At 41.0% G+C, this 72089-nt stretch overlaps 1 protein-coding gene and 1 long non-coding RNA gene across 4 annotated transcripts; one reads left to right on the forward strand and one right to left on the reverse strand.

Annotated features, from left to right (window-relative positions):
* Positions 1-7103: 7103 nt before the first annotated feature.
* On the forward strand, positions 7104-16307 carry LOC133654066 (uncharacterized). The gene is made up of 2 exons (XR_009826827.1): positions 7104-15899; positions 15993-16307. It is a non-coding gene; the product is annotated as an uncharacterized LOC133654066 (long non-coding RNA).
* A 23558-nt stretch (positions 16308-39865) lies between these two features.
* LOC133653134 (cordon-bleu protein-like 1) lies at positions 39866-68772 on the reverse strand. 3 transcript variants are annotated; one of them, XM_062052158.1, is made up of 8 exons: positions 68711-68772; positions 64980-65102; positions 64734-64882; positions 55542-55815; positions 46399-46511; positions 44231-44419; positions 44027-44159; positions 39866-41214 (listed from the first exon to the last, which is right to left on the reverse strand). In XM_062052158.1, the coding sequence occupies exons 3-7, from the start codon at positions 64812-64814 to the stop codon at positions 44040-44042; spliced, it is 777 nt and encodes a 258-aa protein (XP_061908142.1). In that variant the 5' UTR covers positions 64815-64882; positions 64980-65102; positions 68711-68772; the 3' UTR covers positions 39866-41214; positions 44027-44039. The 3 variants fall into 3 exon arrangements, with proteins under 3 accessions (XP_061908142.1, XP_061908143.1, XP_061908144.1); XM_062052159.1 differs by having other exon boundaries at positions 64975-65102; XM_062052160.1 differs by lacking the exon at positions 44231-44419.
* Between the last annotated feature and the right edge of the window lie 3317 nt (positions 68773-72089).

The raw sequence follows: 72089 nt of genomic DNA on the forward strand, positions 1-72089 counted from the left end.
TAGAACAGGCCAGCGGGCTACTCATCTGGTCCTTACGGGCTACCTGGTGCCCGCGGGCACCGCGTTGGTGACCCCTGGTGTAGAACGTGTGTGTGCTGAAGCCCTGAAGCTGAACAGAAATGCTGGATAGAACTTTTTGATTTATGGATAAAGTGGGAATTTGGGGAGCTGGAGGATTATTATTGTGAATGTGTTGATGCTCGAATGCTTTAGATCAGTGGTCCCCAACCACCGGGCCGCGGCCCTGTACCGGTCTGTGGATCGATTGGTACCGGGCCGCACAAGAAATAAATAAATAAATAAATAAATAAATAAATGAAATAAAATAAAAACATTAAAAAAAAAAAAAAAAAAAAAAAAAATATATATATATATATATATATATATATATATATATATATTTTTTTTTTTTTTTTTTTTTTTTTAAATTAAATCAACATATAAAACACAAGATACACTTACAATTAGTGCACCAACCCAAAAAACCTCCCTCCCCCATTTACACTCATTCACACTCATTCGCACAAAAGGGTTGTTTCTTTCTGTTATTAATATTTCTGGTTCCTACATCATATATCAATATAGATCAATACAGTCTGCAGGGATACGGTCTGTAAGCACACATGATTGTATTTTTTTATGACAAAAAAATTATAATAAAAAAATAAAATACCATACCACAGCTACTCATAGCCGTCTGCTATGAGTAGCTGTGCAGCTGGGGAGGCACAACAATGTCCTGCTCCAGTGATGTCATCCACAAAGCAACTACCATGCCTCCCTGCTTGGATAACCTTGACATCAACCAACAGTACTCTTCATCAATCTTGCTCAAACTTTCTCTGATGGCTGTTCAGTTCAGCATTGTATCATGCAGTCCTGTCATGGACCATTTTCTTTAATGTCCACCACACATTTTCAGTTGGATTGAGATCAGGACTAATTGCAGGCAATGATAATGACAAATGAATGTTTCTTCAAGAACAGTTTTTGCAGTTTTGCAAGATACATTATTATCTTAGAAAAAATAACATCCCCATCCTCAAACATCCTTTTGATTGATGGAATAAGAACAGTGTCCAAATTGTCAATGCAAACTTGTGCATTTATTGAAGATGTAATGACAGTCATCTCCCCAATGCCTATACCTGACGTGCAGCCCCATGTCATTAATGGCTGATCTTCATAAATCTAATTCGGAATAGCACCAAACAAAAGTTCCAGTCTCATTACCTCGCCCAATGCAGATTTTCGATTCATCATATTAGTTTATTCCAGTTATCCATAGTCCACAATTATTGTTCCTTAGCCAAATGGAACCTTTTTTTTATGTTTAGATGTTAATGACGGCTTTCGTTCTTCATTTGTTTTGATGCACAGTTTCTGTTTTCAAGACATAGTGCTTTAAGTTTTCTGTCTGACGCTTTGATTTTTTTCTTGGTCTATCAGTATGCTTGACTTTTACAACCATCCCATCTCTTTTGTACTTGGTCCAGATTTTAGAGACAGCTGAATGGGAATAATCAACATATTTTGCAAGATACATGATGGTTCACTCTCTTGAAGAATTTTGATAATCCTCTCCTTTGTTTCAATTTACATCTCTTGTTTTAAAGCCAAGATTCATATTAATCCACCTAGTCCAACAGCTCTCCAAGGTGTGAAAACTAATTGTTAACTCTCAACTAATGAATGAATGAATCAATTTGCTTGATCTAAACATTTAACTGTTACTACCACAATGTTATTTTCTTGATTTATTTTGTATGTTTCTTAAAACCAGAAAGTTGCCATTTGAAATGACTGTAGTTTTGTGTCATGCCTGTTCTTTGATTTTGGTTTTTTTTGTTACAAAATTAAACAACTGAATCAACATCACTTCTGCCAGGGGTTGTAGTACAGTAGTTCTATGTCAGTTACTTCTGGTAACCTGTAAGCCAGTACAACCTATCTTCAGGGCCGAGTTGGTGGCGACTAAGCTGACACCCTCGCCGGTTCCCGCAGGAGAAGTTTGAGTTTGAGTTTGAGTTTGAGCTTATTTCGAACATGCATGCATACGACATGATACGTCACAATTTCTAGTTTCTCTATTCAACATGTTCGAAAAGGAGTAGGAAGAAGCAGAGCTTATCCTACCCCTTTTCCTTTACATAGCAGTTGCTAAAACTTTTGTTCACTTCCTGTTCTCAATGTATTCACAATATACTCCGTAAGTAATAACAATAAAAAAAATTAAAAAATAATTGGTGAAGTAAGTTATATTTCATATGGTGAGATGAGTACGATTATCTTGAAAATGAATGGTTGGATGAAATCAATTCAGAATGTTTAACATGGTTCTTCTTCTTTGTACTTTGTAAACAGTTTAAGTTTGAAGAGTTTTTTGAGTGGATCATATTAGTACATTATTTGATTTCTTTGCTTAATCCATTCCATAATTAAATTCCACATACTGATATACTGAAGGTCTTAAGTGTTGTACGTGCGTACAAATGTTTTGAATTACTTTTTTCTCTAAAATTATATTTCTCGCCTTTCGTTGAGAAGAATTGTTGTATATTCTTGGGTAGCAGGTTATAGTTTGCTTTGTGTATAATGTTAGCTGTTTGCAAATTCACTATGTCGTGGAATTTCAGTATTTTGATTCAATGAATAAAGGGTTTGTATGTTCTCTATATCCAACATTATGTATTATTATAACTGATCTCTTTTACAACACCGTTAATGAATGAAGTGTACTTTAGTAGGTATTTCCCCTTATTTCTACACAATAACTCAGATATGGTAACACTAGCGAGCAGTAGAGAATATGGAGTGATTTTTGGTCTAGAACATGTTTTGCTTTATTCATTATTGACGTGTTTCTTGCTACTTTATGTTGTATAGTGGTGAGGAAGGTGGCATTAAAAACAAACTCTGTAAAAGGAAGCTGGCTCAGGAGAGCCAATGGTGACTATATATTACCATCACCGTTGCCTTGCGGTCACCTAACTTGGGGAAAGGCTTATAGAGTAAACCTTGAGGAAAATCTGGAGTCTGAGTCCAAAGGCAGTTTGATGTTGTATCAAACCTCATTCTGGCAGCTTTCGTGATGTTGCTGGTGCCAAACTCTAATGTTCCTGCTATTCTTTTGGATCTACTATTGACATAGAGAGCGGGGGCGTGCTGCATGGGCAATAGCCTGTCCTCCATATAAGGCTGCCCAGGCTTACATCTAATGCAAACCAATTCTACACCATTAACCGAACCTAATTACACTGGAGAAAACATTCCAGCCTCGTCACCCGTGAGTAAATAAGGTGCTGCCCTGCAATGGTCTACGATCCTCATTTGGTGCTAGTCAATTAGGAATTTTCTGAAAAGCAGACCAAAACCATTGCACCAGACAACTTCAAGCAAAATCAACGAAAGAGACCAATTTTAAAACTGGGATGTTAGAACGTCTGTTTCTGTAAACATGCAAGACATCAACAATGTCAGAAAGACAGCTGTTATTAACAATGAGCTAGCACGATTGAATGTGGACACCCTCCAAATTTGAGGTTGCACATTACCATGTAATCTTAGGCCTCACTAATGCTGGCTGAAGTGGCCTCAACTGCCCTGTCACTCTGTGTTTGAGAGCCCACTGAATGTCCGCCAAGGGCGGCCGCGGCCAGTACTTTTGGGCACCAATCCTCAGTGCGCTGAAGTGTGGTTTGGAATGAGGCCCACCGCGCAGCTCAGCTGTGTTGACTGTAACGATGTGACCCCCCACACAACAGTAACAGCCTATTAAGTAATAAAATCCAATACCACGTAAGACCAGGGTCCCTCCGGATCCTGGTGGCATGATGCAATGCATGTATTCTTTGTATTTGTATTTTGTATGCTCCTATATGGACCCCAGGAAGACTGGCAGTCGCCTTGGCATCAGCTAATTCAATAAACAATAAACAATGACATGTTGTGGACACAGACAGAGCCTCGGTCGGAAACCACTTCCACAGGAATGCTGTGCAGCTGGAATACATGCTGAAACAGGAGGTTAACAGTCTCTAAAGCGGAAGGCAGCCTGGGCACAGCGACAAAATGTACCATCTTAGAGAAGCGGTCGACGAAAGTGAGTATGACACAGTTGTGGAAGTTGTGGAGTCCAGTAATAAAGTCCAAACCCGCGTAAGACCAGGGTCCCTCCGGATCTTGGTGGGATGACTTGTTGCGGGCACAGACAGCACAAGTGGCAACAAACTCCTTGACATAGGTTCTCATAGACGACCACCATATTTTATCTTTGTGAAGACCGCAGATAAGCCAAGTTCTTTTGAGCCCTCGAAGAGATGCCACCACTCCTGTAAGGCTAATACGATGGCCAGGAGTTCTTGATTTCCCACGTCATAATTTATTTCTGCCGGGGTCAGGCGACAAGAGAAGGTTTCCCAGTGGAGAGGTCACGCTGGGAGAGGACAAATCCTATGCCGATACCAGAGGTGTCGACCTCGACACAAAAAATAATAGAGAGGTTAGAATGAGCCAAGACAGGAGCAAAAGGAAAGAGTTTTGTGAGACACAAACGCATTGTTAGCTTCATGTGTCCATTCTAATGGGATTTTCACAGATGTCAGTTTAGTAAGAAGGAGTGCCACTCGGCTATAAACTCGAATAAATCGACGATATAAGTTAGGGAATCCTAAAAACCTCTGGAGTAGTTTACTAGAAGTGGGCCAATCCAATATATATATATCACTGTTCAGTGGTGGTGGACAAAGAGCAGAAAAGGGTGGTGGTGGACAAAGAGCAGAAAAGGGTGGTGGTGATAGATGTGGCAATCCCAGCTGACGCCAACATCAGGAAGAAGGAACACGAGAAACTTGAGAAGTACCAAGGGTTGAAAGAGCAGCTGCCGCCTCTCGTCAGGTCCAGGTGCTTAGACTGCATATTCCCTCTGGCTGCGGCGGCGCGGTCTGCGTGGCACATACGGGGGCGTGTCCTGCGGAGCTTACAGCGGAGCCTTTAGGTTCTCCCGCCGTGGAGGGAGAAGCAGAATGTGCGTGCGCCGTAACAAGAAGAGCGTGGTCCTAGGAACAGCCAAGATACTGCGCAGAACCCTCAAACTCCCAGGCCTCTGGTAGAGGACCCGAGCTTGAGGATGACACAGATACCACCCCACCGGGGTGAGAAGGAGATTTTTTTTATTTTCATATATATATATAGGGCAGCACGGTGGAAGAGGGGTTAGTGCGTCTGCCTCACAATACGAAGGTCCTGAGCAGTCGTGAGTTCAATCCCGGCCTCGGGATCTTTCTGTGTGGAGTTTGCATGTTCTCCCCGTGACTGCGTGGGTTCCCTCCAGGCACTCCGGCTTCCTCCCACCTCCAAAGACATGCACCTGGGGATAGGTTGATTGGCAACACTAAATTGGCCCTAGTGTGTGAATGTGAGTGTGAATGTTGTCTGTCTATCTGTGTTGGCCCTGCGATGAGGTGGCGACTTGTCCAGGGTGTACCCCGCCTTCCGCCCGATTGTAGCTGAGATAGGCTCCAGCGCCCCCCGCGACCCCGAAGGGAATAAGCAGTAGAAAATGGATGGATGGAAATATATATATATATATATATAAATCAAATCGAATGCAGTGGCACCTCAATTTACAAGCTCAGTCCTAAAAGGAGCTGAGCTCGTAAGTTAGGACTGAGCTCGTAAGTTGAGGCAACTCTTAATTCATTTATGCATGCAAATGTCAGTAAATCTAAATTTGGGGTAGAGGTGCAATAAATATGGTGACCCAGTTTCAGATTGTGTTACCTATTAAGATCTCAAATTTCATGAGATTTGTCAGAAAGTTCTGCCCTAAGCAGAGATTTTTCAACAAATCTCATTAAATATTAAATATTAGATTGTAATAAGGGGCACAATTAAAAATTGGATAATCCAAATGTTGATTCGCTGCCATTTTAATGCATATATGACTCTAAAGGAGGTCAAACTAAACACTAACTACTTCAATATTAGAAGCAGGTTCCACCAAGCTTTAACTTTGGATCAGTGGCCTCAAAGTCCAGTGTGCCAACCATGACACCACAGAACCTGCAAATGCACACTTAAAAATAAGAGATTGTACAATAAACAGTATCTGATTTGATTTGATAGATTTTCAATGATCTCTTGAGTGTGTGCTGTCATGAAAATTAAGTTGAATCTTTAAAATCAGGTCTACGGTCATAGATGATTAGACACTACACCTCTGTGTATGAATGAAAAAGTTATGAGTGAAAACAAGTATTACAAATACAAGAACCTGAGATCCCTAAGCGAGAATCACACAACTACGTATATCAATGAACCATGAAAATGAACTTCACAACAAATCTCATGAAATGTGAGTTTTTAATAGGGGACACAATCGGAAAGTCGACTAGCATATTGTGTACTATTTTCTCCCTCTACCTCACAGCTGTCCTGGGCACTATGAACAAAGGGCTTAACAAGGAAGTGCTTCTCCACACAGAGCCAGATGTCAAATTTAATGAACTAAGTAATACTAGCTGGGTCCAAGAACCAATTGAGTTTGTAAGTTGAGGAACTACTGTATTTGATTTGATTTGATGGATAAAATGAATATACTTACGCAAGTGTGTACAAGGGAAACCGTCATTACTGAACACAGGACTTATAGATACCAGGGTTGTCCAGGAGTTTAACCCATAGCTTCTCGCACCCAAAGCAAGAATAATTAAATAAAATACAATTTAATTTGTATATAACTGTTTATACATATAAGATGTAGCACAAAGTGCTTTATAAAATAAAATAAAATCATTACGTAAATGCAACCCCCTCAAACAGTCCTTCCACCCACCACCACAACACTCATGGCCGTACCTACCATTGAGGACACCGAGGTCATGGCCTCGATAGAAGATGATATGACTGACAGCAAATATACTTTGTATGGGACATCGTGTGCTCTGTACATCACAATGCGGTTAATCATCCTCTTGCCATCCAAATCACTGACGTTGTGTCCTTGGGCAAGACACTTCACCCTTTCCCCCAGTGCCGCTCACACTGGTGAATGAATGATAGGTGGTGGTCAAATTGGCAGCCTGTCATGGTGTGGACTTTTACGCAGCTTACTGCAAGGATTGTTTTCCCGGAATGCAAACGGACTGGACCAGACATCGGTAGAAGGTAGGATCATGATTTAATTTCTACTCAAAAAAGGTTACAAACAAAAAGCGCTCACAGCGGAGGCACAACTTGGCTAAGGAAACAAAACTATCACTTTGACGTAAACTATGTAAAACAAACAACACTTACTGTGACATGAGCAGAGCAGCATGAACTATGAACAAGAATACAAGCATGGAACTATCCTGAAAAGAGCAAGAACAGAGTAATGTCGCCAGGACGACTGACCGGCAATGGCAGGCTTAAATAATGCCTCTGATTAGTGCTCGGGAAGCAGGTGAGCGGGCGAGCACTAATCAGAGACAGGTGAACACAATGAGTAGCGACAGGTGTGATCCAAACAAATGAGGCAGGTAAACTAATGAGTCGCCATGGTGACAAAACAAACAAGGAAGCGCAGATGGTAACTAAAGAAGTCCAAAACTAACAGAACACAACTAAACAAAACATGATCCAGACCACAGATTATGACACAGCCACGCTTCCGTCAGTCTGCCCCAGGGCAGCTGTGGCTACAAATGTAGCTTACCACCATTGTTGTGTGAATGTGCAGTGAGCGCTTTGAGTATCTAGTTGATAGAAAAGCGCTATATAAATCTAATCCATTATTATTAATATTATTATTATCATCCTCTCGCAAGATACGATCTTTGGTCATGCAGAACTGAACTCGCTACAACTCTAGACAACATCGTTACACAATGAAGTCCACTTTTACTTTAAAGGCCTACTGAAATGAAATTTTCTTATTTAAACGGGGATAGCAGATCCATTCTATGTGTCATACTTGATCATTTTGCGGAATTGCCATATTTTTGCTGAAAGCATTTAGTAGAGAACATTGACGATAAAGTTCGCAACTTTTGGTCGTTGATAAAAAAGCCTTGCCTGTACCGGAAGTATCAATCAATCAATCAATGTAGCGTGACGTCAAAGGTTGTGGAGCGCCTCACATCTGCACATTGTTCACAATCATGGCCAGCAGCAGCGAGAGCGATTTGGACCGAGAAAGCAACGATTACCCCATTAATTTGAGCGAGGATGAAAGATTTGTGGATGAGGAAACTGAGAGTGAAGGATTAGAGGGCAGTGGAAGCGATTCAGATAGGGAAGATGCTGTGAGAGGCGGGTGGGACCTGATATTCAGCTGGGAATGACTAAAACAGTAAATAAACACAAGACATATACAGTATATACTCTATTAGCCACAACACAACCAGGCTTATATTTAATATGCCACAAATTAATCCCGCATAACAAACACCTCCCCCCTCCCGTCCATATAACCCACCAATACAAATCAAACACCCGCACAACACACTCAATCCCACAGCCCAAAGTACCGTTCACCTCCGTAAAGTTCATACAGCACATATATTTCCCCAAAGTTACGTACGTGACATGCACATAGCGGCACGCACGTACGGGCAAGCGATCAAATGTTTGGAAATCAAAGCTGTACTCACGGTAGCGCGTCTGCTATCCAACTCAAAGTCCTCCTGGTTGTGTTGCTGCAGCCAGCCGCTAATACACCGATCCCACCTACAGCTTTCTTCTTTGCTGTCTTCGTTGTTCATTAAACAAATTGCAAAAGATTCACCAACACAGATGTCCAGAATACTGTGGAATTTTGCGATGAAAACAGACGACTTAATAGCTGGCCACAATGGTGTCCCAATATGTCCGCACAATCCGTGACGTCACGCGCAAACGTCATCATACCGAGACGTTTTCAGCAGAATATTTCACGGGAAATTTAATATTGCACTTTATAAGTTAACCCGGCCGTATTGGCATGTGTTGCAATGTTAAGATTTCATCATTGATATATAAACTATCAGACTGCGTGGTCGGTAGTAGTGGGTTTCAGTAGGCCTTTAAACATCATTCGATCCGAAATGTACTGTCAACATAACGTTAACATGAAATTATGCTGACGTCACTAATGTTGGTTTTACATGATTGACAATGATGTGAAACGCTGTTGGTATAATACTGTCATATCAGTCAGGTGCCGCCCCGCCCTAAACACAGAACACCCGCTATGCAAAGAGTTTCGTTATCTGTGGGGGGCGAAGGGTGAGTTGAGTTAAGTTGAGTTTGTGTTTATTTAGAACATGCATGCATACAACATGATATGTCACAATTTCCAGTGTCTCTATTCAACATGTTCGAAAAAGAGTAGGAAGAAGCAGAGCTTATTTAATCCTACCCCTTTTCCTTTACATAGCAGTTGCTAAAACTTTTGTTCACTTTCTGTTTCTCAATTTATTCACAATATACTCCATAAGTAAAAACATTAAAAATAAATAAATAGATAAATAATAATTAATGAAGTAAGTTATATTTCATATGATGAGATAAATAAGATTATCTAGAAAATGAATGGATGGATGAAATAAATGCAGCATGTTTATCATAGTTCTTCTTCTTTGTACTTTGTAAACACTTTAAGTTTGTAGAGTTTCTTGAAGTAGATTATATTAGTACATTGTTTGATTTCTTTGGTTAATCCATTCCATAATTTAATTATACATACTGATATACTGAAGGTCTTAAGTGTTGTACGTGCGTACAAATATTTTAAATAAAACATTTTCTAAGATCATATTTCTTCTCTTTTGTTGAGAAGAATTGTTGTATATTATTGGGTAGCAAATTGTGGTTTGCTTTGTGCATAATTTTAGCTGTTTGCAAATTCACTACGTCGTGGAATTTCAGTATTTTCAATTCAGCGAATAAAGGGTTACAATGTTCTCTATATCCAACATTATTATTATTCTAACTGATCTTTCGAACTGAACTGATGGGGGCATTTTGTGTGAATTGAAATGCATGTCAAATGTAAATTATTGAATGACAAGGCACTTCATATGAAATTTTACCCAAATGTATTCCTGGACACGTCATGATCTGTCACTGGTTAGAATATTAAGATAAATTTCTCCTTACAGTTTTGGTGTCCCCGGTAGCATGTGTGACTAGGACATGAATTATGAAGCAACACGTTGTGGGTTCAAACCTGGGTTGCAGTTGAAGTAAATTAAAGTTTTAAAACTCATGTTTTAATGATGTCATTGTAACGATCGGGTTGCATGTTTATGTGGAGGTCATTTTCCCAAGATGCAGACGCACAACTCCGGACGAAGCGTGCAGGTAGGAAATGATTTATTAGTATAAATCATGCAGGAAAAAACAAAAGTGTGCTGATAGCCCGGGAGGTAAAGCTAAGGAGGCTAGTGCGGGAGCTAGCATATAAACAGGAATCCAAAAACTATAATCGTCGTTAGCTGTTGCGTGATGCAAACAAGAAAGCCAGACTGAATGTGGGAAGAAACGAGAATAAATAGCTCTCTGATTGGTGCCCAGGAGCAGGTGAGTGTCCCAAACACTAATCAGAGGCGGGTGAAACTAATCTGCAGTCATGGCAACTGAAACACAAACCCAGGGGTACAAAAAACAGAACTGAGGAAGTCAACACTAACAGGACAAAACATGTTATAATACACCTAAGACCCTAACTTCAGCATAGTCATTAAAAAACATAGATTTCAATGTAGGTTGATTGGCAACACTAGATTGGCCCTAGTGTGTGACTGTGAGCGTGAATGTTGTCTGTCTATCTGTGTTGGCCCTGCGATGAGGTGGCGACTTGTCCGGGGTGTACCCCGCCTGCAGCTGAGATAGGCTCCAGCACCCCCCGGACCCAGTAAGGGAAAAGTGGTAGAAAATGGATGGATGGATGGATAGATGAGATACCCATTGTTTCAGCCTTTCAAAGCTTCCCTTGGACCACCATTGTTTGACCTCTATATTTGTCAAATCCTGGTTACGGCCCTGCTCTCTCTCACACACACACACACACACACACACACACACACACACACACACACACACACACACACACACACACACACACACACACACACACACACACACACACACACACACACACACACACACACACACACACACACACACAAATAACATATGTGGCTGAGCACAGAGGAAGCAGGTAAGAACACTATATTAGGGAGCCGGGTGCACCTAGAGCTACTTGATGCAATGACTTTGCCCCTTGGTGGCACGTAGCAAGGGACCAAGGAGCCAACTTGCCAAGGAACCCATGAGACAAAGACACAGCAGCTGCAGATCACCCAGACTTAAACTTGGATCAATGGATTTAGAGTAAAGACTGCTATCCTTTACACCACGGAACCTGCAACAAACAAAATTATCCTACAGTTCACAGTATCTAATTAGATTATATGGATTCTCATTGATCCTTGAGTGTGTGCCGTCTGGAAAATGGAGGTAAAAGTTTAAAATCAAGTCTAAAGTCACAAATGAAAATACTTACAACTGTGTGTATAAGGGGGAAATTAATGACTGGAAATGGGAATTCCAAACACAAGTGTTCGTCCGGATATTAAACACCCATATAGAAAAATCTATATGTTCCTGTAAGGCTGAGACTAAGGCAAAGCTGGTGGCTCACACTGGCACCTCCAAGGTGGCGAGCTGGACCGACTCACTTGTCACGTACATAAGTCCTCTTCTGTTGTATGAACACATTTTCAACATTTTGTTATGTTACAGCATTATTTCAAAATGGAATGAATCCATTTTAGTCCTCACAATACCCCATAATAACAATATGAAATGTGTATTTTCAAAGATGTTTGCAAATTAAAAAAAATAATCACATGTACATAAGAATTCACAGCCTTTGCTCAAAACTTTGTTGATGCACCTTTAGCAGCGAAAACAGCCTTACATTTATTTTTTTTAACACAATGCCACAAGCTTGGCACACCTACCTTTGGGCTGTTTTGCCCATTCCTCTTTGCCCATTTCTCTTTTCAGCACCACTCAAGCTCCACCAGGTTGGATGGGAAGCGTTGGTTTTCATTGGACTTTAACTCTTGTTTGCTTACTCAATGTATTAGTATGACACAGGAGAGCATAGGGACAACTGAACTGTACCAAAATCACCTTACAGAACAGGTTGTAAGCCATGCAAGAAAAAATACCAAACACCAGTGGAGGAGAGTTGGAAATGCATGAAAAAACATATGGAAGAAGACCTGCAGGGATGTGCTGGGGAGAAAGAAAACAATTAACAAGCCGTGGATGTCAACAGACACAATGAAAACAATAGAAGAGAGTAGGGTTAAAAGGGACAGAAAACACAACAGCAAAACATGAGCACAAAGGCAGAAGCACATAGAGAGTACAAAGCTGCAAAAAAGGAGGTTGAAAAATAAAGCGTTAAACGCGACAAAATAAATTATATTGAAGACTTGGCACAGCAAGCAGAAGTTGCAGCTTCAAGGAACAACTTGAAGGATCTATACCAGACCACAGAGAACCTTGCAGGCAAGTTTAGGCGGACAAACACAGATCCGCAACAATAGGGCCAAGTCCTGACCACCAAAGAAGAACAGCAGAAAGGATGGACGGAGCACTTCAGGCAACTGTTCAACAGACAATAGAGATCCCACCAGATGTTGAAGGTAAGCTGCAACCCGGTAACAAGATTTAAAGTAAAGAAGGCAATAAAGGGATTGTGCCATGGCAAGATGGAAGGGCCAGACGAGATCCCTGCAGAAGCCTTAAAAAATAATGCTCTAGAAACCTCAACTATCATGCTTCACCAGCTCATCAAGCAGATATGGTAGGAAGAGATCATCCCAACGGACTGCAAAAACGGCCTAATTGCTATTGTACCCAGGAAAAGAGACCTCGGGGGTTGTAACAACTACCGAGGGATCATGCTGCTATCAACACCAGGCAAAGTGTTCAATCGCATTATTTTGGAGAGGCTACAGAAAGAGGTTGATGTTGTGACGACCTGTCATGTCAGGTGTCACATGATTTGTTGATTGCTTAGTTTCTGTGTTCATTTCCTGGTCAGCGCTTTTATTTTAGTTCCACTTTCTGTCTCCCTGAGCGCTTTTTCTCCTTGCCTGCCGCTGATTGGCAGCCTGGCCACACCTAGTTGTGGTTGCCAATCAGGCTTCTATTTATGCCCGCCTCGCTCTCCAGTCAGGAGTCACTCGAGGATTGTTTAATGTTGAATACTGTCCTTGCTGCGTTTAGGCTGTTCATGCTTAAATTGTGACCTTGGTTATGCTTTTGTGCACTTCTCTGCTGCACCTCTTTGTGCTATTTGTGAGAATTAAAAACTCTTACCTGCACATCTTCCTCCTGTCTCCTGCATCTTGGTTTCCAACTATCGCAGCGATGTGAGTTTGTGACAGATTTAAGACTAAGAGAGAACCAGGCTGGTTTCCAGAATGGTACATTGTGCAGTGACCGAATTGCCCCCTCAGGATCATCATCAAACAGTCCATACAATGGAACACACCTGTGTATGTCAATTTTATTGACTTTGAAAAGGACTTGACAGCATAGACTGCATGTTACTATGGAAGCACATGTCTCACTATAGGATCCCTCCAAAATATGTAAACATCATCAAGAACACATAGCTGGGTATGTAATGTTATGTGCTCCACCAGGGATCTGCACATAAAAATACCTTCTACCTTCTCTCTCTGTTTCTCTACCTCCCGTGCATAGATTGGATCATGAAACAACATGCAATAAAAAGAACGGCATCCAGCGGAGTCTGACATAACACCTTTTTCGATCTCGACTTTGCGGATGACATCGCACTCCTGTCACATACACACCAACTGACACGGGACAAGCCAACAAGGCTGAAAACAACCGCAGCTGAGCTTTGACTCAAAATAAATGGGCCTAAAACCTGGCGTCATACATTTTACATTTAAAAACCGATACCGATAATAATGAAACCGATACTGATAATTTCCGATATTACATTTTAAAGCATTTATCGGCCGATAATATCGGCGGCCCGATATTATCGGACATCCCTATTGAAAAGGATTCGCAAATCATTGTATTCTGTTTTTATGTACGATTTACACAACGGGCCAACTTCACTGGTTTTGGGTTTTGTAGTTTGAACAGCGTCTTAAACTGGAATATATCAATACACTGTTTGACTTCTTTGCTTAATCCATTCCATAATTTGTTTCCACATGCTGATATACTAAATCTTTTAAGTGTTGTACGTGCATACTAGTGTTTTATGTTAGATTTTTCTCGAAGGTTATATTTCTCCTCTTTAGTTGAGAAGAATTGTTGTACATTTTTTGGTAGCAGTATAAAGTTTGCTTTGTACATAATTTTAGCTGTTTGCAAATACACCAAGTCCTTGAATACTAACAGTTTGGATTTGATCAATTAAGGGTATTTTCTCTGTATCCAACATTGTGTATTATTTTAACTGACCTTTTTTGTAACACTGTTAGTGAATGAAGTGCACATTTGTAGTTGTTTCCCCATATTTCTGCAAAATAACTCAGATATGGTAACACTAGCGAGCAGTAAAGAACATGGAGTGGGTTTTTTTGTCCAGTTCATATTTTGATTTGTTCATTATTGAAATATTTCTTGCTTTTTTAAGTTGTCTATATTTTATATGAGATTTCCAGTTCATTTTATCATCTATTATTACTCCCAAAAATTTGATTTATTTTACTCTTTCACTAGCCATGTGTACATGGACAACATTTACTTAATCTGATCACCATTCGGATTAGAATGTTCCTGTGTGCATGGACCCTGAAAAAAAGGATTTGATTATGACTTGCATTTTCATGCACCACACCTTAAATCGGAATACTTTACTTTGACATGCTCAGAACCGAACAGAGCGGAAAGGTGTTACTATTGTTACGGAAAGATTAGTATTGCAACAACGCGTCATCAGTAGGTTAAAACTACCCTGTGTTACGACGGTCTAAACCCAACTCACATTTGTGCTATGGCGCCTTCTTATAGATTAGTCTGCTCACTGCTGGTGCTGACTAAGCATTGACTTCCACTGTAAACAAACATGGCTTTGTGCATTTCTGCTTGTTCAACGTTGTCACAGTATTTATTTATCTTTTTTTTCTTTTTTTTTCTGTTCACTACTTTTGTTTTACCTCTCTTTTTGAAATGTAGCTGTTATGTGCTTTTTATGTTGTGATTATGTACGGGTTGCGGCGCGTCTTGTTTCAGCATTATGTGTATGTGTTTGAGGCGAGCAGTTAACACTTGGAGTAGCTCTCAGATCGTCAACAAAACAGCTCGTTTGTCGCGTTTGGAATGCATGGCTCCGATGGTTGTGTTCCCTCCAATGCAGAAAAACAAGCAGGAGCAGCGTGCAGGTAGGATTGTGTTTTAATTATTTAAGGTAGGACAAAAAATAAAAATAAAAACTAAGACGCTAAACAAGCGTGGAGCCAAAAATCTAATTGTCACCAAGGGTGAACAGTAAGGAATTCTCGAATACGGAAAAAACACTTAAGTATGGTGAAAACAGGATGAAACGCAAGTGTCGCCGAGAGCGGTCATTGACCCAGCAACTTGTGCTAGGTGACTGAAATCTATAAAGGGGAGTAAGTAAGTAAGTAAGTACATTTTATGCCACGGCGCGGTCTCGAACCCACAATTCTCCTGCAGAAAGTTCCTCCAACACTCAGGCTGGCAATATGCCAGGATACGCCCCTGTACGCGCCAGGCGCTTCACGCCCACGCAACGACGCAGCTGCAGACTATTGGCAATCAGCGCATCTGGCAATAATCCGAGCGGCAGCATAAAGACCAGTCGACCCTTGGAGCCTACGCCGGAACGTCGTTAACTCATCGCAGTAAGCATTCCGTCTATGGCTTCCCTCCCGTGTACATGCTCTCTTCTTGTCCTCCTTGTTTCCTGCAACTCATGTCCTTTGTGCCTCCCGCAGTATCCTTCCTGTTGCGTGTGCTCGAGTTGTGTACCTCGACCTCCCTCCGGACTTCGGACTGCTTTCCTCGATCCTCGACCCCCGCTTGGACACGGACCTCGTTGCTTCTCTCCAGCCCCCGACCGCTCGCCTGCCCACGGACACCCTCCTTGCCTCGCCCCTCTGGACTGACGAAGGATCCATCCAACACGCACTCACAACAACCCTTGGTAACATTTACATTGTTAAATTTACACATCGTACTGCACCAAACACTTAGAGTAGCATACACCTCCCACACACTCCTCAAAGGTTACAATAAACCTGGTAACCTGAGCTTCCTCGTGGTGTCGTCTCCTTCCACCCCTCACGTACATAACATTTTATTTATAAAGAGCTTTTCACAGATAAAATCACAAAGCACTGTACAAAACGTAGGTGAAGTAAAATAACAATTCAATTAAAACAACAGGGGCAACATCATAAAAAGGATAACAATTGGATTAAAAATGATAGTTGTAAGGTGCATTAACTAAAAGCTTTACTAAAAAGAGAAGTTTTCAAATGTTTCTTAAAAGTGTCAACACAGTCAAGATCACAGAGGGACTGGTGCAAATTGTTCCAGAGTCTGGGAGCTATAGACTGGAATGCCAGGTCTCCACTGGTTTTAAAACAAGTTTTTGGGATCTTTAGAAGACCCTGGCCTGAAGACCGGAGACTCTGCCCTGACGAGTAGGGGCATAACTGAGGGGCCCCACCATGCAATACACAGCATGTTAGGACTAAAATCTTAAACTCAATGCGGAATGATTAACCAAAACATCTGGTGGGAACACTAATTACTAAACAAGGGCAGGTGTGGAGAGTTAGTGCCCATAGCAACCAACAGTAATCGAAAAAGAAAGAGGGTACAGCCAGGAAACAGACAAAACATAGGAAAAAAGCTAAACATAAATCAGGCTATGACTTGTTAAGACGACAACCGGATCCTTCCTTTTATTGTTACATCGACACATATGACACTACATAATATACTTTGGTTTTTGAGAGTCTCGTATTAAAGCAACAAACTCAACAGCATATAACGCTACTTCTGTACATGTTGAATGGGGGGCTACTGTCAGGCTTGTCACTGACAGTTTAGTTATGTTTTGAGGTTTTCCTCTGTTTGTCTTTATTTCCTGTCTGCGCTCTAATTTTGGTTATTTCTTACTTGTCCCCTCAGCTGTGGCTGATTGGCACCTGGCCACACCTGGTGTCAATCAGCCAGCTGCTATTTAAACCTGCCTTCCCCTCCAGTCAGTGCTGGATTATTGTCATTCCTACCTGTCGTGTAGATATCGTTACAGCTACTACCTGTCGTGCTACTACTTGTCCTTGTACCTGTCGTCGTAGCGGTAAGCTGTTCCTGTTAGCTATTTGTAGTTTGCTTTCACCTAGCTCTTTTGTTTTGTGTTTTTTTGTTAGCCATTAGCTTTTTCCAGTTTTTCTGTTTGCTGGTTCCTGTTTTCAGTTTTGGCTATTCCTAGTTCCTGGTTTGTGTTTTTACCTTTATTTTATGAACATTAAATCATGTTTTCCTAGACCAGGGGTCGGCAACCCAAAATGTTGAAAGAGCCATATTGGACCAAAAATACAAAAACAAATCTGTCTGGAGCCGCAACAAATTAGAAGCCATATTACATACAGATAGTGTGTCATAAGATATAAATTGAATTAAGATGACTTAAAGGAAGCTAAATGAGCTCAAATATAGCTACAAATGAGGCATAATGATGCAATATGTACATATAGCTAGCCTAAATAGCATGTTAGCATCGATTAACTTGCAGTCATGCAGTGACCAAATATGTCTGATTAGCACTCCACACAAGTCAATAACATCAACAAAACTCACCTTTGTGCATTCATGCACAACGTTAAAGGTTTGGTGGACAAAATGAGACAGAAAAAGTAGTGGCATAAAACACGTCCTAGAAAGTCGGAGAAAGATATACATATAAACAAACTAAGGTGAGTTCAAGGACCGCCAAAATTAGTAGGACAAAACGGCGCTCGCCAAATACTCGAATCAGTGAAGCCTGTTTAATATAAACAGTGTGCTTTATAACAATTAGGGAGGTTTGGGTCATGTTTGTCCTCCTACAGTAACCATACTAAAACAAAAAATATATTTTTTTCCCATCATCTTTTTCCATTTTTCATACATTTTTGAAAAAGCTCCAGAGAGCCACTAGGGTGGTGCTAAAGAGCCATGCGGCTCTAGAGCCGTGGGTTGCGCTAAAGAGCCGCATGCGGCTCTAGAGCCGCGGGTTGCCGACCCCTGTCCTAGACAAAGCCTGCCATCTCTGCATCTTGGGGTTCGTCACCAACAACACACTCTGACAGAATAATCCAGCCTCCTAACGCGAATCCCGCAGAGATTTCTATGGCAGAGAGACTTAACATTGCTTTATCATTGATGGCCGAATCAAAAAAAAGCTTTGCCTCGTTTTGTAATCCCTCCCACCCATCCCTGTCCTGTGTTGGCTTCTCGGGGGACGTCTGGGATCCGTCCCTTGAGGGGGGGGCTATGGGTGGCTGTGCAGCTGGGGAGGCACAGCTACTTCTCGCCCCAGTGGGTCTGCAACAGACGGCGCCATCATCTCAAGTGGGTCTGCAACAGACGGCGCCATCATCTCAAGTGGGTCTGCAACAGACTGCGTCATCATCTCATGTGGGTCTGCAACAGACGCCACCATCATCTCCGGTGGGCCGGCAGACGCCACCATCATCTCCGGTGGGTCTGCAACCTACGGCGCCATCATCTCCGGTGGGCCGGGCAGACGCCACCATGCACTCCGGTGGGCCGGCAGACGCCACCATGCACTCCGGTGGGTCTACAACCTACGCCACCATGCACTCCGGTGGGTCTACAACCTACGCCACCATCATCTCCGGTGGGTCTTAAACCTACGGCACCATCCTCTCCGATGGGCCAGCAGAGGGCACCACCATCCTCTCCGGTGGGCCAGCAGAGGGCGCCACCATCCTCTCCGGTGGGCCAGCAGAGGGCGCCACCATACTCTTGTCGGCCACGGATGTGGTCGTTTCACGGGCGACCGCCTCACCAATTGCGGCGGCGTTCAACTCTCGGTCGCCACCTGACTCTTCCCCGCTGGTTACGGGGACACCTGGCCTGGCGGCCCACCGCCTTGTCCTCGCTCCACCCTCCCGTGACTTTGGACTGTTTTTTTTTGGGGTGGGGGGGGGGGGGGTTGCTAGAACGTCTGGTATCCGTTATCGGAAGGGGAGCTACTGTCAGGCTTGTCACTGACAGTTTAGTTATGTTTTGAGTTTTTCATCTGTTTGTCTTTATTTCCTGTCTGCGCTCTTATTTTGGTTATTTCCTACTTGTCCCCTCAGCTGTGGCTGATTGGCACCTGGCCACACCTGGTGTCAATCAGCCAGCTGCTATTTAAACCTGCCTTCCCCTCCAGTCAGTGCTGGATTATTGTCATTCCTACATGTCGTGTAGATATTGTTACAGCTACTACCTGTCGTGCTACTACTTGTCCTTGTACCTGTCGTCATAGCGGTAAGCTGTTCCTGTTAGCTATTTGTAGTTTGCTTTCTCCTAGCTCTTTTGTTTTGTGTTTTCTTGTTAGCCATTAGCTGTTTCCAGTTTTTCTGTCTGCTGGTTCCTGTTTTCAGTTTTGGCTATTCCTAGTTCCTTGTTTGTGTTTTTACCTTTTATTTTATAAATAAATAAATCAATGAACATTAAATCATGTTTTCCTGGACAAAGCCTCTGACAGAGACAGCAGCAAGACAATCGCTTCATTCCGAGACTATAAAATGTAGTCCCCCTCCACCACCAAAGTATAGCTGACATTAAAGACATGCGCAGTAAGGATAATCGTACCCGAATTTTAGAAGATGTGTTTTCATGCGCTATAATCCAAATCACTTTCGGTATAAACCACCCGTCTCGATCGGAATGAAATTTTGATCTGAACCTGTGTGATCGGGTCCGAATATTCCGAATGGCGTGTTTACATGAAGGCTTTTAATCCGATTAAATGTACCCATGGGCATATTGTTACGGCTCAGACCCCTGCCGTCTGTGCGCACCTCGGGACACGCCCACGGGTGCGCACATCCAGGGACGCGCCGCGCGCGTCTCCGCCCTGCAGCAGCCACCAGCTGCAAACACTCACCGGCTATCTGCACACCTGATCCTGATGAGGGCGTGCTGGATAAAGGCAGGGTGGACCCAAGGATCGGCGCGGGAACTTAGTTTTCTCATGGTGTCACGTAAGCGAAGCTTTAGCGCGCTCTTCTTGTTTTCCTCTCCGTGCCTTGACCCCCTGTCTTCTCCCGTGTCCCCGCAGTACCCTCCGTCGCCTGGACAGTGAGCTGTGCGTCTCACAATTCCCCGGAGCTTCCTCTGGACACTGACTGCCTCCCTCGATCCTTGACTTCCCTCGCTTGGCTCCTCTCTACCCCTGGACTTCCTCATCTCTCGTTCAACACTTTGGTAACACACATTCCAGTTAAATACTACACACATAGTCTTACATCACACACTCCTGTATTCTAGTTCACACTCCATTTCCTTAGTTTAGTTGTATTTTTTTATATATATTATATATATTATATATATATATATATATATATATATAATAAATAATTGTACATACTCCCCCTGGTGTATGTTTGCCGTCACCTCCCCTAATAAACCATTACAGTAAGTTCCCGCCAATTGATTAGGGACCTGACGGCCCAGTGACTTTAGCCCCACCCCCAGTGGCTTTAGCTCCGCCCCCAGTGACTTTTTTTTTTTTCTTTCTCCTTTTTTCCCCCTTCTCATCATGTCTTTTTCTTTTCAATCCACCCTGGACAATTTTTCTAGCCCACCTGAGCAAAATCATGGACTGTTTAGCAGTACAGTAGGGATAGAGGAATTTACCCGCCGCCTGGCCACCCACCTCCCACCCTTAGTGACTGTCCCTCAGTCAGCTGGAAGCGTCTGGCATCCGCTTTCGGAGGGGGGGGATGATACTGGTGGCTGTGCTGGTGTGAGGGCGCAGCTGCAACCAGACAGACTTCCCTCGGCCAGACTTATTCCACCTATTTTTTGTTTTTCCCAGCCACCAGCCCCTTGGCTAGCCCCTGAGCTAGCACCAGCCCCCTGGCTAGCCCCTGAGCTAGCACCAGCCCCTCGGCTAGCCCCTGAGCTAGCACCAGACCCTCGGCTAGCCCTTGAGCTAGCACCAGCCCCTCGGCTAGCCCCTGAGCTAGCACCAGCCCCTCGGCTAGCCTCCGAGCTAGCCCCAGCTCCTCTACTAGCCTCCGAGCTAGCCCCAGCCCCTCGACTAGCCTCCGTGCTAGCACCAGCCCTTCGACTAGCCTCCGTGCTAGCACCAGCCCTTCGACTAGCCTCCGAGCTAGCACCAGCCCCTCGGCTAGCCCCTGAGCTAGCACCAGCCCCTCGACTAGCCTCTGAGCTAGCGCTAGCCTCCGAGCTAGCACCAGTCCCCAGGAGAGCCCCCGCGTCTCCACCAGCTCCCAGGCTGGCCCTGACCTTCGGCCCTCGTCCTGCAGCGCCAACCTCTGCACCTTGGCCTGCAGCGCTGACCTCTGCACCTCGGCCAGCAGCGCCGACCTCTGCACCTCGGCCAGCAGCGCCCACCCCAGCGCCTCGGCCTGATCCTCAGCCGTCTTCCACGCCTGCATCGCCGATGACGTCCGCTGCTTCCACGCCTGCATCGCCGATGACGTCCGCTGCTTCCACGCCGCCGATGACGCCCGCTGCTTCCACGCCGCCGAAGACGTCCGCCGCTTCCACGACGCCGACTTCATCCTCTTCGCCTCAGACGTCACCTCCTCGTTTCCGGCGAGACGCACCATGGCGCCACTCGTGTCTTCCTTCCCGACGGCCAAGATGGTGGCCATTCTTGGGTCGCCCGCCCCGCCGGCCTCAGCAGCGTTTTACTCGCCGCCGCCACCAGACTCGTCCCCGGTGGATTCGGGGACACTTGGGCCGGCGACCCACCACCAGTTCGCCCCTCCGCCCTCCCCTGTCTGTTGTTCCTGTTTGGGGGGTTCTACTTCCAGGACATCTGGAATCTGTCCATAGGGGGGGGATACTGTTACGGCTCAGACCCCTGCCGTCTGTGCGCACCTCGGGACACGCCCACGGGTGCGCACATCCAGGGACGTGCCGCGCGCGTCTCCGCCCTGCAGCAGCCACCAGCTGCAAACACTCACCGGCTATCTGCACACCTGATCCTGATGAGGGCGTGCCGGATAAAGGCAGGGTGGACCCAAGGATCGGTGCGGGAACTTAGTTTTCTCATGGTGTCACGTAAGCGAAGCTTTAGCGTGCTCTCCTTGTTTTCCTCTCCGTGCCTTGACCCCCTGTCTTCTCCCGTGTCCCCGCAGTACCCTCCGTCGCCTGGACAGTGAGCTGTGCGTCTCACAATTCCCCGGATCTCCCTTTGGACACTGACTGCCTCCCTCGATCCTTGACTTCCCTCGCTTGGCTCCTCTCTACCCCTGGACTTCCTCATCTCTCGTTCAACACTTTGGTAACACACATTCCAGTTAAATACTACACACATAGTCTTACATCACACACTCCGGTATTCTAGTTCACACTCCATTTCCTTAGTTTAGTTGTATTTTTTATTATATATATATATATATATATATATATATATATATATATATATATATATATATATATATATATATATATATATATATATATATATATATATATATATATATATATATATAATAATTCTACATACTTCCCCCCGGTGTATGTTTGCCGTCACCTCCCCTAGTAAACCATTACACATATAGCTAATAACTAATCTATTTGTATTTGTGTTTGACTTTCCTGTTACCAAATAGTATTAAAAACATTTGTATTTTAGTTTTACTGAGATTCAAAGATAGCCTTTTTAATTTTTTCATTTTTTTGTTATTTTTTGTATTAGCTTCTGTGTGTTTTCTCCTGAACAAAACACAGTTGTCGTCTGCAAATAATACTAACTTCAAGTCTTTTATAACTTCACAAATATTGTTTATATAGAGATTAAACATTATTGGTCCCAGTATTGATTCAAGACCAACCCTCTGATGCCATACCTTTCTAGTTTGTTGATTAAAATATTATGACTAATTGTGTCAAATGCTTTTGTTAAATCCATAAACATTGCTGCTGCACACTGTTTATCATCTATTGCATTGGTAATTTTCTCTGTTATCTTTATTAATGCCATTGATGTTGAAATGTTAGCTCAGAATCCATATTGATTCTCTGTGAGTGTTTCATTTTCCTTCATGAATTGGTCCAATCTGTTGTTGAATAATTTGTTAATGATTTTAGAAAATTGTGGCAGTAAAGAAACAGGTCTGTAATTTGTAAAATGGTGTTTGTCTCCAGCACAACTTCAGCTATTTTCATTTTATCTGGGAATTTTCCTGTTTGATATGATAGATTGCTGATATACTGTATGTTTTAAAGGTTCTGAAATTTCTTCAATAACTGTTTTTATTGTTTCCATATCTATTCTATGACAGTCAGTGGAGGTCTTGGATTTGAAATTTTGATTATGTTTTTGGAAAAATTTTGAGGAACAAATGGGGTTGGATTCTTGTCTATGGTTTCATTCGAGTCTTCAACTTGATCCATTATGAACATCTGGGATCGTCTGTTCCTGTTTTGTTACTATATATGTAACCGGTGGTCTTTTCCTCTGCGTTGTGTGTCTTTAATGGAACACGACCGACACCATGGATTGCTCAGCTGCACTTTACTGACAATACAGAACATACAATTGTCGTCAATAACTTTGTTTCCATCGTCAAGTCCCTCTCCCGTTATCGTGGACAAAAGGGCAGTACAACAGTGAAATAAACATACCTGACAATACAGAACATACAATTGTCGTCAATAACTTTGTTTCCATCGTCAAGTCCCTACACAAATATAATACAGAAAAACGTAGTGAACTTAAATTCTTAACATGACAATGTTTCTGTCGTCGCATGCACGCCTACCTCTCCCGTTATCGTGGACAAAAGGGAAGTTGGAAGGCGTGTCCAACGCATATAAAAAGACAGGTGTCACAGTAATTATTGCAGTAGGAGGGACAACGAGACAATGGTTCCACATTGACAAAACATTGAACAATATCCAGGTATTTACATGTAACTTACACATTTTGTGTAATTATAACAATAATAAAGCATTATAAAATACATTATTTACAAGACATAATTGACCCTGTTACATATATACAGAATATTTGTTAAAGCATTCAGCTACTTCATATTTTAATTTTCTTTTTTCCCCTCTGAGAAGTATTGAGGGTAGTAATCTTTTAGCAACATTTTTGATAAGGCTATTTAGCATGCCCCATGTTGCTCTCATGTTGTTTTTGTTATTGGCCAACAGTTCATTGCGGGACTGGCGCTGCCGGAGAATAGTGTGCATGGTGGGAAGATCGGGGGTCGGGGAGAGGGAGTGGAGCGAGCTCTTTACGTGCCGTCTGGTTCCGACATGGCCAGAACGTACTGTAATAGTACCGCGAGAAGAAGACAGCATTGAGGCTGGGAGAGCGTTTAGCTTTGGGCGTATTTATTAAAGAATATATATATATATATATATATATATATATATAATTTACATAATATATTATATTATATATAATATATATAATATAATGTGTATTTAACCAAAAGGAAATGGGTGTCTTTGTGTAGTATTTAACTGGAGAGTTTTACCCTAAATGTTGGAGGTGCGTGTACAGCAGGCCTGGGCAAATTAAGGCCCGGGGGCCACATGCGGCCCGTTAAGCTTTTCAATCTGGCCCGCCGGACATTCCCAAATCATTTTTTTTAGAACTTTAAGATGGAAACTGTAGCTGCCATTATGATGTGCAGTGATGTTTTCAAGTTACCATAACTCTTGAACTATACAAAGTATTTTGATGGTTGGAATCTGCGCTTATGGATGATATACCAGTTACTATGGTAATCTACGTCACAGCAGCTCAGACGAGGCACCAAGCAGTGTGGGCGGTAAGCGTTTCGACAGACGCGGAAGGAGATTTTGACAACAAAGTTCTAAAGCTTAAAGGCCTACTGAAACCCACTACTACCGACCACGCAGTCTGATAGTTTATATATCAATGATGAAATCTTAACATTGCAACACATGCCAATACGGCCGGGTTAACTTATAAAGTGCAATTTTAAATTTCCCGGGGAACTTCCGGTTCAAAACGCCTTTGGAGTATGACGTATGCGCGTGACGTCGCGAGGTCCACGGAAGTGTTTGGACCCTATTGGACACTCTGTTTTCTTCGACAAAATTCCACAGTATTCTGGACATCTGTGTTGGTGAATCTTTTGCAATTTGTTTAATGAACAATGGAGGCTGCAAAGAAGAACGTTGTAGGTGGGATCGGTGTATTAGCGGCTGGCTGTAGCAACACAACAAGGAGGACTTTGTTGGATAGCAGACACTAGCGCCGGCGACCTCACCTTGACTTCCTACGTCTCCGGGCCGCCGACCGCATCGTCGATCGCTGGAACGCAGGTGAGCACGGGTGTTGATGAGCAGATGAGGGCTGGCTGGCGTAGGTGGAGCGCTAATGTTTTTATCATAGCTCTGACGAGGTCCCGTTGCTAAGTTAGCGTCTTTAGCAACAGCATTGCTAGGCTTCGACAGGCGGCACAGCATTAACCGTGTATTTACATGTCCAGTGTTTGGTTCGGTCTCTCCTGATAGTAGTATTGTTGATCTTCTGTCTATCCTTCCAGTCAGGGATTTATTTATTTTGTTTCTATCTGCATTTGAGACAGATGCTATCACGTTAGCTCATGCTAAAGAGCTTCGTCGATGTATTGTTGTGGAGATAAAAGTCACTGTGAATGTCCATTTCGCCTTCTCGACTCTCATTTTCAAGAGGATATAGTATCCGAGGTGGTTTAAAATACAAATCCGTGATCCACAATAGAAAAAGGAGAGAGTGTGGAATCCAATGAGCCAGCTTGTACCTAAGTTACGGTCAGAGCGAAAAAAGATATCTCTTGAACTGCATTCTAGTCCGTCACTTTAATGTTCTTCATCCACGAATCTTTTAATGGGGTAATCGTCGCTTTCTCGCTCCGAATATCCCCCGCTCCATGTAAACAACGGGGAATTGTGAGCAGCACTACCGCTTGTGACGTCACGCTACTTCCGGTAGGGGCAAGGTTTTTTTTTATCAGCGAGCAAAAGTTGCGAACTTTATCGTCGATTTTCTCTACTAAATCCTTTCAGCAAAAATATGGCAATATCGCGAAATGATCAAGTATGACACATAGAATGGATCTGCTATTCCCGTTTAAATAAAAAAAATTCATTTCAGTAGGCCTTTAATTATATATCAGATTATAGGTGGGTTTATTTTGCACCCTTCGCGTTCATATTTCACTGTTTGTTGCATTTTTGTTGCGTTTCAGTTGATTGTAAAATATGTCAATCGAAAAAGGGTGTGACATTCATATTTTGTCAATATTCAGTGTTTTATCCTTCATAGTAAAATGTAAAATTCCATTACGTTTTTTTAAGGCGGTCTGTCATAAAGTTTTTAGCATTCAATCAGACATTATTGTGAGGTTTTGTATTAGTGTTCCTAAAAATAGATATACCGGCCCCAGACACATTTTTTTCTCTAAATGTGGCCCCTGAGTCAAAATAATTGCCCGGGCCTGCTGTACAGGTTGCCACGTTCTGGCACTGGATCTCTGGTCACTGTGGTTTACATAGGCGTCCCTCTCATCAGTGCCGGGTGTGTTGATTGCAGATGGAAAGCAGCTGCCTGCTGCAGTTGGAGTGACGCGCGATCGAGCGTGCCTGAAGGTGCGCTCAGCGCGGCTCACAGATGAACGCGCACTGGTGTGCGCCCGGGCCATGACATGGTCCGTTTAATTTGATAAATATTTTGCAATTTGCTGTCCATGTTTGTTGTATTTTACCATGTTTTTCTAGATTCCGTGCTTCCCTGGCAATTACTCTGTTGGTTTTCGTTAAATGTTCATTTGTATACACATTTGTTCCTCTTAGTTTCCTTCACTGTTTAAATAATGAAGTTTTGTGTTTTTTGTTTATTGCTGGTGAGGATCCGTCTTTTTTTCTGCGGAGTGGATGGCAGGCTTCAGTGTTGTCGATGTTAATTTCCACTCCCCTAGACTTCATGAATTCAGCCACCTGCTGCTATGTAGAGCTAATGTCCAGTCCTCCGGGCTCCCCCCCACCGTCTGGGGCCACCGTCTTAGCACAGGTCTGGAAATTGATGTTGAGCCTGTCACAATTACTTCATTTATTCTAGAATAGAATGAAGAAACGAAGTTCCTCTACTCTGTCTGTTAGCGCATGTATTTGTCTGTCCTTTTCATCGTTTTGAACTCAAAATAACTTTACCTCCTCTAACAACTGCATTATTGTTACCTGTTTTTGTTAAATTTTTGACAACTCCGCTGTTAAAAACTCCAACACTCTTTTAATTTCCTCGCTTTCCTCAGCAGCGTGCACCTTCTTTGGCCCCATGTTGACTATGCACTATGTACTGCAGACTATGTACTGCAGTTTTGTTGATGATTCTGGTGGATCTCTGCTATCGCTCATGGGGACCTTCTGTTGTTAGCTGATCTCTCGCTAGCCTCTCTGCCGTAGTCCGCCGCCGCTGCTCCTCAACTCCACCGCTCAATTGATCGCCAGGCTACTCAGCGAGAAAGTTCCTCCTCGCACTCTGCCATCGTTCTTTCGAACACTGCAATTATTTTCTTCAACAGCCGTAGTTCTTTGTTAGCAGCTAGCAAGCTGAGCTAATTAGATAGGTATAATTATGACATGTGCTTGGTGCCGAGACTTTGTTATAATGTCCACATAGTTCAGTGGGCGGTACTTTTGTGCCTTGTGTGTTCACTTGTAATGTTGTTTTTATTTGCACCATATGTGAGAAATGTTGTTTGGCCTTCTCCATATTAAGCTACGCACAAAACATTTCATCATGGCACACAAAACTATTTTCTCCATTGCTAGGGTCTGCACATTTTTCTGTCATAAAGTCCCCTGGATGTTTGAAAATAAAAAGATTTTGCGATGATCTGCAGTCTGGATTGTAGACTTTGGCGGGCTGCATGTGGCCGCACTTTGTCCATCCCTGGCTAAGAACAGGCATGGCCCAAAAAGGTCTTCAATGTGGCAGTTTGAAGCTTGCTGAGGCGCTGATCCCGTGGGTGCTTCGGGGCCGAGCACCCACGTAGGATAGATGACAACTTTCAGTCTTTAAAACAGTTTTTGAATGATCAATCTTGTAGTTGTAAATTTTGTAGCAAGTCTGGTCCTTTTTACATAATTAAAAAGTCACAAATCATATAGTCTATAATTAACAATCCCTAACCAAGGTTTCATTGTGCCCAATAATGAACTAATGACACAATCATCTTGACTTTGATCATACTGTACACGAGCGAATGAAGGCATACTTACTCAACAGCCATACATGTCACACTAAGGGTGGCAGTATAAACAGTGCTAACACTGTCATAAATATGTGCCATATAGTGACACCACACTAAACAACAACAACAAACACATTTTGGAAGAATATTTGCACCGCAACACAACATAAACACTATAGCATACTAGCCAACCCTCCCGTTTTTACCGGGAGACTCCCGGTATTCAGCGCCTCTCCCGATAACCTTCCGGCAGAAATTTTCTCCCGACAAACTCCCGGTATTCAGCCGGAGCTGGAGGCCACGCCCCCTCCAGCTCAATGCGGACCTGAGTGGGGACATTGATTGATTGATTGATTGATTGATTGAGACTTTTATTAGTAGGTTGCACAGTGAAGTACATATTCCGTACAATTGACCACTAAATGGTAACACCAGTATACGTTTTTCAACTTGTTTAAGTCGGGGTCCACTTAAATTGATAACAGCCTGTTCTTACGTCCGCTTTCCCACAATATAAACAGCTTGCCTGCCCAATGACGTCATAACTGTAGAATGATCGAGGGCGAGTTCTTGGTTTCTTATGTGGGTTTATTGTTAGGCAGTTTCATTAACGTCCTCCCAGCGCGGTAACAACACACAACAACAGCAGTCACGTTTAGTCTACCGTAAAGCAGTTCGTCTGCCGTAAACAGCAATGTTGTGACACTCTTAAACAGTACAATACTGCCATCTACTGGATAGCCTCCAGAACACTGAAATTCAAGTATTTCTTTTATTTATATGTATAATAAAATAAATATATATATATATATATATATATATATATATATATATATATATATATATATATATATATATATATATATATATATATATATATATATATGAAATACTTGAGTTGGTGAATTCTAGTTTAAATATATTCCCCTCTTAACCACGCCCCCACCCCCCACCTCCCAGTATCGGAGGTCTCAAGGTTCGCAAGTATGCACTATAGAAACCAGTTCCCAGAATTCCCTGCAGCACCAACTCTTCCGGGACGCTACAATATAAACAAACACCATTGGTGGATCTACACCAAACATTAACTGTAATGATACCACGTACAATAGCGTATCTAGTCGATATTACTATGATTATAACGATATTGTTTAACATCACAAAATCTTCCTTCGTATTTTTAAAAATGTATATTATGTTTATAAACTCAGGAAATATGTCCCTTGACACATGAGGACTTTGAATATGACCAATGTATGATCCTGTAACTACTTGGTATCGGATTGATACCCAACTTTGTGGTATCATCCAAAACTAATGTTAAGTATCAAACAACAGAAGAATAAGGGATTATTACATTTTAACAGAAGTGTAGATAGAACATGTTGAAACAGAAAATAACCAGATATTAACAGTAAATGAACAAGTAGATTAATAATTCACTTTCTACGACTTGTCCTTAATAATTTTGACAAAATAATAGAATGAGAAATGACACAATATTTTAGTGCATACGTCAGCAGCTAAATTAGGAGCCTTTGTTTGTTTACTTACTACTAAAAGACAAGTTGTCTTGTATGTTCACTATTTTATTTAAGGAAATTGCAATAAGAAACATATGTTTAATGTACCGTAAGATATTTTTGTTAAAATAAAGCCAATTATAAATTTTTTTGTGGTCCTCTTTATTTAAAAAAGTACAGAAATAGTTTTGGTACCGGTACCGCTACCAAAATATTAGTATAGGGACAACCCTAATACACCCACACCGAGCACCCACTGGCAGAAATGTAGATCGGCGCCTATGGCTGGAGTTTCTTTCAAGTTTGGTTTTATTCATCAACTGACTACAACAACAGAACAACAGACTCGACAAGAAACACCAAACATCCCATAGTACAACACATATTCACAGTGGAAATAATGTACTTCATTCAACAGATAAAAAAGAAAAAAATATAAATTTATATATATATATTTTTTTTTTTTTTAAATCTCCGATCATGAAAATAAACGTTATTAATCCCCGTGAATGCTAAAAAGATTGCCACGGCTTTCATGAGTTTCTTGTGATGTCCATGAAAACTTTTGTTGAATGCTAATAGCTCGAAGGGCAGCACATGAGGCGAGGGATGAAGGGAAAAAAAGCCTTTGAATGCGTCGTTGTCCTTCGCGTGATTGGTGGCTGCACACCGCACTTTGGTAAAATTAGCAGAGCCTGGCAGTGATCAACATCTTTAAAAGGCGACATCTTGAATGCTCTGTCTCCCTTGCAGCCCTTGAACTTAAAACAACAGAAAAAATGTATAAAGACGCACGAGTGACTTAAGATGAAGAAAATGTGCTCGAAATGAAAAAAATAACTGAGTAAAATAGCTATAACCTTCTGACAAGCAGGGATTGTTGTAAAAGGGAAAACAAATCCTTGATACGCTGAAATAAAAGGTTGCAGCAGTGACAAGTAAAGAAAGATAATATTTAAATACTTAGAATTATATTTTCTTTGCATACAGCCAACCCTAACCCCATGAAATAAAACATAACATCATTTAACTGTTATGGTACAGGGGGAGAGAGGCAGAGACGTTGGTTAGCTCTAGGCGTATTTATTATAACAAAGGAATGAGGCGTGTAACTAATCCAAATATGTGTGATGAGACTATGTGAAGTGATTATATGAGGAGTGTGAAAGTCTTTCTCTCGTGGGTTCATCTGATGCTGACAAATCCTCACAACAGCCCGGAGGGGAAGTCCAGGGAAAACAAGGCAAGCTTGGAGGTCCAGGGACAGGCAGGAGGTCAGGGGCAGGAGCGAGGCATCAAGGTCCGTGTCCAGGCGAGAGGTCGAGATCCAGGAAGGCAGCCAGGGAACCAGAGGGAATTCGGGGAGACGAGACACACATCTCGAGACCAGGAAACGGAGGAATGCTGCTGGATGGTGACACAGGACACAAGACGATGAGCAGAGAGGAAGAGAAACACAGAGGGAGAAAATGCACATAAGGCTAGAGATGTGTAGGCTTACTGTACAGGAAGGTAGCTACGTTCTGGCCCTGGAACGCAGGTTGCGCTGGCTTAAGAAGCGTGGTGCATCATCAGTATCAGGTGTGCGGATTGCAGATTTGGAACCACTGCGCTGGAGCGCGGCCATGGCAGGAGAGGAACGCGCCGGTGAGCGCTCTGGTGAGAGGAGTGCAACTGGAAGTGCGCTGAGGAGTGGAGAGCGCAGGAGAACGCGCAGAGGAATGCGCCCGCGCCGTGACAATAACATAGCAATAACATTATTAAACACAAATTTATTTTACGGATTATGGTAACATCAACAAATCAACAAACAGAACTGGAAAAAAAATATATTAAAATGTATTTAATACAAATATTTTTTGTGAGGACACCCCAACATTTTAATAAAGTTAGATGCAGGTGCATTACATCAGGGACAACTGATTACACCACAGGTATCAAGAATGTGGCCCTGGGGGCTATTTTTGACGTGTGCCTTGTTTTATTATTGGCCCTTGTTAAAAAAAAAATATATATATATTAATATTAGTAAGATACAATATAAGATATTATACTAATTTGCATTGTCTGTAGATTAACTACGATCAATGTATTGGACAGGACGTCGGAAATGTGTAATAAAGTTGTACTTTATATAAGAAAAAAATGGCATACAAAACGATCCTTTTATCTTGTTATCTGTCGTTCAGTCATTCACCCGTAGGCTCGTAATCCTCAATCTCAACAACCACAATGCACCTGCTCCCGGTCTTTCTAACATCCGGTTTGCCGCAATGCATTGTGGAACACGCAGTATTTTAGTTAACCCTTTGTTAGGCTATGAAGTAGAAAACAACTCAATTCCGTGTCAGTGTTTCCCAAATAATCAATATCAAATACATGTATAAATCAAATAAATTCCCTTTTAACTCTTTTTAGCTGTAAATAATAATAGATCAATTTATCAGCAATTAAATCAAGCATGCAAATTATGAATGATCATCACACATGAACTATACAACCCATAAGTTACAACATTGTCAGCTGTAACACTGAGCTAAGACTTGGATGTTTAGTTCGGATAACGAGGCATGTAAGATATATTTCGAATACAACTATACATTTTCTACTTGGATGTAATTCACCTGGGGTCTCATGCCCTTTTTTTCATGCTGTCCACGTCTTCAGACCATGTCCCCTTAATGCCCCCTTTGAGCTTGGAAAGATCACACGGAGCCAAGTCCGGTGAGTTGGAAGACATGTTATTTTTAGCCAGAAACTGTCAGATATTCGGGGCATTGTGGGCAGGTGCCTTGTCAGGGTGAAGCAGCCATCAGTTGTCCTGCCACAACTATCGCCTCTTCTCACACACTAAACATGCTGGTTAACTAAAAACTCATAGTGACTTATATCTGAGAGCTTTTAGCATCTGTGGTGTACAAAATATATCAGATCAAATGATTTATAAAGCGCTTTTCATACATAAAAGAAATATAACGCAAAGTGCTTTACAGACTTAAAATAATACCCGGATGACCCACATCCCTCATCATTGCGCACACACACACACAAATACCAAAGACAACACACACACACGGGCATGCACATATATGAACAAATGAATGTATGGCTGAGTACAGAGGCGCCAGGTGAGTAAACACTATCACAGGAGCCATCTGCACCAGTAGGTCATCAGACCATGGCCACCAGAACACTGACACAAAGTGCCCCCACAGCCCGGCCGATAACCCCTGATGCTGAATGGCTCTATCAGAGGAACACTAAAAAAAAACTAAAAAAACTTTAAAATAGCAAGAACCATGAGCAGTAATAAAGGATAAACTACGAGTAAAACATGAAGATAAAAAAATGTATATATATACAGTAAATATATAATAAACATATATAACTAAATAAAATATTGCATAACTAATAAGATAAAAAGTAAAGTACGAATTACTTCAATAAAACTTAAGCCTGCTCTTAAAAACATGAACGTTCTCCGCAGCCCTGAGGTCCTCCAGCAAGCTGTTTCATAGACGGGGGCCATAATAGTGGAAAGATGCCATCCCATGACTTTGTGTCCTGACTTTTGGAATAATTCGGAAATGAGTGCCGTAGCATCTCAGAGTCCGGGAGGGTTCGTAGGGTAAAAGCAAATCTGAAAGTTAAAAAGGCCAAATACCAAAAAAACATTTATAAACCATAAGAAGAACCTTAACATTGATCCTAAAACAAACGGGGAGCCAATGCAAAGATTTTAAAACTTGTGTAATTTGAACCCGCCTTCTGGTCTTCGTCAGGACACGTGCTGCTGAATTTTGGAGTAGTTGTAAAGGTGCAATAAGAGAAAGTTACAATAATCTGTATGAATTGTAATTAAAGCATGCATTAGCGTGTCCATGTTGCCCTGAGAGAGACTTGGGTGAACTCCATACTTGCCAACCCTCCCGGATTTTCCGGGAGACTCCCAAAATTCAGCGCCTCTCCCGAAAACCTCCCGGGACAAATTTTGTCACGAAAATCTCCCGAAATTCAGGCGGCGCTGGAGGCCACGCCCCCTCCAGCTCCATGCGGACCTGAGTGAGGACAGCCTGTTTTCACATCCGCTTTCCCACAATATAAACAGCGTGCCAGCCCAATCACGTTATAACTGTAGAATGATCGAGGGCGAGTTATTGGTTTCTTACAAGGGTTTATTGTTAGGCAGTTTCATTATCGACATCCCAGCGCGGTAACAACACACAACAACAGCAGTCCCGTTTTCGTCTACCGTAAAGCAGTTCGTCTGCCGTAAACAGCAATGTTGTGACACTCTTAAACAGGACAACACTGCCATCTACTGTACATGCATATGTGACAATAACATCTACGGCTTTTAGAGAGTGCAGTGCACAACTGCGCACACAACAAGGAGACGAAGCAGAAGAACGAGGAAGATACAGCCGTGGCGACGCCGACAACGAGTAAGATGAAGAAATACGCTTGTAAGTTCCAAGCCGCAGCTGCGATTGGACCTGGATAGCCTCCGGGAAGAAGTAGTGGAGTACCAAGTGCTTGGCAGTGAAGATCTTCCTCAGGAAGCAAAGATTGACTGGTTTTGGGCAATGCTAGGGAGAAATGGAAGATTCCAGACTCTAGTGCATTTGATGAAAGCACTTTTGTGCGTGACACACAGCAATGCATCATCAGAGAGGGTGTTCAGCATGGTTAGAAAAATAGTGACAGAGAATAAAACAAGGATGGACAATTCAACCCTTAACTCAACAATGAGTAGATGAGTGTTATGTGTGTGTATATGTGTAAATAAATGAACACAGAAATTAGAGTATTTCTTTTATATATATATATATATATATATATATATATATATATATATATATATATATACACATACATATATATATATATATATATAATAAAATAAATATATATATATATAGCTAGAATTCACTGAAAGTCAAGTATTTCTTATATATATATATATATATATATATATATATATATATATATATATATATATATATATATATATATATATATATATATATATATATATATATATATATGAAATACTTGACTTGGTGAATTCTAGCTGTAAATATACTCCTCCCCTCTTAACCACGCCCCTAACCACGCCCCCCGCACCACCCCGACCATGCCCCCACCTCCCGAAATCAGAGGTCTCAAGGTTGGCAAGTATGGTGAACTCTGGCTATATTCTTAAGATGATAAAAACCTATTTTTGTTATACGTTTGTATTTTTAATATGTGGTATAAAACAATGAACCAAATAGCTGACCGTTGCCTAATACACTGTACAACCCGATTGGCACTGAAGTGAAGTGAATTATATTCATATAGCGCTTTTCTCTAGTGACTCAAAGTGCTTCTACATAGTGAAACCCAATATCTAAGTTACATTTAAACCAGTGTGGGTGGCACTGGGAGCAGGTGGGTAAAGAGTCTTTCCCAAGGACACAACGGCAGAGACTGGGATGGCAGATGCGGGGATTGAACCTGGAACCCTCAAGTTGCTGGCACGGCCACTCTACCAAGTTGTTAATTTTCTCTGATAAAAGAAGAATTTAAAAAAACTAAAACTAAAAATACTTCTGCTCCTGTGTCTAATATTTTTAATTTCAGATATTGTTGTCTGGCTGGACGCTGTCAATATCATTTAAGAGTCAAAAGCATATCGATCTGGCCATGCGCTCGGGATTATAACTACACATCAAAGGCCTGATTTATTAAAATTGCATGCACTGTTAGTGGCAGTGTTGCGGGTAATCTGCCCAAGACTGCATGTACAATTGATATCAAGTGCAAAAATGGTGCAGACCACCCTATTCAAATTAGTTTTTTTGTGTGTACTACTGGTTGTGGCCATGAAGGAACTCATTTACTACACATTCAAGTGGTCATATGTGCTGTTTTATAATGTTTTTTTGTTGGATTTTTTCGCCAAGATGGCGGCACGCTGGACGCTGCAGTTACTGGCTCTCTGTATTGGTGCATTTTAGTCCGTCTTGTACGTGTGCTGCTGTATGAATGTGATGTATCAGACACTGTACAGACACTGTCACTGTGGGTAAATAAGCAAAGGCCAGTCTATCCAAACCAAATATCGCGGATGACCTCAGCGGTCAAGGCACTTTTGAGGGGCCGAAACTCTGCCTTTCACTCAGCAAGCCTCAATCCCACCTCAGGAGAGGCATCAAGGCTGCAATAGTTGGGTATTGCAGGAAAGCAGAGGCACACCTGGACAACAAAGACTCAAGGCAAAAATGGCAAGGCATGTAACACCTGACCGGCCACAAAAATTAACTCTTCGGCGGCCAACAACACGAAAGACTTGCTCGCGGAGGAACTCAATCACTCCTTCGCTCGTTTAGAGTCCTCTGTACAAGTGAAGGGAGGATAATGTTTTCTCCTACGCATATTCCTTTTAATCTCTAATAAAGCTCACCACGTTGTTGTCAATGTTTCAGAGTCACCATCTTAGATTTTTTATACAGTGTGATTGTTTAAAGCAAAGAAATACAAATTTGTCATGACCACAAGTAGGGAAAGGGAGACATCTTGCTTCCTCTGGCTTTTTGCAAAATGGCTGTCTTCTCCTTCTCCACAAAGTCTGATAAGTTCAAAAGGGGGGTTAGGCTTTTTTTGTCTCATTTGAGTCCGGTTTTCATTGTAATTGTTCCTTAATAAATATTGCCACTCGCAAATACCTCACACCCTCCTGTCAAAGCTCTATTGTCCTTCTTTCATAGGTGTTACATTAAAACTAACTATTTACAGTCATACGAAATTATATACAATGTTAATTATTTGATAGTTAGCATGCAGAGATATGATAGGAATATCAATATATCATTTCATTAGATGTATGTGTATGCCAGCAATTTATGTTTATATTTTAATTCTTCAATCCCTCATTTTACACTGCCTGAGTAGTGTGAACAATACCTACAATTTTAAATAAACCAGAGGAGTTCACATTTATGTGTGATCTGTAATGCAAAGTGTGGAGGGAGGTGTGGCCAGCGCTGCTTGCAGGAGCGAAAGTCACCGCCTCTGTCCATGGTACTGAGGACAGAGTGCCATCAGATGAGGGCGTGGCAGTGCTGACGGCGAGACACAGCTGAACAGGTGATTAGATCTCCCAGGTGGTGCGAGTTATCTAATCATCTGTTGTCTTTAACAGTAAGCGGCCGGGAACAGGAGGGGAAAGAGGATACGGAGGTGACTGGAAAGCCACGTCCTGCTGGAGAAAACTTTTGATAAAATCTATGTACATTAAAACCTGGGTAAAAACTGCACGCTTGGCTCCGGTGCTGTGTCTAACAGTGGAACTGCTGGGAAGCAACTTCCACACAAAGCATCAAAGCATGTGTGTGTGTGTGTGTGTGTGTGTGTGTGTGTGTGTGTGTGTGTGTGTGTGTGTGTGTGTGTGTGTGTGTGTGTGTGTGTGTGTGTGTGTGTGTGTGTGTGTGTGTGTGTGTGTGTGTGTGTGTGTAAGATACGATCAATATCTGTTCCATCTTTGGCGTCAGAAGAGACAGCAAAGGCATGAATCTGTCACGGCTCACCTCCTTTCCTCAGTCTGCCCAACTTACTCAGAAAGTTCTCTGTTCAGTCTTTGGTCCCAAAGTCTCTAGTTCAGGTCTCGCCAACCCATCGATCGCGAGCGACCGGTCGATCTTTTGGGACTCTCCAGGTAGATCTCGCTAATCATATAGAAAAAAAAAGCATCACATCAGCGATGTGGTTTGGGTTTTCTCGCCTCCTGGAGCGCGACCAATGAAAATGCCGGTATTCTCTTCTCCTCTCAGAGAGTGTCCATTGTCCAAAGAAAATGTGTGCTGTCCCATGCTGTCATTGGTCAATGTTGCCTGTCAATCATGCAACACGTGTGGTACAAGACGCTACCATGAGAGGCATAAACACAGCTAAAATGGAAACCCCATGGGACGGCGTGACGAAGTTGGTAGAGTGGCTGTGCCAGCAATCGGAGGGTTGCTGGTTACTGGGGTTCAATCCCCACCTTCTACCATCCTAGTCACGTCCGTTGTGTCTTTGGGCAAGACACTTCACCCTTGCTCCTGATGGGTGCTGGTAGCGCCTTGCATGGCAGCTCCCTCCATCAGTGTGTGAATGTGTGTGTGAATGGGTGAATGTGGAAATAGTGTCACAGCGCTTTGAGTACCTTGAAGGTAGAAAAGCGCTATACAAGTATAACCCATTTATCATTTATAATAAAGAAAACTAAAGCATATCATTTTCACCTAGAGTGGGAGGAAAAGCTTATTTTTACACTCGTCAAAGATAAGTGTATGTTTGTTATGAAGTGAATTAATTAACTCAGTATGTTTTGCATATGGTGAATGTTTATATTCATCTTGGAGAAAACAAACCACCAAGTTTAATTTAATAGTGATATTTCAGTTTGAGCTTATAATAAGATAAGGCCCCTTAGTTTGATATTCGCAGGTGGATTGGATCACTTCTCATAGTAAGGAGGCCCTAATTGGGACTTTGGAATGCAAAAGTGATAGCCCTATCCTTGAGAAGAGACTACCTGTCTAGCTCAACATCAACATTTAAGTTATGACTCAAAGCAGTTGTTTTCCAGACACTTAAACACAAACATATCCTTTTATGGTCAGGGCGTGCTGTCCTGACTAAGCACACATCCAGAGACAGAAATTAAGAACATAAAACTGATGGTTTGGCTTCTCCAAGTTGGGAGTGCCTCATTTTCTTGACCTGACCTCCTCCAGGAACTGCAGTACCTGTATAATGACGCTCGCTTGTAATAAAGCAACTTTTGGTTCAGTAAAGCGTCTCAGACGTCTCTTTTGATCAAGCCGTGCTGCCGTGTCACCCTTTAAGTTTAACAACAACATTTTTCAATTAGCTATTGCAAGGAATTCACTGCACGAAAGCAGCATGCCTGTGACCTTCATCTCTCAGGCGGTACCACGTCAAAAAACGACATCATTGTGTAAAGGATATCACCACATGGGCTCAGGAACACTTCAGAAAACCACTGTCAGTAACTACAGTTGGTCGCTACATCTGTAAGTGCAAGTTAAAACTCTCCTATGCAAAGCCAAAGCCATTTATCAACAACACCCAGAAACGCCGCCGCTTCAGTGGTCCCGAGCTCATCTAAGATGAACTGATGCAAAGTGGAAAAGTGTGCTGTGGTCTGACGAGTCCACATTTTAAAGTATTTTTGGAAACTGTGGACATTGTGTCCTCCGGACCAAAGAGGAAAAGAACCATCGGGATTGTTATAGGCGCAAAGTTGAAAAGCCAGCATCTGTGATGGTATGGGGGTGTATTAGTGCCCAAGACATGGGTAACTTACACATCTGTGAAGGCACCATTAATGCTGAAAGGTACACACAGGTTTTGGAGCAACATATGTTACATCAACGGGGCTTCATAGTAAAAGAGTGCGGGTACTAGACTGGCCTGCCTGTAGTCCAGACCTGAAATTGTGTGACGCAATATGAAGCCTAAAACATGACAACGGAGACCCCGGACTTAAGCTTAATTCCACCTGAAAAGCTTCAAAAATTGGTCTCCTCAGTTCCCAAACGTTTACTGAGTGTCGTTAAAAGGAAAGGCCATGTAACACAGTGGTGAAAATGCCCCTGTGCCAACATTTTTACAATGTGTTGCTGCCATTAAATTCTAAGTTAAAGATTATTTGAAAAAAAATAATTAAGTTTCTCAGTTCGAACATTAAATATTTTGTCTTTGCAGTCCATTCAATTGAATATAGTTTGAAAAGGATTAGCAAATCATTGTATTCTGTTTTTATTTACGATTTACACAACATGCCAACTTCACTGGTTTTGGGTTTTTTAAATGTCATGTCAAACCTTTTGCAGCTCATTGATGAAGAACAGGTAGCTGAAAAATTCCAACATGCATTTGGTGTACAAATTGATATTGACATGGAAATAATTGATTTGCAAAATGACATTGAATTGAAAGCCGGAGCAGGGAACAGCACATTTTGGGGACTGGTAAACAAAGAGAATATCCCCTTTCTCACTACATGTGCACTAAAACTCGCGGCTTAATTTGGTTCCACTTACCTGTGTGAAATGGCTTTTTCACAAATGAAAATAACAAAGTCAATGTACAGGAGCTGCCTTAGTGACAGACACCTCACAGACTGCCTCAGACTAGCTGTGTGCAACAAAACACTTACAGTGTTCAGTCACAGCCATCACACTGACTTGAGTGACTAAATGTTGCAACTTTAAGCAAGTTCATACGCTTTGAATTTACATGGCAAATTATATTTTCAGTTAACTGCAAAAGTAAAGTTTGAGCAAAACTAAACGTAGCAACAGCAAATGTGTGTATTATTGTCAAATAGAAGGCCTTGAGTTGAGCAAGTTAATAGGCTTAGAAATTACATGGCAATTCATATTTTCTATTAATTGCAAAATGTGTTATTTTTCCTACTGAAAAGTTTGAGCAAAACGAAATGTGGTAACAGCTAAGGCGTCTATTATTGCCAAATAAAAGCCTTGATTTGTAAGGAATGTGGTCTTTTTTTAAAATTGCATTAAAAGGTGATCTTTCCCTGGTTCATGGTCAAGACCGGGGACCTTGGGCCCAAAAAGGTTGGTGACCAATGCTCTCGTTGTTCATGTCAGGTTCACATTGTTGTCTCAGTCTCTCTTTTGTCTTCTGGATTATCTCCCTGAGGGTGGCCTTTAGTCGCCACAATATGAATTTTAGTGCACAATGTGTGCATCAAGCGTGTGGTACAGCTAGCTTTGAGGCAGCCACATTCAATTTTGGCTGCTCGAGATGTGATCGTCTTCACCATTAACACCATTTTAGCAAACTTCATATTTTGTGGTCAAAGGAAGTGGAGCAACTTGTCTAAAAGGGCTCTTATGGCCTCCTTGTATGTTCTGATTACACTATTGTCCCACTCATTGTGCCCACCTTGTCACTCATCGCTTAGTGGGTACTTGCTCGCACCTATCTAGAAACAAGTGAGAATGCACTTCTAGAAGTGGACCTCTAGCACTCAGAACACAGTTTATGTGATGGCTCCTCTTCATGTCTAGGTGAAGCTAGAACTGAATACATTGACATCTTGCATGTTGTTGAATCAGAATCTGGTTGTTGTGGGCAGAGCGAGGGTGGAGGTGTGCAATGAAGGTCATTGTCCACTCTGTGTCATCGAGGCACTGTTGGAAACAAACAAGAAAACACATTCTAAAAAGATTTGTCTGCGTTTTTTTTAAATCAGTTAACATGTCAGATCTCTTCTAAGTGTTTAATCACAGTGAAGTCCTAGTTACATGCAGTTCCAAAATATTTCCATTAAGTCAATGCCATTTGATTTCCCAAATTATCATTGATATGTCTAAAAATAAAAATGCACTTATTTTAATTATCTTACGTTAAATTGAATTGTTTTTAAATTATTTAAAACAAATAAAAATAAAAAACAACAAAATACTTTTAAAACGCTCTCCTTTCTTTCTAAAATGTTCTCCCATACTGTAATTCAGGCTTATGCATTATTTTCCTAAGTGGAAAAGGAGTCTCCGCTGGGCCTTCCTGATGACTGCAGTTATATTTTGGGTCCAGGAGAGGTCAGCAGATATGAGGGTGCCGAGGAACTTAAAAGAGCTGACTCTCTCCACCTCCTCTGCAGTGTTTTTCCTGAAGTCAAAGATGAGTTCCTTGGTTTTTGTGGTGTTCAGTGCCAGATTATTCACTGAACACCACGCTGATAGCTTCAGGACCTCATCTCTTCATCCACCCTGTAATGGGACCCACCACCGTTGTGTCATCGGCGAATTTGATGATGGTGTTCTTCGGGTGGGCTGGACTACAGTCATGGGTGCAGAGGGAATACAGCAAAGGGCTCAGCACACAGCCCTGGGGAGAGCCGATGCTGAGTGTGCGGGAGGAGGAAAGATGGGGGCCGAGTCTCACTGTCTGAGGTCGGTTGGTCAGGAAGTCCTTAATCCAAAAACAGGTGTTTGTGGAGAGGCCTAAGTCCAGCAGTTTGGTGACCAGGATGTCTGGAATGATGGTATTGAAGGCGGAGCTATAGTCGATGAAAAGCATCCTGACATAGCTCCCCCAGTGTTCCAGGTGGCTCAGTGCAGAGTGGAGAGCCATGGTTATGGCGTCGTCCGTGGATCTGTTCGCCCGGTAGGCAAACTGCTGTGGGTCTAGGGTGGGGGGGAGGCAGGCTTGGATGTGGTGTAGGACTCGCCTCTCGAAGCACTTCATGATGACAGGTGTGAGTGCTACTGAGCGATAGTCGTTGAGGTTGTTTGTGGCAGCTTTTTTGGGTACCGGGATAATTGTGGCGGATTTAATGCAGGGTGGGATGAGTGCCTGTGCCAAAGAGAGGTTGAAGAGGACGGTGATAATGTAGGAGAGCTGGTCAGCACATGCTTTGAGCACCTTCCCGGGTACACCGTCTGGACCAGCCGCCTTCCTGGTGTTCACTGCCTTGAGCACCCGTCTGACCTTGTGCTCCTCAAGAGTGAGTGTGGGAGTGCTGGGGGCTGGGGGGGTTGGGAGGGCTGGGGGTGGTGTGGTTGTGACTGTTTGTGATGTCTCGAAGCGAGCAAAGAAGCAGTTCAGCTCCTCTGCCAGCGATACATCCCAGTCCCCGGTTGCTGCGTCACAGCCTTTGTAATTGGTGATGTGCTGTATGCCCTGCCACATCTGTGGGTTGTTGCTTGAGAGGGGGTCTTCGATTCTCTCTTTGTAGTCCATCTTGGCTTCCTTGAATCCCCTCTTCAGGTCAGCACGCGCAGCACTGTATAGAGCACTGTCACCTGACCTGAAGGCGGTGTCGCGGGCCTTGAGGAGCATGTGGACTTGGCTTGTCATCCAGGGTTTCTGGTTTGGGTAAACCCGGATGCTTTTTTCCACAGTGACATTTCCGATACAGTACTTTATGCTTACTTTTCAGCAAGACAACGCTAAGCCACTTTCTGCACGTTTTACAACAGCGTGGCTTCATAGCAAAAGAGTGCAGTTACTAGACTGGCCTGCCTGTAGTCCAGATCTGTCTCCAATTGAAAATGTATGGCGCATTATGAAGCGCAAAATACCACAACAGAGACCCCGGACTCTTAAGCTGTACATCAAGCAAGAATGGGAATGAATTCCACCTTAAAAGTTTCAGAAATTGGTCTCCTTATTTCCAAAACGTTTACTGTGTGTTGTTAAAAGGAAAGGCCATGTAACACAGTGGTAAAAATGGCCATGTGCCAACTTTTTTGCAATGTGATGCTGCCATTAAATTCTAAGATAATGATTATTTGCAAAAAAAACCAAGTTTCTCAGTTCCAACATTAAATATCTTGTCTTTGCAGTCTATTCAAATGAATATAAGTTGAAAAGGATTTGCAAATCATTGTATTCTCTCTTTTTTTTTTACGATTTACACAACGTGCCAACTTCACTGGTTTTGGGTTTTGTACGTTAGTTGTTATGGTAAAATCCAGGTTATCGTAATAATGCCATAATTTAATTTTGTACGAACAGAAATTCACTGTATGTATGTTTGTGTAATTAGCCAGTAGTTATTATTGCTGTTGTTGTTTTTGCTTAGTAATAATGATGAATACTTTGCATGGGACGGCGTGGCGAAGTTGGTAGAGTGGCTGTGCCAGCAATCGGAGTGTTGCTGGTTACTGGGGTTCAATTCCCACCTTCTACCTTCCTAGTCACGTCCCTTGTGTCTTTGGGCAAGACACTTCACCCTTTGCCTCTGATGGCTGCTGGTTAGCGCCTTGCATGGCAGCTCCCGCCATCAGTGTGTGAATGTGTGTGTGAATGGGTAAATGTGGAAATAGTGTCAAAGCGCTTTGAGTACCTTGAAGGTAGAAAAGCGCTATACAAGTACAACCCATTTATCATTTATCATTTATGTTGACATAAACAGACCCGTTTTCATAGTAAATACCTCTTTGGCTCTCGCATCTTATGTCGACAAAAGCATCTGAAATTTGGTACTCTACTTACCTCACCCAGAGGTTTAACGGTCACTCATTTGACTTTCATCAGGTGTGTCCACTAGCAGGTCCTGTAATGTGTTCACAATAGGAGGGGGCGGGGCCTTCCTTTTTGGGTTTTTTAAGTTTGAGGCAGCAGATCCCTGCAGAGAAAAATTAGCTTTTAGCCCAATGACAATAAAAGCTCTTGGTGTTGGACGGCCTTTAATGAGACCTGTGATCCTTTGAGATGATTGAAGTTGTCAGGGATGGTCTGGGATACACCCATGGGGGGCGCTGGTGCTTGCCTCTTTTTAAGCATATCTGCCCGCGGGGTGTTTGGATAAGAAATATTCTGTTTGGTTGCATCAGCAGACTTTTGTTTGTGGAGACCAGGAGAAGTCAGAGGACTTACTGCCCCTTCCTTTGTAGAAGAAACGTACACGAGAACATTTTACTGTATTTTAATTTTGGTGACATCAAATAATAATGGTGGGTGATAGCAGCAATAATACATTACAACATATAATCCCCAGCTATCATTGAACAGACATAAATTCAATTTCAGACAACTTCTGTGAGTTATATTAAGTAATATTGTCATCCATCCATCCATTTTCTACTGCTTATTCCCTTCGGGGTCACGGGGGGCACTGGAGCCTATCTCAGTCATATTTTATTAATTGTGAAGCAAGCCCACAAGCTGTACCTATTGGCAAATTTATTTATGTCACTCTTTACCAATGATGTATACCTATGTATTGTGTTTAAGTTAAAACATAATCAATATACTGCAGAGTGTCTTGCAAAAATATGTCACACCCCCTTGGATGTCTCAGCCTTTTCCTCTGGCATTCTTTTTGTAGTATTAGTTTGTTTTGGACATGATAATAATGATAATAAGAAGAAGAATAACATCACTGTAAAGGTCATAAATAGAAAGAAATACTTCACAATGAAAACAATCATTAGGTTTTTCAGATCTAAAAAGGAGTGGGAAGAAGTGAACCTAATTGACTCCCAGCCCTTTAAAAATTAAATACCTAGTTTTCTTATCACTATTATTATATACCATGGTTCATTTACTGGTGGTATTGCAATAAATGATCAACAGTGTTGGAAAAACGGTGTTACATAATGACAACATACCCTTTTCTAGTAATGATTAATCTAATTAATGACATTTGCGTACATTACAACGATGTTACTGATGTGTTTAATGTAACATGGCATGCTACTTTTGATGTGGACAGCGCCAGAAACGCATCAAGATCACTGCAAGAATTATTTTTTTTACTAACGAAAGCAACAACCAGCACCACACTAAAATGAACTTGATTGTAAATGGGAAGAGGCAACATCACACAGCAAACAACGTGTAGGCTAAAAAAGGAGCAAAGACAGTCATTGAAGCACGGCGTGGCGAAGTGGGTAGAGTGGCTGTGCCGAGTGTTGCTGGTTACTGGGGTTCAATCCCCACCTTCTACCTTCCTAGTCACGTCCGTTGTGTCCTTGGGCAAGACACTTCACCCTTTGCCTCTGATGGCTGCTGGTTAGCGCCTTGCATGGCAGCTCCCGCCATCAGTGTGTGAATGGGTAAATGTGGAAATACTGTCAAAGCGCTTTGAGTACCTTGAAGGTAGAAAAGCGCTATACAAGTATAACCCATTTAATTCATTTATTTATTCAATATTTTTATTAACTAGTGCTTACACAATCCAGTGAAAAGAACAGATTGTGATTTTCTCCCTTTTCTCCGTTGCTCACCCTTATGCTGCACGCGCCAATACCGTACTGGCCTGATTTGCATATTTGTTGTTGTGTGCCTGTCCGCTTCGCGGTTTGATTGACATGATGAAACAGCCCGCCCCTCAATTGTTTTGAGGGGCGGGCTGATAAATGCCAGATTACCGGTACAAAACACACGTTTCTAAACGACAGAGTGTTAGCAATGTGGGACATCTCAATTTGCGGGACATGTGAAAAGTAATGAAAATGCGTGATTGTCTCGCTTATCTGGTCACCCCATTCTTTACCTGAGAATGCAACACTTCAATCACATTGTATGCAAACTCTGTGGGAGGGTCTTACTTGCAGTCATCCCATGTCACATCCTGTTCATGGAACTTTAAATTAAAAGCCCCCTTTTGTTTTAAACATAGCTTTCTCATTTTGAATCTGGTTGGTGATAGAATAGAGGAGAGCAACTGCTTGACTGACAGCGTCAAGAGCCAATAAAATTTGGGTTGGCACATAAAGAGGGCACACTAGATGGGGGCGGGGGGCTGAATTTCTACCTCAATTTGGCACCTATTAATTGTACCTATTATTTGAAAACATACCTGTACAACAAAAATGCTCTGAATTTCTGTCTCTCAGAAGTCACAAAATTCCTGAACGTACCATGTCAGCTTTTTTCTTCAGTCTTCGGAACAAGCTGAGAAGGTTGTTGTTCTCCTTTTGTTTCTTTGTCTTAAAGGGCATGTCTTCCAGATGTTGTACAGGAGTCACATTGGCTATCGGCACACAAGACAAGAAAAAAGTAGTTTGAGTTGTTGGTCTATGACAGTGGTTCTTAACCTGGGTTCGATCCAACCCTCGGGGTTCGGTGAGTCGGCCTCAGGGGTTCGGTGGAGGTCAAAACACACCCGACTCATCGTGTAAATACAAACTTCTCCCTATCGGCGTATTACGGATACGGCAACAGCTGACTGGTTTGCAGGTGTGTAATTTGTTGTGCGTTTATGCACTGTGTTGGTTTTGTTGTTTGAGCAAGGTGATGTTCATGCACGGTTCATTTTATGCACCAGTAAAAAAACATGGTAACACTTTAGTATGGGGAACATATTCACCATTAATTAGTTGCTCATGAACATGCAAATTAGTAACACATTGGCTCTTAACTAGTCATTATTAAGTACGTATTAATGCCTTATTCGGCATGGCCTTATTATAACCCTGACCCTAACCCTGACCAAATAACTCTAAATTACGTCTTTATTACTTAAAATATGTTCCCCTAGTGTCCAAATAACTCTAAATTAAGTCGTTGTTACTTAGAATATGTTCCCCATACTAAAGTGTTACCAAAAACATATAACGTTGTCTTGAATTTGAAAAAAAAAACATTTTATTTTTCACTAAAGAAGGGTTCGGTGAATGCGCATATGAAACTGGTGGGGTTCGGTACCTCCAACAAGGTTAAGAACCACTGGTCTATGACTAACGACTGATGACTGTATTTAATTGTCCCTTGTAGTAAACATGGTGTAATTGACTACAGTATTTTGTTGGGGCATGTTTAAGACTTGACTTGGGAGGCAAACAAATCCAAAATGAATAAAACTGTTCTATGGATTTGGATGGACTACAGCAGTGGTTAGAAAATATTTCATTTAATTGTATTACACTAATGAGAACCTGATAATAGCAATTTATCTGTTTTAAGTATATTGCATGATTTCCTGGCACAAACGTTCTGCACACAAACACCAGATGGTCAAAATAGAGATGAGAAAGAATCTACAAAACTCAAAATAATGTCCAAGTTAAGTTTGTTGAATCATTTTGTAACATATTAATAAGACTGCTCAGTCTGTGTGATTTTTAAAACAGGGGAATAACTTCATATGATACATGCCTGCGAATAATTAATAAGTCATATTTAGGGAGTTATGATTTTTATTCGTGTTAATCAACTTTTTCAACTCTGAAGTTTCTGTCCCAGGTACAGATTAAGCGTTTTCTCGCCGTCTTGATGTGCTTGACTTGTTGGAGTGTAAAACAATGGTCAGCCATACAATGACCTTGATTTGCTGTCAATAGCCGTGTGTACATGGACAACATTTATTTAATCTGATCATCATTCACATTAGAATGTTCCTGTGTACATGGGCCCTGGAAAAAATTATCTGGTTATGACGTGCATTTTCATAAATCACACCCAAAATCGGAATACTTTACTTTGACATGCGCAGAACCTAACATAAACGGAAAGGTGTGTTATTATTCGTGCTATGTCGCCATCTTTTGGACGAGTTTGCTCACTGCTGGTACTGAATAAGCAGTGACTTCCACTGTAAACAAACATGGCTTTGTGCATTTCTGCTTGTCCGATGTTATCAGGGTATTTATTTATCATTTTTTCCTTCTGTACTTTTTTCTATTTTTGAGCTGTTCTGTGCTTTTTATGTTATGATTATGTATGGGTTGCGGCGTGTCTTCATGTTACAACAAGAGGCTAGCAGTTCGAACTTGGATTAGCTGTAAAGTCTTGAATAAAACAGCTCGATAAAGGGGATCTGCACTTTTTTTCGGAATGTTTGCCTATCGTTCACAATCATCATCAACACACGTGTCTTTTTGTTAGGATTTTAAAGATGATAAAAAAAAGCTTGCAAGATGCGGCGAATGGGAGTCACCGTTGTAGCCTTCAGAGCCCTCTAAAACAACTTCCAAACCCTCCATTAATGTTTTATATACACACTGCAAGTCTATATATAATGTAGTAACAGACACGATCATAACAATATGTAATATGTACAATATTTACCGTACTTTGGTCATTTATTCGGCGCATTTATTTCCGTTTCCATAGCAGCACAATTCTGACTTCCTGCAACAAATGTGTTCCTACTCCCGGAATCAAACGTGAGTGTGTTTTCTAATTATGGCAGACGTGGTAACAGACAACCTTAAAACCTCCGAATTCGGGAGATGGGGGTGGAGGGGGTTGAGGTGGGCGGGGTTAGGGGGGGCAGGGTTTGGTGGTAGCGGGGTGTGTATATTGTAGCGTCCCGGAAGAGTTAGTGCTGCAAAGGATTCTGGGTATTTGTTCTGTTGTGTTTATGTTGTGTTACGGTGCGGATGTTCTCCCGAAATGTGTTTGTCATTCTTGTTTGGTGTGGGCTCACAGTGTGGCGCATATTTGTAACAGTGTTAAAGTTGTTTATACGCCCGCCCTCAGTGTGACCTGTATGGCTGTTGATCAAGTATGCCTTGCAGTCACTCATGTGTGTGTAAAAACCGCATGTATCATGTGATTGGGTCGGCACGCTGTTTGAATGGAGGAAAAGCGAATGTGACAACAGGTTGTAGAGGACGCTAAAGACAGTGTCTTTAAGGCACGCCCCCAATATTGTTGTCCGGGTGGAAATCGGTAGAAATTCGGGAGAATGGTTGCCCCGGGAGATTTTCAAAGGGGCACTGAAATTCGGGAGTCTCCCGGGAAAATTGGGAGGGTTGGCAAGTATGCAACAAAGACAACTATTTTTGGACCAATGAGGATTCACAACCTTATCTTTTTTAAACTACAAAACCAGTGAGGTTGGCACGTTGTGTAATTCGTGAATAAAACCTGAATACAATGATTTGCAAATCATTTTCAACTTATATTCAATTGAACAGACTGCAAAGACAGGATATTTAATGCTCGAACTGAGAAACAAAATTTTTTTTTTTGCAAATAATCACTAGCTTAGAAATTACTGGCAACATCTTTGTTTACCCAAATCAACTGGAAACATCCCTGGTCAGCTTGACCAAACAGACAACTGTCCATTTAGTAAGTCACTATACTATTGTTCATGATACATGCAGCACATCACCGTACACTACAGTGCAAATGCTGCCTGGCTAGCTGTGCACAAACAAAATGTGGGCTATTACTTTACACATACTGTGATATGATTGTTCATGTTTTTCAGTCAGTACAAACTGGTGTTCTATCGCAGTGTTTCAAGCGTGTTTCGTTTTGACGTAGAAGCTAGCTTATCTCTTTCCATAGTTAGCTTTTACGGCTAATACCGTAGCACGCCGATGTGTTAGTACGCTAGAAAAAGAGTTCCCCGGAGATCGGTAGGTTGTGAGTTCAAACACCGGCCGAGTCATACCAAAGACTATAAAAATGGGACCCAGCATCAAGGGTTGGAATTGGGGGTTAAATCACCAAAAATGATTCCCGACCGCGGCCACCGCTGCTGCTCACTGCTCCCCTCACCTCCCAGGGGGTGAACAAGGGGATGGGTCAAATGCAGAGGACAAATTTCACCACACCTAGTGTGTGTGTGACAATCATTGGTACTTTAACTTTAACTTTAAGTATTGTTGGCGGTTCTTGAATGCATTTTTAAAGTGATTTAGAGGTAGAATTGATTGCTCCCATTAGCTGTAGCTTCTATAAGTTAGAATGCAAAGAAAAAAAACAGACTTTTGTCTTCTTGTCTCTCATAATGATTATGAACTATAGGTAACATTCCAAAAAAAGTGCAGTTTTGTCTTTAAGACGGAAACTGGACACCTCCTTTTATTGTTACATCGACACATATGACACTCCATACCATACTTTTGTTTTTCTCATTTTAAAGCAACAAACTCAACAGCATATAACACTACTTTTGTACATGTTGAATGGGGGGAGACAGCAGCAAGACAATCGCTCCATTCCGAGACTATAAAATGTAGTCCCCCTCCACCACCAAAGTATAGCTGAGATGAAAGACATGCGCAGTAAGGATGATTCCAAACTGAGTTTCGGAAGATGTGTTTTCATGCGTTACAATCCGAATGACTGTTGGCATAAACCACCCATCTTGATCGGAAGGAAATTTTGATGCGAACATGTGTGATCGGGTCAGAATATTCCGAATAGTGTGTTTACATGAAGCATATTTATTCCGGTTAGGCTTTTTAATCTGATTAAATGTGTCAATGTGCACATAGTTATTGTGTTTGGGTTTGTTTAACCAAAGCTGATTGGTTCCCATTGAAATCTGCTTTATCTCTTAGCTGCAGACGAGACTCCACTACTGCTAGCCCGTTGTTGTTACAATAATTGTGATATTTACTTTTCAAAAACACCCTCAGGATAAAGGTAGATTGATATTCTTTCTTTGTAAGAAGGAGTTTGCTAACTACTACAGCATCTGAACCACCCAGTTGCTGCCACAGCCAATGTTAGCAGCGAGAATGTTTGGAATTTAGCAAGACATAACTTTAGCTTATTATCAAATTAAACTGGGGAACACAACTTTTTTGGGTCATATATTAAACGTTCGATCTGGCACAATGATGTGTGAAACTGAGGGCTTTTCTCAGCATTTTGGGGCGAAATTAAAAGAGATTAATTAAACAAAGTCATGTTAAAATAATGAATCCATTTGTTTAATGGCCTGACACCACTAAACTTAAACATTACTCACTTGTCAGATGATTTTCTTTTTACAAGAAGGTACAGAATAGGGACTTTTCAACAGTTGCATTTTTGTGCTAATTTGATTGCATCTTGCGATGTGGTGTACGAGGCCAACAGTGATTTTTTTTTTAATTCCTATTTGCCATCGTAACTACCACTAAATGAACTGCCTGTGGGTAAAACAAGTCACATACAGTAGATTATTGATATAAGTAGGGTCTACATTTTTCAGATAGTCTGAATTTGTTTGCTTTCATACTCTCCTCAGGAAGAGTTTTTAGACATAAAACACACACTGTTTGTTCCACATTTCCTACCGTATACAAAGTAAACCCAAAGGCTATGTCTTCATCAAATTTCCTGATCTTTTTTGTTCCGCTTATCGTTATTTGTTTTCCTTGCCTTCAGACGCCTTTTGTTTATACTTGCCACAAATGTATCCCCTTTTCTCCTCCACTAGTGTTCCTGTGTACTTTACTGGGTTGAACAGGCAGCCTTTTGGTTAATTTGGGCACTGCTGCCACCTGCACTTCACCGTCTACTATTTGAGAAGTATCAGTGTACATGGATGATGTTGGTATGAACGTAAAGACTTTGATTGTTGTTGCAGGTGTGAAAATGTACAAAACCCCAAAAAAGTGAAGTTGGCACGTTGTGTAAATGGTAAATAAAAACAGAATACAATGATTTGCAAATCCTCTCCAACCTACAGTATATACAACTGAATAGACTGCAAAGACAAGATATTTAATGTTCGAACTGAGAAACTTGAATTTTTTTTGAGAATAATCGTTAACTTAGAATTTAATGGAAGCAACACATTGCAAAAATGTTTGCACAGGGGCATTTTTACCACTGTGTTACATGGCCTTTCCTTTTAACAACACTCAGTAAACATTTCGGAACTGAGGAAACCAATTTTTGAAGCTTTTCAGGTGGAATTATTTCCCATTCTTGCTTGATGTACAGCTTAAGTCTCTGTTGTCTTATTTTACGCTTCATAATGCTCCACACATTTTCAATGGGAGACAGGTCTGGACTACAGGCAGGCCAGTCTAGTACCCGCACTCTTTTGCTACAAACACGTAACACGTAACGCGTGCAGAATGTGGCTTGGCATTGTCTTGCTGAAATAAGCATGAAAAACACGTTGCTTGCATGGCAACATATGTTGCTCCAAAACCTGTATGTACCTTTCAGCATTAATAGTGCCTTCACAGATGTGTAAGTTACCCATGTCTTGGGCACTAATACACCCCCATACCATCACAGATGCTGGCTTTTCAACTTTGCGCCTATAACAATCCGGATGGTTCTTTGGTCCGGAGGAAACGACATCCACAGTTTTCAAAAACAATTTGAAATGTGGACTCGTCAGACCACAGAACACTTTTCCACTTTGTATCAGTCCATCTTAGAAGAGCTCAGGCCCAGCGAAGCCGACAGCGTTTCTGGGTGTCGTTGATAAATGGCTTTTGCTTTCCTTTGTAGAGTTTTAACTTGCACTTACAGATGTAGCGACAAACTGTAGTTACTGACAGTGGTTTTCTGAAGTGTTCCTGAGTCCATGTGGTGATATCCTTTACACACTGATGTCGGTTTTTGATGCAGTACCGCCTGAGGGATCGAAGATCACAGGCATTCAATGTTGGTTTTAGGCCTTGCCGCTTCCGTGCAGTGATTTCTCCAGATTCTCTGAACCTTTTGATGATATTACGGACCGTAGATGGTAAAATCACAAAATTCCTTGCAATAGCTCGTTGAGAAATGTTGTTCTTAAACTGTTCGACAATTTGCTCACGCATTTGTTGACAAAGTGGTGACCCTCGTCCCATCCTTGTTTGTGAATGACTGAGCATTTCATGAAAACTGCTTTTATACCCAATCATGGCACCCACCTGTTCGTAATTACCTGTTCACCTGTGGGATGTTCCAAAATAAGTGTTTGATGAGCATTCCTCAACTTTCTCAGTCTTTTTTGCCACTTGTGCCAGGTTTTTTTATACATGGTGCAGGCATCAAATTCTAAATGAGCTAATATTTGCAAAAAATAACAAAGTTCACCAGTTCAAACATTAAGTATTTTGTCTTTGCAGTCTATTCAATTGAATATAGGTTGAAAAGGATTTGCAAATCATTGTATTCTGTTTTTATTTAACATTTACACAACGTGCCAACTTCACTGGTTTTGGGGTTTGTAAAATGCAAAACCCCCACAAAACACTTGTATGTATGTAGAGAAATACTTTGATTTGTAACATTGAGCGAGGTAATACCCTCAGAATTCAACAACGATTTCAAATTAGAAATGGTCTCAGCTGACGAGATGCTTATAAAATTGAGCGCGCTCCACTTAAACAAGGCCACCGCCTTGACAATATCCCCTCCAGATTCCTCAGGGACTCTGCCACCACCATTGCCCCGATCATCACACACATAATAAACCTCTCAATAAAACAAGGCCAAGTACCAAAAGATTTCAAGATAGCAAGAGTAACTCCCCTTTTTAAAAAAGGAAGCAAATTAGAACCTGGTAACTACCGACCTGTTTCTATTCTCAGTTCCATTTTGAAAGTAATAGAAAAAATAGTTTAAGAACAGGTCGATAGATACCTTGCTACTAAAAAACTCATGTACAAATTCCAATCCGGCTTCAGAACTAACCACTCCACTGACACATGCCTTCTCTATCTGACCGACCACATCACACATGAGGTGGACGCGGGCAAATACTGCGGCATGGTCATGCTGGACCTTCAGAAGGCCTTTGACACCGTTAACCACGCTATACTGTTGGATAAGCTCAGAGCAATCGGATATGATAAAACATCATCGAGCTGGATGCAATCTTACTTGGAGGGGAGGAAACAGGTGGTAGAGGTGAACGGCACCGTGTCCCCCCCCCCTATCAGTAAGCTGTGGAGTCCCCCAAGGCAGTATATTGGGGCCTTTAATGTTCCTAATATACGTAAACAACATGTCATCGGCATGCGACTGGGAATTGTTCCTGTTCGCGGATGACTCTGCCCTGCTGGTATCCGACAAGGACAAGTCATAGGTGGAAAAAATCCTCAGTGCTGAACTCCGTAGTATTTGCATCTGGCTCGCTGACAATAAGCTATCCATACACTTAGGTAAAACAGAATCCATCCTATTTGGGTCCCAAATCAACCTTAAGAAAGTCAGTGACTTCACTATAAAGGTGGGTGACATTGTTATCACCAGGAAAGATGAGGTCACCGACCTAGGTTCCATTCTAGAGGCTAATCTTTCCTGTGATAAAATGGCAACCAAGGTAATCAAACAGGTCAACCAACGAACACGATTTCTCTACAGAATCTCCTCTCTGGTCCACAAAAGCACCATGAAGATTCTAACGGGAACTCTCATTCAACCCTTTTTCGATTACGCATGCACCTCCTGGTACCCTAGCACCTCCAAAACCCTCAAATCTAGACTCCAAACATCTCAGAACAAGCTAGTCAGGTTACTTCTAGACCTCCACCCCAGATCACACCTCACTCCTACCCACTTCTCCAAAGTGGGCTGGCTCAGGGTGGAGGACAGAGTAAAACAACTTGCACTGAGCCTAGTCTATAAAATCCGCTACACCTCCCTGATACAGAAGTACATGTCAAACTACTTCCATAACGTAAATGTCCGCCATAACCACAACACCAGGGGGAGCTCCACTAACCACGTTAAACCCAGATTCCAATCTAACAAAGGTCTTAACTCATTCTCTTTCTATGCCACATCAATATGGAATGCACTCCCAACAGGTGTAAAAGAAAGTGCATCTATCCTCCTTCAAAACCGCACTAAAAGAACACCTCCAGGCAACTACAACACTAGACTAACACCCTCCCACTTCCCCGGATTGTAAATAATCAAATGTAAATAATCAAATGTATAGACTTGTTCTTATGCTTTCTGAACTCACTATGTTCACTGCTCGCCGTACATATCCTACCAAGTCAGACCTACACTGTTTCAATGTCCATTTCTCAGATGATGCAATTGTTGATGACTGAAGTGCTGATATCAAGCAAACCTAACCCACAAACGCCCCAAACCCCCCCTCACTACACATCACACCCCCGGATTGTAAATAATGTAAATAATTAAATGTATATACTCTGATGATTAACTTATGTGATGACTGTATTATGCTGATAGTATATATTTGTACCATGAATTGATTAACGTGGACTCCGACTTTAACAAGTTGAAAGACTTATTCGGGTGTTACCATTTAGTGGTCAATTGTACGGAATATATACTGTACTGTGCAATCTACTAATAAAAGTTTCAGTCAATCAATCAATCAAAAAAGAAAGTGTCCTTGTCTCACCTGCTGCATTTGTACTGGGTTGATATTGATCAACCAACTGATTTTTATCAGTTCGGCCTTCTGCATACAATTCCCTTAGTCCATGCTCATTTAAAGTCTTGTTGATGTCCAGTGGCTCATGGGACCGATCGTCTCGCAGAAGGACAGTTGTCTTGACTCTTAAATCACACTTTTCACATAACACTGGAAGAAGCCTCTCTATGGGCACCTGTGGGCTTACTCTCACTACAGTCTTGTGGCACTTGTTGTAATTGATCAAAAGACGAACAGTCACCTGCAAAAGTTTGAGAAAAAAATCATGACACAAATTATGAACAGTACAGTCAGTTTATACTTACAGTATGCACAGAAACTTGTGGTGTAATTCATGTACAGTTCCAGTGTCGTAAAGACAAATGTCATATCCCAAAGTTGTCAGGCTTGTCCCTGACTGTTTGGTTAAGTTTTAGTTTTTCCTCTGTTTGTTTTATTTCCTGTAAGCACTCTTATTTTGGTTCAGTTTCCTGTTTGTCTCTCTGAGTGCTGTCCCCTCAGCTGTGGCTGATTGGCACCTGGCCACACCTGGTGTCAACCAGTCAGCTGCTATTTAAACCTGCCTTCCCCTCCAGTCAGTGCTGGATTATTGTCGATATCAGTGTAGCTGTATGCGGTAAGCTATATTTTGTAGCTGTTTGTAGCTTACTGTCTTTTTGTTCCTAGTTCCTGTTTGCTGGATCCCTGTTCACTGTTTCCATTTTGTCCATTCCTAGTTCCTGGTTTGTGTCCTTTCTTTATTTTTTTATATTTTGGACATTAAATCATGTTTTCTCACACAATGCCTGCCGCCTTCTCTGCATCTAAAGTGGACCCCGACTTAAACAAGTTGAAAAAGTTATTCGGGTGTTACCATTTAGTGGTCAATTGTACGGAATATGTACTTCACTGTGCAACCTACTAATAAAAGTCTCAATCAATCAATCAATCTTGGGGTTCGTCACCAACACACTCTGACAAAAGTAACAGGTAATGGTCCAAAAGCAGCATCTTTGAAGCAAGCATTCAAAGATAACCCATCCTTGTGCCTACTTCACGTTTATGTCAACAACCCGTTTAAGTCCACCAATTTAAGTCCTAGGGTATCATCTGAATTCTTAACCTTTAAGACTTTGGGGCCCAAATTTTTCCACCACAGAGGGACCCAGGGCCCACTCAAATACTAACGCTGAATTACTCTTAATTTTAATTGTATTCAATAATTATATCTAACCTACCTACAGTTTAAGAGGATGAACATTGTCAAATTATATGAAAGCATGTGTTAATCAAAAAGATTATTATCAAGGCTTACGTCAAGCTGGTTACAAAAATAAGTACTACCGGTAATCAAATATACTGCAAAAGAAGGGACTCATACAAATGATGAAAAATAAAATGTACATACAAGTATGCAGTGCCAAACATCCATCCATCCATTTTAACCAAATAAATAATAATAATAATAATAATAATATCCATCCATTTTCTACCGCTTATTCCCTTCGGGGTCGCGGGGGGCGCTGGAGCCTATCTCAGCTACAATCGGGCGGAAGGCGGGGTACACCCTGGACAAGTCGCCGCCTCATCGCAGGACCAACACAGATAGACAGACAACATTCACACTCACATTCACACACTAGGGCCAATTTAGTGTTGCCAATCAACCTATCCCCAGGTGCATGTCTTTGGAGGTGGGAGGAAGCCGGAGTACCCGGAGGGAACCCACGCAGTCACGGGGAGAACATGCAAACTCCACACAGAAAGATCCCGAGGCTGGGATTGAACTCACGACTACTCAGGACCTTCGTATTGTGAGGCAGACGCACTAACCCCTCTGCCACCGTGCTGCTTAATAATAATATATGTTTCTTAAATAAAAACTGTCAATACAATTTAAGTGAAAGGGAAAATCCAGCTATACAGTCGTATTTGGGCAGTCATATTTTTTGCGCCGAAGAAACTTCTCGATGACTTTAGCTCCAAACTTCTTCTGTTTGTTTGATATTGTCATTACTGCCACAAGTGTTGGAAACGTGTATTACAAGTGAATACTGCTGCGACCCACACGGACCACAGCTGAGAAACAGATATATTTTTTGCAGTCCTCTGGGGGGGCCCTATGATTAAGAAATACTGATCTAAAAAAACTATGCGTGTAATTCTGTCTAAAAGTCTATGAACACCAGAAACCCCAATTATGGTTTACATACAAAATTATTCAAATGCATTGGTGATGTCTGACGCTGCAGGAAAGCGTTCACTGCTTTTTGTTTGACTTGTTAACTCTTTCTTGTTTTTATGCAACACATTATGTACACTTAAACGTTTAAAGCGAAACATTTCAACGACATGCACTGTTATTAGCATTAATCTGTCATTAATCAGCTGTCCATGTTTTGGTCCTTACCCTCACGACATATCCGCGTTCAAAGGTTTCAGCGTGGGCGGGTCTGTACGTCCTGAAAGGCGTGGGAACAGTGGGATATTTGCAAAGCTTTACATTTCGGGAAACATTTAGATTCAACATTTAGATTTAGATTTACCATTTAAACTCAACATTTAGATTAGCCAAACATTTGACGAGACATTTGCCATTTAGATGTAGATTTAACATTTAAATTTAACAAATAGGGTTAGATTTAACATTTAGGTTTAACATTTTAATTTAGATTTAGCATTAATATAAAATATGAATGTAGATTTAAAGGCCTACTGAAATTATTATTTTTTATTTAAACGGGGATAGCAGATCTATTCTATGTGTCATACTTGATCATTTCGCGATATTGCCATATTTTTGCTGAAAGGATTTAGTATAGAACAACGACGATAAATATTGCAACTTTTGGTATCTGATTAAAAAAAGGCTTGCCCCTACCGGAAGTAGCGTGACGTAGTCAGTTGAACATATACGCAAAGTTCCCTATTGTTTACAATGATGGCCGCATGAAGTGAGAGAGATTCGGACCGAGAAAGCGACAATTTCCCCATTAATTTGAGCGAGGATGAAAGATTTGTGGATGAGTAAAGTGCAAGTGAAGGACTAGTGGGGAGTTGAAGCTATTCAGATAGGGAAGATGCTGTGAGAGCCGGGGGTGACCTGATATTCAGCTGGGAATGACTACAACAGTAAATAAACACAAGACATATATATACTCTATTAGCCACAACACAACCAGGCTTATATTTAACATGCCACAAATGAATCCTGCATAAAAACACCTGCGTGTTTGTTATGCTAGCTCCTAGCTCCTCTGCTAGCTCCTAGCTCCATAGAACACGCCAATACAATTCAAACACCTGATCAACACACACAATCACTCAGCCCAAAAGACCGTTCACCTAACCCAAGGTTCATAAAGCTTATATATTTTTAAAAAGTTACGTACGTGACGCGCACGTACGGTACGGTATGTGTTATGCTAGCTCCTAGCTCCTATGCTAGCTCCTAGCTCCATAGAACACGCCAATACAATTCAAACACCTGATCAACACACACAATCACTCAGCCCAAAAGACCGTTCACCTAACCCAAGGTTCATAAAGCTTATATATTTTTAAAAAGTTACATACGTGACGCGCACGTACGGTACGGTACATGTTATGCTAGCTCCTAGCTCCTATGCTAACTCCTAGCTCCATAGAACACGCCAATACAATTCAAACACCTGATCAACACACACAATCACTCAGCCCAAAAGACCGTTCACCTAACCCAAGGTTCATAAAGCTTATATATTTTTAAAAAAGTTACGTACATACGCAAAAAAAAGTTGCGCACATACGGTCAAGCGATCAAATGTTTAGAAGCCAAAGCTGCATACTCACAGTAGCACGTCTGCGTCTTTGTCATCCAAATCAAAGTAATCCTGGTAAGAGTCTGTGTTGTCCCAGTTCTCTACAGGCGTCTGTGTATCGAAGTCAAAAGTCCTCCTGGTTAGAGTCTCTGTTATCCGAGTTCTTCCATCTTGACTGCATCTTTCGGGAATGTAAACAAAGAAGCGCCGGCTGTGTACTGTTGTGGCTGACTACGTTCGAAAAATACGTCCATTTCGCACCGACAACTTTCTTCTTTGCTTGCTCAGCTTCCTTCTCCATAATGCAATGAACATGATTGAAACAGATTCACGAACACAGATGTCCAGAATACTGTGGAATTATGAAATGAAAACGGAGCTTTTTCGTATTGGCTTCAATGTGGAAGGCATACCCGTGTTCCCCGGGCTACGTCACGCGCATACGTCATCCTCAGAGGCGTTTCGAACCGGAAGTTTAGCGGCAAATTTAAAATGTCACTTTATAAGTTAACCCGGCCGTATTGGCATGTGTTATAATGTTAAGATTTCATCATTGATATATAAACTATCAGACTGCGTGGTCGGTAGTAGTGGGTTTCAGTAGGCCTTTAACATTTAGTTTTAACATTCTCATTTAACTTTTAGATATAGATGTAACATTTAGATATACCATTTAGAATAGCTTTTATATTTGGAGAGACATTTAGATTTAGATTTAGACTCAACATTCATATCTAACATTTTGATCTAACATTTAGGTTTAACATTCACCTTTAACATACATATTTAACATTTTGATTTGGCATTCAGATTTGGCGATAAATTCAAATTTTACATTTAGATTTAACATTTGGATTGAGATTCAACCTTTTAACATTTAGTTTGGAAATTAATTTAAAATGTAAATGTACAATTGGATTAGCTTTAAATTTGATGATATATTTAGATCGCCAAGGAGGGCATGGTGCGTGTGGGAGAGTGGCCGTGCCAGCAACCTGAGGGTTCCTGGTTCGATCCCCAGCTTCTACCAACCTAGTCACGTCCGTTGTGTCCTTGAGCAGGACACTTCACCCTTGCTCCTGATGGGTCGTGGTTAGAGCCTTGCATGTCAGCTCCCGCCATCAGGGTGTGAATGGGTGAATGTGGAAATTCACCCATTCCTGCATGTTCTGAACTAGACCGTTGCCATCGATCTTAGAGGTAGTGTCATAAATAGTTTTTAAGATGTTTATTTCATGTAGGAAACGTTTGAAAGTATAGACAGTGGCGATTGTGATCTATTTATGCACTACAGTATGTAAATATCAATTTAATAAGGGAATGCAGCAATCGGTCTCTGATAGTCAAGACAATTTGTATTACTCTATTTTTCATTTTTCACCGGCATGTCTATGGAGAAATGTAAAGTAAATGATTGTCTTGCCACAACTCAGTGTTGAAGGGGAACTACACTTTTTTTCCAAATTTCGCCCATCAATTGCAATCTTTATGTGAGATGCGCACACAAATATCTTTCCCTTTTCTGTGAATTCTGAAGCTTAAAAAACTGCTAGTACAAGGTGGCTCACAATTCAGGCAATGGGATTCATCTATTCTGGCCATAAAGCGCTGATAAAAACTATCCAAAAACCGCAAACAACCCTCCATTTACATGCCGTGACCCTTATATTAACCAAATTAGAGCGACATTGTTATTGTATTTCTCTGGCGTCGTGACACATCGCCAGGTTGTGAGTTCAAACCCCGGCCGAGTCATATCAAAGACTATAAAAATGGGACCCATTACCTCCACCGCTGCTGCCCACTGCTCCCCTCACCTCCCAGGGGGTGATCAAGGGTGATGGGTCAAATGCAGAGAATAATTTCGGCACACCTAGTGTGTGTGTGACAATCATGGGTAGTTTAACTTTAACTTTAACTTGCTCACACTGCTCCTTCGACCACTGGCGAGTAGTCAGCTACTAGCTACTAGCTCGCTCATGATGTTGAAATGAAAATAAAGAAGAAGCTTCTGCTGCTTCTTCTTTATTGCCTTTTGAGTCTGGAAAAGTTAATGCAAGGAAACAAATCATGTTAGAAGGTTGGTCAACTTTGAAAATCTACACTCTACTAACTTAAGAGTTGACACTAAATGGCTGTCATTAAATGGAACACAGCAAAAAATCGCAACATCGCAAATCGTCTTTTTTTTATTTGAGGAATTAGTATTATTCTGAATTTGGCAGCTCAAGAAAGAAACAACATCCCATCAGTCGGCACCCCAGTGATTGTAGACATTGTAATCTTGTTATTTGAAACATTTAGCGCATAACAACGAACATCGTTTATTTGTGCTCTGTGAAATTAATATACCCAGAAGTAGTTTTGGTGCTTAAAATGACCAAAATATGGCACATATTACATGTTATCATGAATGTCCCTGTTATTACATTACATATATACCGTATTTTTTGGACTATAAGGAGCACTTAAAATCCTTTCATTTTCTCAAAACTCAACAGTGCGTCTTACAAACGTATAACCCAGTGCGCTAATGTACAGAAACATTTTGGTTGTGCTTACCGACCTCGAAGCTACTTTATTTGGTACATGATGTAATGATAAGTGTGACGAGTAGATGGCAGTCACACATAAGAGATACATGCAGACTGCAATATGATGGCAGTCACACATAAGAGATACACTATATTGCCAAAAGTATTTTGCCACGTGCCTTGACTCACATATGAACTTGAAGTGCCATCCCATTCCTAACCCATAGGGTTCAATATGATGTTGGTCCACTTTTTGCAGCTATTACAGCTTCAACTCTTCTGCGAAGGCTGTCCACAAGGTTGCGGAGTGTGTTTATAGTAATTTTTCACCATTCTTCCAAAAGCGCATTGGTGAGGTCACACACTGATGTTGGTGGAGAAGGCCTGGCTCTCAGTCTTTGTTGTAATTCATCCCAAAGGTGTTCTATCGAGTTCAGGTCAGGACTCTGTGCAGGCCAGTCAAGTTCATCCACACCAGGAAGGGGCCCGCTCCAAACTGTTCCCACAAGGTTGGGAGCATGGAATTGTCCAAAATGTTTTGCAATCCTGAAGTATTCAAAGTTGCTTTCACTGGAACTAAGGGGCCAAGCCCAGCTCCTGAAAAACAACCCCACACCATAATTCTGATAATTTGGATGTGTGGCCAAATACTTTTGGCAATATAGTGTACGTGTAGACTGCAATGTGACTCAAGTAAACAACACCAAAATTGAATATGTTCCATTGAAAATATAGAACATTACACACGCGTTCAAAAATCTATCAAAATGTTTTACTACGACTTTGGTAAGCTATGAAGCCACACCGCTTGATGGATTGTACTGTGCTTCAACATACGAGTATTGTTATGGTGTGTATAAGGTAAGACATATTTTCTGGCGTTTTGTTTCGCGATATTATGCAAAAGCAACTTTTATTAACTTCTGGTACATGCTGATCTGTATTTGGGAACTGCATAAGTCATGAAAATGTGCGCGTGTCCGCCTTTGTAGTCTGTGCCGACACCATATAGTCGATAAGCTTCTTCTTTTTCTCTATCTTCTTGTTATGGGACATTCATCCTCCGCTGTTGACATTTCTAATATAAAGTGGTGTAAAGTTCTTACTTATATCTGTCAGTAAACTCGCTATGAAAGCGCTAAAACATACCGGTGTAGTGAGTTTACATTATTCACCCAAGGAACTTTAGTTATTAGAGAGTTCTGGTAGGGCGTTTTTTCACGGGACACATTTCCGGCCTTGTTATTGCACTAGTGAGCCACGGGTGATGAGATGTTGCTCCGTTATTGATTGAAGTAAAATCTGAATGTCATTAAAACAGTTAGCTCCATCTTTTGACACTTCTTCCACTCCCGTCCTTGCACGCTACACCGCTACAACAAAGATGACGGGGAGAAGACGCTGCCAAAGGTGAGCCACGTAAAAAAGACCGCCCACAAAACGCCACATCCTGAAGCGACTGACGGAAAACGGCCTTAAATTGGTCTGTAAAACATAATCCATGCAACATTTTGACCAAAGAACCACCATTATATGTTATGTAGACCACAAGGAAGTGTTTTCAATTTAGAAAAAAAAAATCATAATACCGGTATGACCCCTTTAATGTGCCTTATATATGAAAACAGACCTGACTAAACCCGCTCATCGGCAGTGCGCCTTATAATCCGGTGCGGCCTATGGTCCAGAAAATACGGTACTTACAGCATTTAGATAAAACGTTGATGGAGGTTTTTGGATGGTTTTTAGAAGGCTTTATCGGCAGAATGGATCATATCTAGGGATGTCCGATAATGGCTTTTTGCCGATATCCGATATTCCGATATTGTCCAACTCTTTAATTACCGATACCGATATCAACCGATACCGATATCAACCGATATATACAGTTGTGGAATTAACACATTATTATGCCTAATTTGGACAACCAGGTATGGTAAAGATAAGGTACTTTAAAAAAGATAATAATAATAAAATAAGATAAATACATTTTTAAAAAATTCTTGAATAAAAAAGAAAGTAAAACAATAAAAAAACAGTTACATAGAAACTAGTAATTAATGAAAATTAGTAAAATAACTGTTAAACGTTAGTACTATTAGTGGACCAGCACCACGCACAATCATGTGTGCTTACGGACTGTATCCCTTGCAGACTGAATTGATATATATTGATATATAATGTAGGAACCAGAATATTAATAACAGAAAGAAACAACAACAATGGGGGAGGGGGGTTTTTTGCGTTGGTGCACTAATTGTAAGTGCATCTTGTGTTTTTTATGTTGATTTAATAAAAAAAATAAAAAAATAAAAAATAAAAACGATACCGATAATAAAAAACCGATATCGATAATTTCCGATATTACATTTTAACGCATTTAACGGCCTATATTATCGGACATCTCTAATCATATCCCTATTACCTGCATTGTTAGCTGCATTGTTAGCGAGCAGTTTTTTAATGTATAGAATACACAGAAAAGGAAAGATGTGTGTTTTTGCCTGACATAAGGATTGTAAATGATGGGCATAATTCCAAAAAAAGTGCAGTTTCCCTCTGAGTAGGCATTCCAACACGCTGCACAAGAACACTAAAATGTTTTTTACTGATGCACCAATAATTCCAATGGATCCACTCCATCACATTCAACTATTTTTTGACGATATCTGGCCTATATAATCACCACCAAAACGTTAAGATTACGCTCACATCTGCACTGCTAAATGTAAAAATAACGGTAGCCATATTGAATGTTTGCCTTGCATCTGAGAAACTGAAGTAAGGGGGACAGTTTCAACCCAGGAATCTAAACAAGTCCCACTGTAAAAACAAATAATGATCACCTCAGGCATGTTGGGGCTCTTGATGTTGTCCTTCATCCCATGTGACGTCAACACAACCGTTTCTGCTTTCAGAGAGTCCATTGGGGAGTTTGGTTTAAAGTCAAATGTTCTTGTTTCGAGAGAGCATGCATTTGTTTCGGTATGATTTACTGAAAACAGTAAGAAAAAAAAAAGGTAAACAAGCATTAGACAAAATGGGCAAAATATTTACCAGTCAAGACCCAGTAAATGAAGCTTGTACTGTACTGTGTCTTCCTGGCAAGAATATCAACAGATTGTAGTTCTTCTACTGTCAGTTTGCCAACTTTTTCAATCCAATGGACGCGCAGGGGTCACTGTTAATGTCCGTCCTCCTGTCAGGTCACCCTCCTATGAGATAATAAATCACAGAAGGGCTAAATTGTGTGCCTTTGTGAAATGTTTTATTGTATCAATATTCCACCTGGAATTAATAAAGTATATCTAGCTATCTTGCTGAATGTCACAGTATACTGAATACACCAGGGGTGTCAAACTCATTTTAGCTCAGGGGCCACATGGAGGAAAATCATGGCATTAAAACAAAAAAATAAAGACAACTTCAGATTGTTTTCTTTGTCTTACTTTGGCCAAAAATAAAACAAACACATTCTGAAAATATTACAATAAAAATATAGAAAAAAATACAGGCAGCGGTAAAGTTTAGATGCATGAAGGAAAGAAGAAAGTGAATGAATGTTTATAACTGAATACATTTACATATGCATAAAATTTTTAATGAATTAAGTAACGTTTATGACAACCTTTTTCCAAAACACAATATAGAACGTGAGATATAACAGGATAAAGCATACATTTATCATTTGTTTTCAAAACGGTTACAAAAAAGTGGGACCCCAAATATGTACTGTGGGACCAATGTTCCCCCTCAAGCGTCTTCTGCGCACGGCAAATTTATGCCACGCACAAAATCAAATAAAAAAAAAGCGCATAACAAATTTCGACACGACACGGACACGACAGAGAAAACAGTTTTCGTCATCATTGTTCAAATATTGTAACGTCTGTCGAGACGCTTTGAGGACATGAATTCCATCCATCACTTTACTGAGCAAAACTCTTTATTGTCGGCCATAAACACATCACCAGAACATTAGTAAAAAAAATTATATCTATCAAAAGTGGTCATTTTCTGCAGTACAAACCAGACCAAAAGCAACTTTGTTATATCAACAGCAGCCGCTTGCTCTTTCTCACTTGCACCAACACATGCACATATGGCACTTAGCCAATGATGCGTTTACAGCCACACAAAAAGTCGGACAACTCCAACACCACACATAAAGTGTCATTCCAGGTCGTTACACTATGATTTACCAATCAAATGTGTGCTTATTCTAGTGTCATTTATTAGGAATCTTCATTTATAAATATTAATCATGAAATGCTGTTAGTTTATTAAATAAATACTAATAAAAATATATTTTTTACAAACAGTAAGTTGCAGGAATGTACACATGATCCCCTGCTTACATCTCATTGTGCAACATGTGAATGTTTTAATGGGAACTAAATGCAATGTCTGAAAGGGGTACAAAATATTTCCAAAGCAGGACCTCCACCCAGACAAACAGTACAAGTACACAGTTCATGAAAAACAATATTTGTGTTATTGTCATTGTAAGTGGGCCTAAACACTTATATTAGAAAATAACCTCATGGAAATGACTGCTGTCATTTGATTATAATAATAAGAGAATGTTGTCTGTCTATCTGTGTTGGCCCTGCGATGAGGTGGGGACTTGTCCAGGGTGTACCCCGCCTTCCGTCCGAATGCAGCTGAGATAGGCTCCAGCACCCCCCGCGACCCCGAAAGGGACAAGCGGTAGAAAATGGATGGATGGATGGAGATTGAACTTGTTATTTAGTCAGGTTTGAAACAGGTGTGCTGCTGGTGTAGCCACATTGTGCACGTCTGATGTTGCTCACATGGGCTCCACTGAATGCTCAGGGAGTTTTTGCGTTTGCTCACACACATGAAAAATTAGAGGGAACATTGTGTAGGACCCCATTTTTATGACTACATGGGGTCCCTGGGACCTTATTTTGAAAATTGCTAGTACCAACACTAATGGAGTATTGGTGCGTGCAAAACAGCGGCAGCCGGCTGTGGCCTGCGAGCTGGTTCTAATACTAATCAAATATCATCCCATGGATAATTCTTCGGATCTGGCCCGCGGGCCTTGACTTTGACACTAAGGCACTAAGACAAACTAGGTGTAACACTTCAGAACTTGCACTCTTTAACCCTCTACTACAGCTAAAAACACCTCTTTGGGTCCACTCATTGTATTATTTGGATCACAATGACATTTTCGCAGTCAAATTACCTTGCAAAGTGAACAACAAATCTATAATAACAAAAGAAAAATTGTAGGGAAAAAAGTAATTCTACAAAGTCATTACAATAATATGGTACATTATTTACTGAACCTTCTACACTATTTGACCTAATCTATAATTCATAATGTTTGAATATTCTGGAAACACTCCATGCAAAAGCAATGGTCATGCTTTTATTTATTTGTCTGAAGCATGTTTGACCGATTTGCATAAAAAACATCACAGAATGACATAATTCAACATATCTAAAAAGGAGTTGGAAGAAACTGACCTTATTTAATTCTACCCTTCCCCTGTCCCTTCTCCTCATTAGTTCACTTCCTCTGTTTTGCGGTTTCCTTATGTTTTATTCGGGATTGAAAAGAAGATCATAATACATTGATTATTCAAATATAAAGGGAAAAAAGACCCGAAAATAAAAATAGTAATAATAATTAGATGGAAAGGTTTTCTAGGATGGTCACCTGACTGTCACCTGAAAACCACTTTAAAATGTTCAAAATCACTTGATGATTACAAGCACATAACTGTATAGAACACATTTTAACTCTAAAATATGGGTTGTTATGCACTGCAAAAAGTCAGTGTTCAAAAACAAGAAAAAAAAAAAAAAATTAGGGGTATTTTATATGAACTAAGCAAACCTATCTGCTGATAGAACAAGAACATTTGGCTTGTCAAGACTTTCCAAAACAAGTAAAATTAGCTAACCTCAATAAACCCAAAAATACCTTAAAATAAGTATATTCTCACTAATAACTGTACTACTATATGAGTACGTATTTTCTATTGTTTCATTGAAAATAAAACAGCAAAGTCCATTTGGCTGTCATCTGTTTTAATATGAGACACAATTGTGTCAAAGTCATGATTTTTTTTTTCATGCTTGAAATAATAAATTATTACTTTGAAAAAGTAGTTTTATATGTGTTGATGACACAGCTTTGCAACAGTTGATATTCTAGTTTCAAGCATGTTTTACTCAATATAGGTCATAAAATCTCAGCAACAAGCTGTAATATCTTACTGAGATCATTTAGGACCAAAACCCTTACAACAAGTAAAACACTAACATAAAATCTGCTTAGTGAGAAGAATTATCTTATCAGACAGAAAATAAGCAAATATCACCCTTAATTGAGATATTTAATCTTACTTAGATTTCAGTTTTTGCAGTGTGTTGTTCAAATGTAATGTCATTTCAAGTCATGTCCTATTATTTTAATTAGTTAATTACCAATCTGACATCATGAGTGTTATTGAAAGTGCATTTAGTTCTGCTATCCTAGCAACACATTCATTGTCAGTCAGTTCCAAACAAGATTACACTTTCTTTACAGAATAGGATTAATGTCTTTAAAAGAGTGCATGTGTCCATGGCACATATTTAGAAACACTACAACAACCTCAACATCCACACATTTGCTCTGTGGTGACAAAGCAAATTAGTGGAATATCTCATCTGCAATATATCTCATTAATTATATTTTTTTAATTTTTACAATATGCCGATGGCCTATAAAAATGAAGAGGTTGGTCAAAAAAGGCCCCCAGGTAACACTTTGTGCACCAATACCATTGCAAATGTATTTTACCTGTGCGCATTCGTCCCATTTTCTTGCAAAGTGTCCACTCTGTAAAGGAAAAGACGATCCAGACAGGCAGGCAGAAGGGTTGTGTCCCTTGTAATCCCTGTGCACCAGACAGCCTCCTGGCTGCCACACCTCCAAAACGCCCTGCATGGTCAAGTGACACGTTTTCATGCGTGAGCCATGTGTTTCTATGTACACGAGGAGAATACTTCACAGGTGTAGCACATCAACATGTGTTACGACAACCATTCTACCACAAAAAACAGTCATTAGATTAACTGGACATTTGATTTCTGCATGTTTGCTTGTAATGGGACTAAGGGATTATTTTATACTTGGGCAATGCTAAGAAACAAACCAGTTATGATGCCACCTACTCTAATAAAACAGTCTGTGCAAACTTAAAAAGTGCAGGTACTATTAGTGGGTGTTTTGCAAGTGAGCTACTAAAACTGCATCATGTACTTAGAGTTAGACTTTTAGATTCAGACAAGCTTTATTAATTCCCACGGGAAATTGTTTTACACAGTAGCTCAATTACAAGAGGAAAAGATACCCAACACTCTTAAGGACACTAAAAAAAAGGAATAAATAATAAATAAAATACACCGTATTTTCCGGACTATAGGGATATAAATCGCACCCACTAAATTTTAGAAGTAAAATAATGTTTTTTGAAATATTAGCCACACCGGACTATAAATCACGGATATACAGTATATGTTGTGAAATGAGTTATTTACACAGAAATATTTTTTATATGTTTATTTACACACATTAATGTTTTTCAAACAGTGCCTGTAACACGGCAGTAAAACAGAGAATAAAAAAAAACAGAAGTCATCGTCATGGACCCACTAGCTGAAGAAGATACCTCTCCAATCAGTTAAACCAGGGGTGTCCAAACTTTTTCCACTGAGGGCCGCACACGGAAAAATTAAAGCCTGCGGGGGCCATTTTGATAGTTTTCATTTTCAAATCATAACAAAATATATGGATTTGGGAGTTTTTTTACATTTAGGGCTACCGTGAAACACAACAAGTCATTAAAATGTTAAAAACAAGTCAAATTATTTAATTTTTTTTATTTAACGCTTACAGTAAATCTCTACAGTATATCAACTTTAGGTTGATTTAAAATTAAAAACACCAAAAAGGTTTTATGCCTTTTCTGTCAAGACAACTTTGTTTTTTATAATAAAACTGAAATATGCAGTATTTCCCCCACTGCCCAAAACCTTCAGAAAGCAATGTTTGATGTGAAGTAATTAGAGCCTTAAAAACATCAATAATACAAGACACCATTGATATTAATTTATTGTTATTTTTAAGTAATCACAGTGAAAAGATAAATAAAATCCCATTAAATATATTTAGGATATAAAAGGCGCCCCACTCAAAGTGATACATTTGTATTAGTTTTTTTTTTACTTTCAACACTTAAGTTACGAGATCAACTTCAGATATATCTGTCAATTTTACGTTTGAACTATTATTTTGTTTGTTTTATGCTCTTTTGTCAAAGAAAACGTTGATGTTTTTGTATGGCAACCACACAATATATGCAATATTTTCCACATAAAACATTTTAAAGTGAAATATTTGAAATAATTGGAGCCTTGAATAGGTCAATAATTCATTATAACATTGATTTGTTTATTTTTTTTAAGCAAGGCTCCAGCGCCCCCCGCGACCCCGAAGGGAAAAAGTGGTAGAAAATGGATGGATGGATGGATGGATGGCAAAAAAAGAAAAATAAAGATAGACAAAAGAAAAAAAGCAGCCTGCATGGCAGCTTTGTGTCAACATTGAAACTTTTTCTAGTTAGATTTCACCTCATTCCACTTTTTGTGATGTTTATTTTTTATTTTTGCAATAGCATTTCCAGAATGTGTGACGGGCCGGTAAACAATTAGCTGCGGGCCGCAAATGGACCCCGGGCCGCACTTTGGACACCCCTGAGTTATGCAGACTCTGTAGCACAACGGTGACATTTTGGTAAATTTATTGAGGAGTTTGTGAAACTGGAACAATACACAAAGAATGTCATTTTAAGTTAATAATACTAACACTCGAAAATATTTTAGCATATTAGCTAATGCTAGTGACGCCAGCTTTATTACATTATGATAGCACGTACAAATATACATGAAAACACTCCTACGACATCACGCTTGGGACGGTTTAAAAAGTAAGAGTTGTTTTAGTTATATTGGAAAACTTATAAATATTACTTCAATCAATCAATCAATCAATGTTTATTTATATAGCCCTAAATCACAAGTGTCTCAAAGGGCTGTACAAGCCACAACGACATCCTCGGTACAGAGCCCACATACGGGCAAGGAAAACTCACCCCAGTGGGACGTCAATGTGAATGACTATGAGAAACCTTGGAGAGGACCGCATATGTGGGTAACCCCCCCCTCTAGGGGAGACCGAAAGCAATGGATGTCGAGTGGGTCTGACATAATATTGTGAAAGTCCAACACATCAGCGAAAGTCCAGTCCATAGTGGGGCCAGCAGGAACCATCCCGAGCGGAGACAGGTCAGCAGCGCAGAGATGTCCCCATTCGATGGACAGGCTAGCGGTCCACCCCGGGTTGGGAGCAGAGTAGAAAAGAAAAGAAAAGAAACGGCAGATCAACTGGTCTAAAAAGGGAGTCTATTTAAAGGCTAGAGTATACAAATGAGTTTTAAGATGAGACTTAAATGTTTCTACTGAGGTAGCATCTCTAACTTTTACCGGGAGGGCATTCCATAGTGTTGGAGCCCGAATAGAAAACGCTCTGTAGCCCGCAGACTTTTTTTGAGCTCTGGGAATCACTAATAAGCCGGAGTTCTTTGAACGCAGATTTCTTGCCGGGACATATGGTACAATACAATCGGCAAGATAGGCAGGAGCTTGACCATGTAGTATTTTATACGTAAGTAGTAAAACCTTAAAGTCGCATCTTAGGTGCACAGGAAGCCAGTGCAAGTGAGCCAGTATAGGCGTAATATGATCAAACTTTCTTGTTTTTGTCAAAAGTCTAGCAGCCGCATTTTGTACCATCTGTAATCTTTTAATGCTAGACATAGGGAGGCCCGAAAATAAAACGTTACAGTAATCGAGACGAGATGTAACGAACGCATGGATAATGATCTCAGCATCGCTTGTGGACAAAATGGAACGAATTTTAGCGATATTACGGAGATGAAAGAAGGCCGTTTTAGTAACACTCTTAATGTGTGACTCAAACGAGAGAGTTGGGTCGAAGATAATACCTAGATTCTTTACCGAGTCGCCTTGTTTAATTGTTTGGTTGTCAAATGTTAAGGTGATATTATTAATTAGATGTCGGTGTTGAGCAGGACCGATAATCAGCATTTCCGTTTTCT

The sequence above is a fragment of the Entelurus aequoreus genome, linkage group LG07, assembly GCF_033978785.1.
Source record: "Entelurus aequoreus isolate RoL-2023_Sb linkage group LG07, RoL_Eaeq_v1.1, whole genome shotgun sequence".
Classification (NCBI taxonomy): Eukaryota; Metazoa; Chordata; class Actinopteri; order Syngnathiformes; family Syngnathidae; genus Entelurus; species Entelurus aequoreus.

What these genes read in the sequence shown, in the direction of transcription:
- LOC133653134 (XM_062052158.1), bottom strand. Translation starts at nt 64,814, where the DNA reads ATGGACTCTCTGAAAGCAGAAACGGTTGTGTTGACGTCACATGGGATG. An exon ending in ACCCAGTACAAATGCAGCAG is followed by an intron (nt 46,512 to 55,541) that starts GTGAGACAAGGA and finishes GTGTGCCGATAG; the next exon opens with CCAATGTGACTCCTGTACAA. An exon ending in TGAAGAAAAAAGCTGACATG is followed by an intron (nt 44,420 to 46,398) that starts GTACGTTCAGGA and finishes TCTTCTACAAAG; the next exon opens with GAAGGGGCAGTAAGTCCTCT.